This window comes from Sceloporus undulatus, chromosome 4 (assembly GCF_019175285.1).
Source record: "Sceloporus undulatus isolate JIND9_A2432 ecotype Alabama chromosome 4, SceUnd_v1.1, whole genome shotgun sequence".
Lineage (NCBI taxonomy): Eukaryota > Metazoa > Chordata > Lepidosauria > Squamata > Phrynosomatidae > Sceloporus > Sceloporus undulatus.
This window is the reverse complement of record NC_056525.1, coordinates 203,329,388-203,401,476: the sequence shown is the minus strand read 5'-3', so window position 1 is coordinate 203,401,476 and position 72,089 is coordinate 203,329,388. Positions and strand designations below refer to the sequence as shown.

Below are 72,089 nucleotides of genomic sequence, written 5' to 3'. Positions count from 1 at the left end.
TAAAAAGCACTCCAATCTGCTGAAGTCACTTGAGACTTCAGAAACAAGATAAAGCCGGGATACACTCAGGCATTGCACTTCAGAAGGAATAGGTGCCATGTGAGTTCAACCCTCATACGCGATTCTATCCAGAGCCAGAACGATCTCACTCTAGTTATGGGCACAACTACCCACAGGCTTTGCGTCTTGAAAAGACTGATCCTCCTATTCGTGCCCTCATCTACACTGCTGTGCATCCAGGCACTATCCAGAATCTGGCTGGCTATCATAATCCACATACATAAACTGAGGCATCCCATATTGCACCTCCTACGTCAAGTGCCGTCATTCCCAATCCACTGAGTTCATCCAATGGACAGTGAAATCTATACTTCACTTTTTTTCATCTTTTGTGTGTGTTTACAGGGGTTATGTTGTAATATTGCGTTTTATCTAGTTAGTTGTTGTGTCTTTATGTATATTCTGACTTTGGCAACCTGAGGTGACCTACACAGGCTTGATCACCAGCCAAATTACTGAATATGATTAAGAAGGCAAAGTGACTGCTGACCGACATTCTGCATGAAATAAAGCATTGACGAGTTTCTTTAACTGCCCATGAACTCCAAATTTGCTTGGACTTCGTGTGGAAACGTAGTTTTGTGACACATTTAATCTTCCTGTCAGAGAGCTCTGGTGCACAACAAGCTACAGTTCCCAGAATTCCACAGCATTGAGCCCTGGCAGTACAAAGTGGTGTCACCTGGATCTCTTTCTCCCATGTGGATGCAGCCATACGGGAACCGGGGTCAAACAAGAAAGGTCTCAATATCATTCAGAGCCAAGGGAGATGCCGGCCAAGAGCCAAGCAGACAGAGCTGTGCAGCGGTGAGGAACATCTCCAGTGCCAGCCGGGTGATAGGAGGAGGGAGGTGCTGGTGGGAGCAGCTACCTCATAGGCCAAGCCTGCCGGCTCCCCTGAAGGACCCTTGAGCCAAAGCAAGAGGCAGAGCTATGATAAACTAGTGAGGACTTTATGCTAGTGATTAGCTGTGGAACAGTAGCTACAGGACATGGAAATCACAGGACACTATAAAGCATGAATATCCCCCAGCTGCGGCAACCCTATAACAATCTGGCTCATTGAAACTACGATCTACGTTGGCAACTGAATCACATGAAGTAGACCAAAGGGCCATAGTATTTTAACATTTAGAACTATCACCTGTAGAGTGTTATCAGTTTAGTACACAATAGTAAATGTTATGGGCACATAGAGATGAAGTGGATTAATGTGTGAAGAGGGGGGGGACCACAAATATGAATTTGGGATATGATGCCACACAATTGGAGTAGTGTGTGGCAATGAGAGCATACAGCGTTAAACAGGGTGGGCAAGAAATATTAATGACACAATATCCCGTGTTCCACTCACCTGTCTGTTAGCCCATACAAAAAGAGAACTGAGGATCGTCCCCCAACATACCACACAGACTCTAAACAACTCTCCTGCTCCTTGTAATGCGGCAGGTCGTAAGAACAAATTCATATAATCTATGATTGTTGGACAAGGAGAAGGCTGACCTGTGCTTTTTCACAAAAACTCGGTGGGACGTGGAGGAGGACAGTAGTGTGACCTGGTTAAAGCCCTGCCAGCTGGGTATGGCTTTAAGGAGCAGGTCAGGGAAAGTGGGCAAGGGGGAGGAGTAGCCTTGGTCCATAAAAGTACCATCACCTTGAACGAAACCATCCTGGAAAACAGAACACATCGAGTGCATTTACCTGACCCTGAAGGCTAGGGACAGTCTGGGGATTCTGTAGTCTCCGACCCAACCCCGTGCCTAACAGACTCCCTGGGTGAGCTGACACAACTGGTCGCGAGCTGTGCTGGAGTCCCCAGCTTCTGGTGGAAGTCGGTCTATCAGATCTGACAAGTGCAGCTCAAGAGTTTCATGGATTCATTGACAGATATGGGCTTGTCCCAATGACAGGGTACCTCCTGGTTACGAAATTGAATTCGTTCCGCGGCTAATTTCGTAACCCGAAAAAACCTTCGTAACCCGAATTGCCATAGGCGCTAATATGGAAAAAGCGCGGCTCTGCCGCGGCTCCATTTAAAACAGCGCCGGGGTTTTTTCGTAACCCGAAAAACTTCGAAGAAGCCGAAACATATAAAATCCCTAGGGGATTTTTTTCGTACCCGAAATTCGTAAGCTGGGGTAGATTGGCGTGATCTCCTAGGTTACCAACTGTGATATAACTCGGGGGGTTCCAACACAGCATGACTGGTTAACACATCTCAGATGTGGAGTCTATGAAGTTACATGACCAAGTGGAACATCCGTAGGGGCAGGTATAACTCACTACCATTCTGACACGCATTGTGCATAGTGTACGATCAAGGGTGGTGGGGAGTGACAGTGTGAGAGTGATTGGCGAGCCGATATAAATGCCATACTGCTTTCTTATATGGAAAGACACAACGGTGCAGGGGGGAGTATGGTGGAGTGACACAATTAGTAATGGGGAGGGGGAGGTCCCCCTTCAAGACAGATGGAACCCAAAAGGTTCCAGGAAACCCTAGAGGGTTTTATGGTTGGGAATGATGGCGATTCTGTCGAAGCCCTGGTTGATACCTGGAATAACCATCTTACTAGGGCCACAGACACTATCACTCCCTAACATCATTTCCGGACCGCTTCGAATAAAAAACCATGGTACAAGGAAGATCAATGAAAAATGAAGTGGGCTGCACAATGACTAGAGTGCCACTGGCGGAAACATCAGCATTTATCTGACAAGACACTCCATGACAACATATTATACTCTTATGGAGTGGCAATAGATGCAGCAAAGAATTCCTTCTATGCTGCATGTATTGCGGCTGCAGAGTCAGGTCCAGCAAAGCTGTTCAGGGTGGTTAAAGAGTTAACCGAGCTGCCTCCCACCTTGAACCCTTTACTGACACCAACCAAAGCCTGCTGTGATGCTTTTAACAACTTCTTCACAAATCAAATCTCTTGGATAAGGACCGATCTTGATGCTGGCATTATAACAGAAACAATAAGAGAAGTATCCAGTGACTCCATGAACCCTATTAAATAGCATCACTTTGAGTTTGTAACTATCGATGAAGTGGACAAGCTCCTTGGAAGTGTAAGGAAGACGACGTGCCCCCTCGATCCTTGCCCATCATGGCTGACTGTTCAGGGAGGGGATGCAATAAAAACATCATTACAACTTATAATAAATGCATCCTTTCGGGAGGGAATATTTCCATCCAATTTGAAACAAGTGATAGTGAAACCACTTTGAAAGAAACCCTCCCTGGACCGCCTGATTAGAAACAACTACAGACTGGTCTCACTTTTACTATTCTTGGGCAAAGTGATTGAGAGGGCAGTCACCTTCCAACTCCAGGCTGTCTTGGATGAAACTGATTATCTGAACCCATTTCAAACTGGATTCAGGGCAGGATACGGAGTTGAGACTGCCATGGTCACCTTAGTCGATGATCTCTGTCTGAGCATCAACAGGGGAAGTGTGACCCTGTTACTGCTCTTGGACATCTCAGCGGCCTTCGATACCATCGACCATTGTATCCTTCTGGAACACCTGAGGGAACTAGGTATCGGGGGCACTGCGCTCCAGTGGTTCTGCTCCTACTACCTCTCAGGCAGATTCCAGATGGTGAGGCTGGGGGATAGCTGCTCCTCTAAGAGAGAGCTGACATCTGGCATCCCTCAGGGTGCCATTCTATCCCCCATGCTGTTTAACATTTACATGAAGCCATTGGGAGAGATCATCCGGAGACATGGGGCGCGGTGATATCAGTACACCCAGATTTATCTCTCCATGCCTCCGACTGTTACAGTGACTAAAGACGGCATCTCTCCTCTGGATGCCTGCCTAGGGTCAGTAATGGGCTGGATGAGGGAAAACAAACTCAAGCTGAATACAGAGAAAATGGAGGTACTCGTGATAGGTACCAGGGATGGAGATTTGTCAACCAGCCCTGGACGGGGTCTAGGACAAAGTTCGCAGTTTGGGAGTACTCCTGGACTCATCTATACAGTTATCATCTCAAGTGGATGCGATGGCCAGGAGTGCTTGGTATTAGCTTTGGCTGATATGCCAACTGCATCCCTACCTGGACCGAAAGGACCTTGAAACAGTGGTACATGCATTGGTAATCTTTCGTCTTGATTTCTGTAATGTGCTTTACATGGGGCTACCTTTATACCATGTTCGGAAGCTTCAGCTAGTTCAAAATGCGGCAGCCAGACTGGTCACTGGAACATCTACGTCAGACCACATAACACCGGTTCTAAAATCCCTTCATTGGCTGCCAATTACCTTCCGAGCACAATACAAAGTGTTGGTTATTACCTTTAAAACCCTACATGGCTTGGGCCTGAGTTACTTGAGGGAATGCCTCTTCCTACACAATCCCCCCTGCACTCTCAGAACATCTGGGAAGAATCTATTAGAATACTCAGAAACCAGATTAACAACAACTTCCCACAGAGTGTATACAGCCATAGCCCCTAGTTATGGAACAACTTGCCAGAAGAGATCCGTCTTATTACCACCTTAGATGCCTTTAAGAAGGCACTAAAGATGGATCTCTTCCAGTGGGCTTACTCACCTGATCTTCTATGAAGAACCTAAAGAAAATCCTACTTTTGGCTGTAATACTGCATGTTAGTTGATGTTTTTATTGTCTTGAATTATATTTTTAAATGATGATATGTTATTGTAATCTAGATGTTATTGTGGTTTTATATTTGTAATCCCATTTCGATCCATTGGGAGAAGTGGGAAATAGAAATAAAATATTATTATTATTATTATTATTATTATTATTATTATTATTATTATTATTATTATTTTACAAACATATAATAATTTAGTTTCATTTTGTTCCCCTATACCCCACCCTCTCTCCCACTGACCCCCTTAATAGATATATAAAGGGTAAATGTATACATCACTTCATGATCCCTTTTCCACAATAAGTATAATAATCCAAATCATATTGATTATTTCTCTATACCTCTCCCCTTGTACATTAACTTTCTCAATCAACATTTTACATTTATTGGTTCAGGATTCTATCTTTATCTGTGCAAAACCAAACAATTTGTACCAGCTGTGTTGACAGAAAATACACATGATGAAAGAAGCTGTAAAAAGCAGTCAGAGCATCCAAGCATAAATGCTAGTGCTAGGTCTTACACAAAAAACGTATGGCACTATAGCAGGACAGTTTGGTTCATGGTATGAATGGCCTCCCATACACATTCCAAAGAAACAGCTGATTCAGACTGAGAAGCTTAACCTTCCATAGCTGGCTGGCTTCATCATATTAACTGCTCCCTATAGGTAAAGATACTCCTGACACAGAGCAACCAAGTTACGTGGTCTTCTTGCTCAAAATGACTGAGGAGGAGGTGGACTGCAAAATTTGTTTTACTGAAGAAAAAGGAACAAGAAGTACAGGGTGTTTTTTGTTTCCTTTTGAGATATTTCTTTTGTAGAAAATGTGGGGATTTCTATATGCTGTCGGACTGCAATTCCCTTACATCCTTTACCAATGGTTATACTAGGGCAGATTAATTAAAAATGTAGATTAAATATTTTTGGCTCCTTTTAAGTACAGCATGTAACACAGCATACAGGAATGTCTTAGTCTAGCATGATAAGTTAAAAAATGGGGTGGATATCTCACATATATATTGCTTGCTTGCTTTTTTTTACAGCTGTTATTACATGCTTCTGCTAAACACAACTAAACACAAGCAAACAAAATTGCTTGTTTCAAGCTCTACTGCCATCTGCTGGTTAACTGAAGTCTTTCTACTCCACTTGGCTAGAAAGGTCCTCCTGGCTGGATTTACTCTCACTGTATATAAGCAAAATCTCAGTTGATGTTACCCTTCTTTGAGTAAGTAAAATAATTAATTCAAATTTCCCTCTGAGTTGTTTGCTTGGCTCCCTTGAAATGGAGAAGGATGAATAATTTCCAAATAAACAGTTAGCTATCTTCTTTGTCTTCTCTGTAAGATACATATGATAAAGAGTAAAAAGTGAGGAAGAGGGCTACATAGACTTGTGCTCAGTGGAGGCAAATTTGAAAAAGTACTTTTTTGGACTCCAACTCTAAGACCCCCCCCCAAACTTTAAATATATATCTATATATCAATAACCTATTTAGCTGCTTGCAATTGTCGTTGGTTGTTATTTCAAGTTTGGCTTTAAGGCAGAGCATTTTCAACAGTTCACAATTAAAATTATAAGCTGTATTTTTAATGTTTGCGAATCAGCTGCCAGTCCGGAAGCCCATTACTACCCAGACCCAAACTTTAGCAGAACACTGTCTCTCCCAGAAATCAACTGTTTGGCCAATTTTGCCAAAATGTTATTAGATTAACAAGAATATGGGTAATTGTTTTCAAGAAGATTACTCTAATGCCAAAGAGGGAATAGGATGGGACCCAAACAATATTAATATTCATGTCACTCACTCACAAATAGTTTTCTCAATATCTGATATGAATATTGATTGAAATAGAATGACCTCTGATTACGGTGCTTTGCTTTGCAGTGACTAAACTCCTCTTTGGAGAACCATAAGAATTGGTTCTTGGATTTAATAAACTGACCTTGTAGTTCCCATTTTCTTTTTCAATTATATTTTCAACTATTCCTGGATGCAGGACTTTAAGAAAGTGACAAGGTCATGGGTGGGGAGCTATGTCCGGTTCCTGGGCAACTGCCTACAGGTTGCTTTCTATCCAGTTTACATTGTTTCTTGGGGGATACGAAACAACAAGGAATGTAAGATACAGATAACTACTAGTGAATGGCTCCCATCTCAGAACCTTTGCTTGAGAGTTTGGGTATGTGCCTTACAGCTGTTAATTTTATCAGGTTTGTGAAGTTAAACTTGGGAAGGAGTTATAGTTAATTATGGTTAAACAGTCTGTGATTGTCTCTGAGTCCATGGCACAAAAATGGAAAAAATGAATACCGTTTGGGCTATTTCAGCGTAAAGACAGCCATGGTGTTGTGGTAACTGGATGGACTTTATTGTTCAAGTTGCAATTGAGCCATGAAACTGACATAGTGATCTCAAGCCAGTCACTTTGTCAGTTTATCAAGAATGAAGAACAGTGACAGTCTCACAGTTTTGGTTTGAAGGAAATGTGGGAAAGGAAAGAGCCACTGTGAGTTCATATATAGCTAAGAAATAAGTTTGTAAGTGCAGTCATCATAACTAGAGTCCATTGGATGGCTGATATCCTAATACAAGAAGATAAGCTTGCTACAAAGAGGGGTTGAGTGCCCACTAAAATATGGAAACCTTATTATATGTAAAGAAAAGCAATACCTTCTCATATAGACTAAATTGTACTACAGTACCAATATCAAAAAATCAAATTGAGGCTGTCAGACTTTGGCCAAATCATGAGAAGGCACAACTCATTAGAAAAGACAATAATGCTAGAAAAAGTGGCGGTAGCAGAAAGAGAGGCAGACCACACACCAGATGGATGGACTCAGTCAGGGAGGTCACTGGCCTTAGTTTGCAGGAGCTGTAAAGGACAACAAGGATCGTATAGTCCAACCTACTGCCAATGCAAGAATGCATACCGAAAACTTCCTTGACAGATGGCCACCCATTTGAAAATTTCCAACAATTAAAGTCCATTACTTACAAAGGCAATCTGTTCTATTATCACACAGATATTCTTCCTAATGTTCATTTGCAATCTCCGCTCTTGGAATTTGAATGCATTGGTTCAGATCCTGCTCTCTGAAGCATCAGAAAAAACATATTCCACCTTCCATATCACAGCTCTTTAGATATTTGAAGTAGGCTATCATCTCACTATTCAAACTTTTCTTCTCCAAGTTAAACATACCTTGCTCTTACAAACATTTATTATAGAGCTTGATTTCTGAACTCTTTGCCATACTGGTCACTTTTTCTGGACATAGCCCAGAAAATATACTTAAATTGTTGTACATAGAACTGACCAAAGCAAAATAAAGCAGTACTTTTACTTCCACTTAACTACATACTGGCGGGGTACAGACCGCCGCTTTGCGGCGGTCCGCCGCCGCCGCCATTTGCTCCGCGCGGGAGCCGCAGCAGCCAAACTGCGCGACTCCCGCACAGAGCAAAAAAGAAGCTCCATTTCGGAGCTTCTTTTTGCGGTGCCTCAATGACGTCACGAGGCGCCTGGCGCGGACTCGCGACGTCATAGGCGCCGCGACACGTCTGGACGCTGTGCGTCCAGTACGTAAAGATGGCGGCGCCCATGTAGAAGGGGCGCCGCCATCTTGTACGTATACAATACGTACTAGGGTTAGGGGGGTGCGGAAGCACCGCCCCTTCCTAACCCTAGTACGTATTGTATACGTACTAAATGGCGGTTTGTATCCCGCCACTGTATGTATATTGATGCTGGGTAGAATTACATTAGCTTTTTCCCCCTTTGCTGCCTAATACTGTTGAATATAGACCCCTAGAATCTTTCCCCATATATTGCTGAAAACCACCTTATATTTGCACATCTGATTTTTCCCTGCCTATATGGAGAAACTTGCATTTATCCGTAGTGTTTTTTTCAAAAGGTTTGGCTTGCTCCTCCAATTCTGTAAGGTCATCTTGAATTCTGGTTCTGTCTTCTATGGTATTAACTATGGTGTCATCAGCAACTTTGATCAACATACTCTGTATTCCTTTACCAAATTCATTAATAAAGGTGTTGAAGAATGGGCCCAGAACAGAACCTAATAGCATTTCTTTCCACAAAGTTGAGAAACCATTGATGAGCATTGACCAGCTACAAATGCACGTAACAGCAACATTATTTAACCCAAATTTTACCAGCTTATATGCAAAACAACATGGGGTACATTATTGAAAGCATTATACTGGAACTGAGATACTCTACATCCACACCATTACCATGATCTATATAAAGCTTGCAATTTTTTATTTTTAAAGACTGTGAGGGTTAATCTGGTGTGACATGTTTGTGAGAAACCTATGCTGGCCTTTAGCAACCACAGCATTATTTTTCTAAGTTTCCACAGACCAAGTAATTAATTATTTGTTCTAGGGTCTTCCTGGTTTTGATGTCAGGCAAACTGGTCTGCAGTTGCCCAAGTTCTTTTTCATATTGTTGAAGAAGAGGATATCTGCAGGAAAAGCTTGTGGTCGACAAAACTTCTGCAAGATTATAGATGGAAACTCTGAGATTACAGTTCTTTTAGTACCTTCAGAATCAGCTCCTGGAAGCTGGAATTCATTAACTAGATGTTTCTGTACACACCTTTACCTATCTTGCATTCCCTCACTTTATCAATTCTATTTTAACCAGACCAAAACCCAGCTTCCTTTTGGTACTTTCAAATCTGCTCAGACAACCAAACTGGCTTTTTACTTGCAACAAGGCCTACATAATTTAAGGCTCTCCTTTTATGGGGTGGGGAAAAGACAAAGTGGGCATTGAGTAGTACCATCTTGTCACTATGAAATATCAATGTTTTTCTATCTACTCCAAACAGCAGGCATATATATGTCCTCCTTGCTTTTCCTCTTGCTTCAACATAGCCAGCATGCATTTATTATTTTTGACTTCTCTTCTCCTGACAAATTGAAATGAAACACATAAATGCTTTAAATCAATAAATAGTGTGATAAATGGGAATCCCTTTATTTATTAGAACCTATCTCCCAGATAACAAAGAGTTAAAAGGTGGGAAGAGGTACAGCACATTTGAATGAAGGCTTATATCTCAGCTGATGAAATGGCAACTATCCAATGAAATGAGCAGTTGTAGAGAAGCGGGAATCTTTGAGATGGTTCAGAAGGAGAAGCTTTTTAAAAGGTTGAAAGCAACATGAGGCTTGGGGGAGTCTGTCTGTCCGCCTTGTTGGCTTTTGTCTCTGGCTCTCGTGAGGCAGAGCATCAGGAGGCTGGTGGAACTGGACAATGGAGTCCAGGCTCCCAGCTATCCAGAAACATCTACAAATCCAATCTGATCTGTGAGTAAGATTAGAAATATGTACCAGTCAGTGGTGTCATGATTTTGGATTTATTTTCCTGGTTTGGCAGAAATGATTTTACTTTGTAACTCAACTTTCTATCTTTACCTGTAGGACAAGTTGGCCTTGCATGTAGTGATATCCTTTTGTTCTAGATCTCATTTAGTTAGAATAAAGTACTCTTGTCTCTTTGCACCCCTTTTCATGTACCTTAGCTTGGTTTGTCCGTTACTATGTTTGCAAATACCAGTAGAATTCTCCAGCAATGTCCCAATGTGTTGCTAACATGTAATAAGTGCATCACTGGATGGTTGCAGCAAGGTTTTTTCTTTTCTTTTCTTTTCTTTTCTTTTGGATAAAGGTGGTCTCAAAGGGTCACATCAGCTCAGCAGGAGTGGAGAGGGGACACACAGAGAACCTTCACAAGTGTGAATGCTTACCCATAGTATCCCCCCCCCCTAATTTCTCTCTATATTTTTTTATTTATTTATTCCGTGCTCTTTAGAAAATAACTGACTGTAGTCGCTTCTATCCAAGTCTAGCTTGGAGGTCTTTAGTACTTCCAAAGAGATCTCAGTGTTGTTCCTTTTCCTATATTTTTTTCAAATCATGATTTCCTCTCATGTTAAAACATTCTTTACATATTTTGCTATTCACACCTCTGCTGAAATAACTACTCTGGCTGCTTGCATGCTACCAGGCCAGGTTTATAAAGCTCTGAACATGGGACCCGATTACCTGAGGCCCTTTCTTTCTCAAAAACATATTCAGTCTTTGAGGTTGCCACCTGATGCAGTAGCAGGGCGTTTACTGTGGTGGCACCTATTAAGTGGATTGCTATTCCTTTAAAAAATTTGTTCCAGTTATTTTATTTTAATACGCTAAAACATTGTCATTGGAAAATACAATAATGTTAGGAAAGGTGGAGGCAAGTGGAAAGAGAGGAAAGCCATATGATGGATGGATGGACTTAATTAAACAGACTATGAATATGAGTTTGTAGGAGCTGGGCAGAGCAGTGGAGGACAAGGGGGGCTGGAGATGTCTCAGCCATAGGGTCACCACGGGTTGAGATCGATGCAAAGGCAGTTAACAACAACAAATCCTTATTTATGCAAGTCTTCCTTTTAACTGAACACCTAGTTAATGGACCACATAGAGAGAATATGTTAATTTCTGTATGTATAGTTTGAGTATACTTTGTTTCATAAATAAACACTATTTTGAAATGTTTGGCTTTAAGGGATATACAGGTATTTGTAAATAAATTATTTACAAATCCATCTATCATTCCTGTTCTGCCTTTTCCTTTTAAATAGGTTAAACCCCACAAGTACTACACTGCAGTCATGGTTTCATAGAATCATAGAGTTGGAAGAAATCTCAAGGGCCATCCAGTCCAACCCTTCTGCCATGCAGGAAATTAAATCAAAGCATACCTGACTGATGGTCAACCAGCCTTTGTTTGAAGACCTCCAAGAGGGAGACTCCACTATACTCCGAGGGAATGTGTTCCACTGTCAAACAGCCCTTACTGTCAGGAAGTTCCTCCTAATGTTGAGGTGGAATCTCTTTCCCGGGTCCTAGTCTCTGGAGGAGCAGAAAACAAACTTGCTCCCTCCTCAATATGACATCCCTTGAAGTATTTAAACAGGGCTATCATATCACCTCTTAACCTTCTCTTCTCCAGGCTAAACATTCCCAGCTCCCTAAGGCGTTCCTCATAGGGCATAGTTTCCAGACCCTTCACCATTTTAGTCACCCTCCTATGGACACGCTCCAGTTTATCCACATCCTTTTTGAATTGTGGTGCCCAGAACTGGACACAATATTCCAGGTGGGGCCTGACCAAAGCATAATAGAGTGCCACTATTACTTCCCTTGATCTAGACACTATACTTCTATTGATGCAGCCTAAAATCACATTGGCCTTGTTAGCTGCCACATCACACTGTTCACTCATGTTCAACTTGTAGTCTACTTGGACTCCTAGATCCCTTTCACACGTAGTTTCATTCAGCCAGGTGTCCCCCATCCTATATCTGTGCATTTCATTTTTCCACCCTAAGTGCAGTACCTTACATTTCTCTGTGTTGAATTTCATTTTGTTATCTTTGGTCCAGCTTTCTAATCTATTGAGGTCATTTTGAATTTTGGTCCTGTCCTCTGGGGTATTAGCTACTCCTCCTAATTTGGTGTCATCTGCAAATTTGATAAGTATGCCCCCAATTCTGTCATCCAAGTCATTGATAATTTGGATTTTGGAAGATAGGACAGTAAGAGCTGTTCAGCAGGGCTGTACACTGCCTCAGAGTGTGGTGGAGTCTCCTTCTTTGGAGAATTTTAAACAAAGGCTGGATGGTCATTTGTCAGGAGTGTTTTGATTATGTATTCCTACATGGCAGGGGGTTGAACTGGATGGCCCTTGTGGTCTCTTTCAACTATGATTCTGTTTCAACAGTTCCTATTTAATCATATTTGCATTTCTGTGTTCAAGTTTATCTTGCTTGTTTCCAATTTGTTTTGTTGTTGTGTACCTTCAAGACATTTATGACTTATGGCAACTCTATCACAGGGTTTTCTTGGCAAGTTTTTTCGGAGGGGGTTTGTCATTGCCATGCTCTGAGGCTGAGAGTACAACTTGCCCAAGGTCACCCAGTGAGTTTATATGGCTGAGCTATGTTTTGAACTCTGATGTCCAGAGTTGTAATCTAATGCTCAAATCACTACATGCTGGCTTGCACTCTTTTCATTAACGTAACTGACCCTGTTGATTGCAAGATCAGCAGGTTGTCAGTTCGAGGCCCGGGTGCTGGGTGATGAGGTGAGCTCCCATTACTAGTCCCACCTTCTGCCAACCTAGCCATTTGAAAGCATGTAAATTGAAGTAGATAAATAGGTACCACTCTAGTAGCAAGATAAACAACATTTTGTGCAATCATGCTGGCCACATGATCACAGAGTAGTCTTTGGCTTAGTGATGGAGATGAGCACTGCCCCCTATGGTGAGAGTCCATGGTCCCTTGCAGTATGTTTATGCCTAGGTCTAAGGATTGGCAGTCTTTTGAGTTCCATCTTGTTTCCCTGGACCAGGATGTCAGTTAATCCTGTCAGTTCCAATTGTAAGTGATAGCCTCCTGTGGACAAAGGCATCTGTCCTTTTGAGGCTATCACCTACAAACAACACACATCTCCCCTTCCTCCATGAAGTGGCAGGAATCCTCCATCCACATAATTCTCTATAGCAACACCCAAGCTCTCGGAGACTTAGAAATTATTGTGTATCCTTAAAGGTGCATGGCCTGCTTCGATGTGTCATTCCAAGTGTTTGCTTCTTTTTGTAATTTTTGCTATTCCTCTTCCCATTGCTGTTATTATCTCATGTTAAATGAACTTACACAGGGCTGCTGTATTCACCAGATATGGAGAGTATGGAATAGTAGTAATCTGTCTCCTGTTTTTTCTAATTATCTCCCCTCCAGCATCCATTATTTAATCTAATGCCTGCTATCAGGCTGAACATGGATACCAGTGTGTGTATTCCCCTGTGCCATTCTACCTGTTGCATTATCTACTTGATGTTTAAAATAAGACATTATTATATCTGCTAAACAGATATTATGCTGGTCAGCTTTTTCAAATGCATTACTTATACATTATGGAATAAAGTAAGGATTGGCTGGCTTTAGACTTACAGAATCTACATTATCTTTAGCAGAATCCTCAGATCCACCAATCAGAGTCAAATGTAAGTGGCATGGGAAGAGTTACTGTGCCTCCTACCACAGTCAGCCAGGGAAAATTAACTCTTGGTTCTCCTGCATTCCCAAACTTTGTTTCAGTTGCCAACTGAAAGGAGATGGGATTTACTTGTTGATATTGTTAGACTATCAGGAGTAAAAGAATTTAACATAAATCACCCAGATATCTATATTCTGCCACTGTCAGAGAGAAGGTAATGAAGTGCAATGTGTAAGCATCCTGATGCTGTATGATGCATTCAACGATTTATGTTAAGAGCCAGTTCCTCTGTACTTAAGCAAAATCAAAACAGAATCACTTTAAATGTGTTTTGTACATTTGGAGGTATTACAAAATATTCCACTGGTGTTCTGTGTTCAGATGTAAGTGTTGCAGAAGATCTTCACTCCAAAAGCTTATTAGGAATTATTGGTCTTTTCCTGGATAAATCAGTTTTCAAAATATATTAGTGCAGTAATCAGTACAATAACCTCTACCCCCCCCCCCCCCCCAGAAACAAACAGCTTTAATCCTGTAGATTTTACTTAGCTCCCATATCTGGTTTCCAAAAAATAAAATAAAATAAAAAAATAAAAAAAAGACCCTTGTAGTTAATAAGCTAAAGCTACCTTTGTTCTATTCGGAAAACAAATTACAAAGTTTATTTTGCCTTCATTTTAGGCAATGGCTCTCAATGAGACTATATTTACTCCATGAGTAATGTTTCTTAAAATTCTCCTGCTTTTAAATTCCATCAGGCCAGAAGCTATAAATACTCCATCTATGCCAACTGGAATTTCCTCTGCATTTATTACACTCTAGTAAACACTACTTGTGTGGATAGCAAGTGTCAATTATTACAGGGAAATATTGATTGCATTGGAGTACTGAACCTCTTGCTATCAGGTGCAAACAGCTATTAAGTAGATTTTTGTGGTTTTTTCAGGCTATGTGGCCATGCTCTAGAAGAGTTTATTCCTGTGGCTGGCATACCTCTTAAGTATTCAGTTGGTGTCTATTAACTCTTCAATTGAATTTAAAGTAGAGTGGTTTCATTTCCAAGAAATAAGCTTCATCGACACCATCCCTAATTCATTTGTGGTAACGTTGAAAGCTACTATTTTCTAATATCTATATTGTTTTTTAAATTACTATTATTTTCAGTGCAGCTTACACTGCTCAAAACAAAATAAATATCCATTCAAGATTTGAAGCACAATCATATGCACATCTATACAAGTCCCACTGAGTTCATATTAAATGTGTATCAGGCTGCAGCCTTAATTCAAGGACCTGTGAAAGAACCACAAGCCTCTAACTACCTACACTATGCAGCCCAACACACGTGAATGACAACTGAATTGCTAACAATAAACTTGAATTTCAAAAACACGTTATGGAAATAGAAGCAAAGTTAACACCACAAATTTTTTATACACATGTGAATATAGATCAGGGGTACTGAAACAATCAATTCATCAAAAAAGTCTACATAAAACTATCAATCCACGAAACAAATTACACTATCAGTTCAGGTTTTTGAAATTTGAGTTTATTGTTAGCCATTAAATTGTCATTCACCTGTGGTGGGTTGTATAGTATACATTCAAAAAAAACCTACATATACCTAAAGCACATCTGGTTTTTAAAATTGTTTGTGCTTCTGGCTGCAAAGCCCTTAGTGTCAGATGCTATTACAGAGAAAGATTTGCTCTTATAAGTGGCTTGAGGGAATATGGTGGTGTACTACACAAAAATCTTCATGTGGCTTCTTGGATCCAATGTGCAGTGTCTTTTCATCTTTTCTTCAAAGGTGTTAGAGTAAAATTCTGCTCCCACATTAGATATTTCAAGTCAAAACCTGAATTTTGATGCATATCTCCCAAATATTTATATAAAAAGTCTAAATATTTCAATATCATTAAATTGAACTCCTTTTCTGCCTTAAAGAATATATTAAATGGTATATACCATATATACTCGTGTACAAGTCGATGAAATGTATAAGTTGAGGGAAGGTTTTAGGACCAAAATAATTGATTTTGATATGACCCGTGGATCAGTGAAGGGTAAAACTTAGGGGAGAAGAAGTTTTTAACATCAGATTGAGAAGGAAGCAAGAGGAGGGAAATGGGTAAAATTTTGGTAAAATCATAACTATCTCATTTTTCAGGTTTTGTACTGGGGTAGCATTGAAGATAGTCACCCAACACAGGACATAGTATACCCTTAATCCCATGTTGGACAGCTACCACAAGCATTTCAACACATCATGTTCTGAAATATTTGAAAAAAATAACTTCTACTGATATATGTTAGCCTTTTATACATTTATCCTTTTTCTTTCCATCTTTCTTTCCAGTAAATTCAGTAAAACAAGTTATTTGTTTTGGAGCTATACATATTTTGTATGTAAGTAACCTAAACATATTTCGGGGGGGGGGGGGGGGGAGGGGGAATTCCATCAAATTTTATACCCTAGAATAGTGGAGAAACCTTGGAGTGCAATTCTGTTGTATCCAGGAGGGTGTACCAGGGCCACAGGATTACTGAAGACTACAGCTGACATAGCAGGTGCATCCCTGGACAGTGTCTCACTGTGGTGGCAGAAATATTGTCTACTCTTTCTAATGCAATAGTAGCAGACAGAAAGGGTTTTTTTTGGGGGGGGGGGGTGCGTGCAAGTGCACATGGAGGGAAGCTTTGGATTTTCCCACTCTCCTAAGAAAAGGAGGAGACATATACACTAGCTCTGGAGCTCATGTACTTACTTTTCCTTCTGTGAACTTCTCCCCATCTTCTACACTGGCCAGCAAATATTGGGCAGGGCTCTTGAAGAAGCCATAGCAGTTTTTAGCAGTTCTTCTGCTAAGTATTATTCCTCTTTCACTAACCTCCACACACCCCATTGCAAACAGGACTGTTTTGAAAGTAAAGCTGTAAATTTATATGAGGTACATGCACAAGATCCCATACACTTGGAAGGATGTTTTCAAAATTAATAGCAAAGTGGTTGTCTATCACAGTTGGTCAAGAATGAAATTTCTTCACCCAAATTCTGCATAGACACAGAATAAGAAAATACAAAAAATGGGTCCTTAACAGCATTTTGACTCCCACTCCTACCAGGTTTCAGAAACAGATTGTCAGTGAGAGATACAATGCAAGCATTTATATATGACAGACAGATAAAGCTTTTGAGGACAGAATAGCTTTTGAAGACTCTCTCTGTATCTGCTTTCTATACTGATATTTTAAATAAAGTTGTTCAGTTTTTTATGCTGCAAATACTGTTAATATGTTTTTTCAATTTCACATTAATATGTAAATGGAAGCTTTAAAATAAAAGGTTTTTTTTAAAAAAAAGTTTAAAAAGTAGCATAGAAAATATTCAGGTGAATATGGTACCTAGGCTTTTATTATATAGTACTAACAGATAACATGTAAACACAGCCATGAGAGCATACAAACTGAAACCATGGATAAACGTTTATTTCCCAAAGTATCTTGAATCGAAAGGATACCAGACTATTATATTCAGAGCTGGGAACAAACAAAATCTGAGAAACTGAGTATATGCTTGCTAAAACAAGAGTTATGTTTATTTAGCTAGTGAATCACCTAGAGGAGTAAATTTTCACTTCCATGATAGCAATCTTTTCAGGCTTGCAAACACCCAGAAATAGGAATTAAAGATTTTAAGTGTAGTTATAAAGATCATAAAAAGTCTGACTTAGACTGAGGTACATGTACTCAAAACTGAGATTGAGTGGTAGCAAACAAACAGTTCCTCAGACAAATGCACTTTTTTTCATTATACATGTTACAGAAAAGAATAAGGAAATGTGCATTAACTGGTGTGGTCCACCAAGCTGCATATATTAATAATCTCTACACCAAACAGTTTGAAACAAGGGAAATGTCATTCTAATATAATTTCATGTTATAATTCATTTGGCTAAACTGTAGCTCAAAGTTTCTTTGCCATATTAAAAGTTTACTACAATAATTTTCACATGAACATTTAGACTTGAGTTTTACTCCAGGACTAAATATGGCATGATTTTGCTTTAAATTCTGCTGAATAGCTAAAAACTGACAATTAAAAAACTACATCAAAGAAAAATAAGTTGAAGCAATGTGAACCTCACATCATTGAACCACTTATGATGGTTAATTGTTAGTATTTAACAAATTCAAAGAGTTAATGAATCCTTGCATTCGTTCCATCTCCTGTGCCTTAGCTAGGATGCATAATTACAAAAGACAGCAGATACTGGTAAAAGCTTCAGGACAGAAAGTGCTTGACAAAATTACAGTTCTCAAGTGTGTTTGGTGAGAGAGTATAAGGGCAGATGCACTGATGAGAACCATTACAAGAAGAGTCAATTTTGTGTTAAAGTGTTCAAAGATGTCACCTTAAGCAGGAACAAAGCTTTAATAACGTCTTCTTAGACATATTAGGCATTTCCAGAGTCTACATCATTAGTGTTGTAATTCTAGCAGGACCGTCTCCATATAGTTATTGTTTGTTTCTATTTCTCTCCTGCAGAATAGAAGAAAGGACAATTAGCACAGCACTGTCACCAAATACTTCTGTCCTGTGAAACAGAATACAGCAGCTGTTTAACTATAAATATTTCATAAAACATGTTGCAGGCTTTAAAGAAACATGGAGGCAATTACGTTACTGAAAAGTTTATTTCTCACTCCAATCTGTAGAATTAACTTGCAGTCACTATTTTGACATCTTACGCTGTCATCTACTATGCCATATGAACTAAAGTAAAAAAAGAAACATTGGCCTGTTACAGACTGCCAAAATAAAGCTGCTTCGGGTCTCTTTGGAGGTATGCTATTTAAATGATGCATGCATCCTAAGAATCCGAAAACTGCACCAAAGCTGCACTCCAGTGCTTAGGAATGGAGTGTGGCTTTGGCACGACTTCCGGACTCTTAGGACCCATGCATCATTTAAATAGCATACCTTCAAAGAGACCCAAAGCAGCTTTATTTTGGCAGTCTGTAACAGGCCAGTGTACGGTATGTTAGTACAACAGGGCTATGAACAATGAAGCAACTAGACCACTTCTCACTGATTCAGCCCTCCAGAAGTCTTGCACTCACTCTATAGAAAAAGCATGGGTTGATACCATCTTAAAGTAAAACAGTACATTTTAACAATGAACTGAGTTTGCAACTTTACATACCTAGTTTCTAGAGAATTTTTTTAATTAAGTCAAACCCTGTCCAGTTAGAAAAACTTCAGAATCCTTGCAGCTTACCAGTATTCCTTTTGGTGAATATCGACTACATTGTTGAACATTTACCATATATATAAACTGACTTTGCCTTCCAAAAAAATCTCTAGTTACTTTTAGATTTCTGCTATAGTATATCATAGTGTATAGTGAAGAAGAAAACAATGATTATACCATGATTAGCATTTAATGTTGCATCATGCATTAGATAGCATGTATTGTTCAAGAAAAATGACTGTAGAATTTGTAGGAACAATGTTCTAAAATAGTAGGATTAATATAGAAATTTGTTTAGGCACCTTCCTCCTGCACAAGTATCCATTAAATAAAAATTGTGCCCCAAAATATACTGCTTACCATTTCCATTAAAATATGCTAAACCATGCCTGTTCACCCAGTAGAGTTTTTAAATTTCCTAGTTATAGATTATGGTAGTTTTAAAATGAATTTTTCAGTGGTTAAACCTTCAATATTGTTAAGAGGTCATTAATACATCATTGTCCATGTTGCTGGTTTAAAACGCAACACCCCCATGTAGCCATCAATACAACACCTAAAGATGTTTATACTTATTGAAATAGTCTCAAGAGATGTTCCTCAACTTGTAGAGATTATATCTAGCTCAAAAAAGACTTGTTTCTGCCTTAACGGAAGTATGCAAAAAACACTGAATCCGAATCCTATAAACATTATTTGGATAAGTGTTCTTCCAAGCCCATTTTACGCCCATCTACAATTTATAGGTTAGGACCTAAATCTCCTTTATGCAATATTAAGTTGTCCCTACAGTTGCAATGCAATAGAAACTCATAAACTGGACCATTTTGCAAACAGGTATGATTTACCCTTTCATTCATAAAAGGTCAACTCTGGATCTAATCCAGTGTTTACATGCTGTAAACACAGCCCACAATACCCTGTGATACTGTACTACAATGCAAGAAGCCTTCTACAAGCAAAACAACAGTGCCAATATCCCCCCACACACACACACACACAAATAAATTAAACATTTACACATAATATTTACACACATATAAAACATTTTAAAAGTGCCCATTCTGTTACAAGGCTTTAATAATTCCCTAAAATGAATTGAGCATAATAGCAAAATTATATTATCATCTTTAAAATCTCTTTCTCTCTTAAGTAGCCCAGGTTACTTAAATCCATGACAATCCATTAGGAATGTAGATAAACATTCTTAATCTGAGAATATTATTTAGAGAAAGGTAAAATAAACCATTATTTCTCTGGCATATTAGTAAGGTAAGCATCCTTACTTATTCATCCTCCCAGCATATCATCCATATCCTACTTAAATATACAGTCATGTGTTCTCTACAAAACACCAAAATATATATTCAACCAGAATATTGTTAACTCCTTGCCCTCCCTGTTTTTCCAAAAACAATGTAGTTTTTCTTCAGTTAATTTATTACAAGCTATACTCTTCCTGAGAAATCACCAAACACATAACCTTAAAGAAGATTATTTGTGGCAGACAAGCAACTACTTCAAATTAAAGAAGCTTTAAGAATCCAACATCTGGTCTGTAGTAACTTCCAGCTACGAACCACATGGTGAACAGATTTAATGTCTGCAAAAGGATTATTCTATGCACGCTGGTTTTTTTATCTGAGTTCATTTTATACCGTCCAATATTAAGTCAACACCTGTAACCTTTCTCTGGGTTCCTCGTTAATTTTCCTTCCTCCTACATTCAAGATTTCTGAATATGTTGTGAGTTTCTTTTTTGTGTAGTTATCTAGAATTAAGACTACAAGTCCATAGTACTGTAGGAAGAATAATGAAAAGGCAAATCAGCATCATCATGTAGATATTTAACATTTTCCTTGTGAAATGTTATTGAACTAGAACCAAGTAATGCCAAAAAAGGTAAAAAATGACAAGCCTCCTGTCTTGGCAAGTTCTTAAACAGTGTTATTCATGTATTAGATATAATAAAAATTAATGCATTATCCCCCAAAGCATGCTGAGAAAGACATAAAGACAAATTTCAAAGTTATTACAAAACATAAAAAGCCTGAATACAATTGCTGTGCTCAACTAGAGTACTGTATACTAAATGAATCAATAGGCTTTACATAAGTGTTGACTTAAGACTCAGCAATTAATTCAGTGGGTCTACTTTGAGACTATGAATTGTAACTAGGCCAAAATTATATATGAGTTTGATAGAAACATTCAGCAAGATCCAACAATGAATTTTCGTTGGTGGAATGGCAGATTGCAGCAGGGAGCAAGCAATATCCTTCCCCTCTAAAGCTCTCTGTGGACCCACAAACTTGGCTCTGTAGAGCTAGGTAATTTGAGTGGAGATGGTTTTTGGTGAACAGAAGGGCTACACTGGGGAGAGCAATAAAGTTCCACTGTGCCTACCAGCATGGTGTAAGACTTGGCATGTTAACTAGCATACCTGTACTCTGGTTAGTATTTGGATGGGAGATCACCAACAAATACCAGGTCTGTAGGCTGCATGGCAGAAGAAACTGCCTCTGAGTATTCACTGCTAAGGAAACCCTATGAAATTAATGGAGTTGCCATAAGTCAACAGGCAACTTGAAAGTACATACACGCACTTATGTTGTCCTACTTTAAAAAAAAAAGGAGCAAGAAGTTTTATTGTATTAGCAATACAAGTTTAAGAAATGTTTTACTTATCTACAACATTAAAAATAATCTCTCTGCAGCTTGACTCATGACTGTTTTCAAGTGTCTAGTGCTACAAGAATAATTCCAAAGCAAATTTCATAAATTCAACACGGCATTTGAAGTATATGTATCTGTATCAGGATAGGAAACAGGTAGCCTTCAAAATGGAACATCCATCATTGCTGACCGCTGGCCTGACTGGCTATCAGTTAAGAACAGTAAGCAGAATTCCATGAAAAAGTTTTGTGTTTTTCAGGCAAAACAAATACAATTATTTGAAATCATTTTTTAAAGTACTAGAGAATATCCATTATCACTGTGGCCTCTAAATGAAAAGTTATGAGAATATATTATTTTTTGAAAATTTTACTAGAGTGCTTTAAAGCTCGCAATTATAGTGCATAAACCTCTGCCCTACTCTAAACTCGAGAACATATACATGACATACGCTCAGGCAAAAAACTGATCCAGTTAGAGCATTTTGAGGTAAACAGATGTAGACAAATTGGAGTAAATGGGATTAAACTGGCTAAAATCCAATTTCAGTTTAAATACCTTGTGGATCAGAATATACAAAGCTGGTTTGGCCTCCCTTTATGGGGATGAACCATTGAATGAATCTTAAAAAACTGATGATTTTCTGAACATCAGTTTTTAAGTTTCATTCAATGGTACATTCTCATGAAGGGAGGCTGGGCCAGCTTTGTGACTTATAAAGCCACATTTAAATGTGTTTCTATTTACGAAGGTATCATGATTACACAAAACTGACAGTGAAAGTAATGCCAGAGTCTTATGTTATACTGTTATCATTGCTGGGATTCTTCCCAAAGGGCTTTGGTTTATTTATGAACCATGACTAGATAGGGAGATATATCTTACTCTTTGAACAATGGAAACCTGTTTTGGTTCAAATAAAGCTGTTTATTCGGTTGTAGTCTACAGATATTCCCACTGCATCCTGCATATGCTTGAATAAAGGAAAAAGAAACAGATTTGAAGAGAGTTTTTCTTCAGCCTTTGATCAATACTGAGGATACGAGCAAGCTCGTGTCACTTGTGAAACTGTTTGGTGTAACTAACAATAGCTGGCTTTTACATGGACACATAATGTCAGTTTATTTAAATAAAAATTGTGTACATACATACATATGCTTCCCCATCCCCACCCCTGGCTTTTGGCAGGCAGATAACCTCTGGACATGAGAAGTGAGATGGGCACAGATACAAAAGCTCTGCACTCTCACCACTCTCCACAAGATGGTGAATAAATGCAGCAGAGACCTTTTTCTACCTTCAGAGGCACATTACTCTTCTACTCTGAGACATTCTACTAAAAGCGAGGGTGCCTGGGCCAGTCCATGAACCATCGGTTGCTAGTCCATGGAGTCTTGCCAGGAAAGAAAGGCACAACTGTAGCAAAGGGATACAAAGATGGTACCTGTCTCTGGCACGCCAGAAGGAGAAAAAAAAAAATTAGTCCCCCACAGCATATACTACTGATGTTAAAACAGCCTAAATAAAAGTGAAGAACCCCCCCTGGACAGAAGGTGCCTGCCTGTTACAAACAATTGTCTTCCACACATGGAAAATGATGAGAATGCAAGAGCTGAGGCTGTGCTCATCCTTAAACAAATGTTTCAAATGCCTGAAGAAAGCTTGAAGATGTATATTTTCCAGAATTCCTAGAACAATGAAAGACTCTGTGGTTGTAGTAAAGTTTGATTTCAGGAGATGAACATGAAAAGAGAAATGCATACTTTTGAGAGATCCTTTACATATCTTTAGTAATTTTTATTTTCTAAGCTTACATCATCGGTGGTGTGTTTCATCATTTTATTTGTAAAAACACAAATTTGCCTTGAATTACATACTTTAGTCATCCCTGTAAAGAGAATTTCCTAATCCAAAATCTGTTCATTATCTTAGCGTTTAAGTTGGTCCTGGAAAAATCCATTTTCCTCTCTGGAAATATTCCATCTCTACCATTTCTGCTGATTATCTGAATATTTCCCTCCTCTGAATTCCTTGGTTACGATATTTATCTAGTTTTGACAATTTTCAGTTGCTATGACACTGTTCTCTCTCTAAATTGCTCCTATTCTACCGAGAAAATATCAGTGTTCCTATTCTGTGTGCTACACTTCCAGCCAGTTTGGGGGTGTGGCACACATATCATGCACTTCCCCACCTCCAAAACGCCTGGAGGTTGGCTTCATGCCTCCCAACTGCCCACACATGGGCCAGCTTCTGAGCACTCTGGCAGTGTGACGTTTAGATGCTGCTGCACGCTGCTGGAGCATCTTAAAGCTGGCTTCTGGCTGCAGCAGAGCTGAAAGACGGCTTTTTGCCAGTGCAAAAAAGCAGTGTATGTTTTCTGCTTCATTTTGGCCAGCAAAAAGGATTGGGGGCACAGTGTGCACTTGCTGTGACTCCAATCCAGCTTTGTCAGGGGCGGTTTCAAGCTGCCCCTTTGAGGCGGTCTGTTTCACACCTAGATTTACAAGTTAGGGCTTTTCTCCACCCAAAGGAGAGCCCAAGCACTACTTCCTTATAAGGCTCAGTCCTTCTGTATCCACAGAAAATTTTCAATACATATTTAACCTTTCCTAGCCTAACTGGGGGATGATGCAAACCAGTAGCTAGGAGCAATCTCTGGTCAATTCAGCCACCATCAGGTCACATTCGGACCAGGACAGCGGTGACTGCACAGCCCACTCTCAAAGTGGGACAGGGTGGTGGTTTCAAAAGAGCTGTCAGCAGTAGTAGTTCTTTGCCGCTCCTTTCGCTGGCAGACCCAGAGTGGCTTTTGGCTGTTTGGGGGGCATGCATCATCTGCATACCACACCCCTGAAGTGGCTTGAAGCCACGCCTTTTGACCTGTCTGTTCTGGTCCAAAGTCACCAATTAAAAGAAATAATGCAGCCATTCAGGTCTCTTCTTAACCCTCTAGTACAATGAAAAGTAGAACCAGGATGGTTCTGCCCCTGTTGTTGCTGCTGCTGCTTGCCTTCAAGTCATGTTCAATTTACAAGGCAACACTAAGGTGAGCCTATTCTTGGAAAGATTTCTCCCAAGTTAGTTTGCTATTACCTTTCTGGGATAGGAAGAATGTGACTTGTCAAAGGTTGCCCAATGGGTTTCCATGATTGACTAGAGACCTGAACCCTAGTCTCCCAGAATCCTAGTCCAGCACTCAAACCACTGTTTCATACTGGATCTAGAGATAATTTTACATATTGACCTGTGCAGTAATCAGCTAAGAGCCAAAGGCCTGTTGAAACAGAGGTCTTTGCTAGCCAGCAGAACAGAAAGGTTTCAGTTTGTCTTCCCATGAAAGGGCATTCCACAGTATGAGAGCGCACCCAGCAAGAATGCTTTCATATCCTTACTAAATTTGCTTGTGGTACAATTACTCAGCTTCTAGTTGGATGGTTTTTGTCTACCCAGAGCACACATTATAATAAATGTGTCACAATGTAACAATTCAACTAGAGCAGTTTAGACTTCAGCTCCCAGAAGTCTCAGCCATGTTGGCCAGTAGTCTGGGATTCTGGGAGCTGAAGTCTAAAAGCTTTTAAAGGGCACAGTTTGGGGGCCACCTAACTAGAGTAACACGTTTGAACTGTAATTTTGAAGTGTGCCTTTAAATGTATTACATTGACATCCTTCCTGTTTCTGCTTCGAGGTCCCACCAAGTTCAATGAGGCATAATCCCATTAGTACAAGACAGACGTTGAAACTCCTAATGTGAGAAACTCAATTTTCAATATTTCTTGTTTTGTGATTCCATATAACCATTGGTGACACACTACTACCTCAGATGAGGCATATGTTCAAAGATGATATCCACAACTGAAGGTGTTACAGCCATTTTACAATTCAACAGAAACACACCAGACAAATGGAAGAGGACAAGCAGAGGTGGGTGGTTAATATGCTCTAGCTTTCTAGCAAATTATTCTTTTACCAGGGTCTTTGATTTTTGTTCAGTCACAGAGATGTCACACTTGAGAGTAGACCCATGTTACTGATGTGTAACTTTAATGACAAAATCAACCTCTAATTCAGTGTTTTGGGGAAGGATTCAGAAGGAATACATCAGACACTGTTTTAGTAATTTTCTCTATTCTGTACAGGATCCACTTATATCCCTTCTTCATTCCCAGGAACTGATTGTTACTTTTCGTACAATACATGAAAATAACCCAAACTGCTACCCATTGTGTCCAATTCAAACTGATGGTTATATACAGCTTGGGTCTATCTAGACCAGGGGTTCCCAACCTAAGGTGCCCACACCCTCAGGGGATGCAAGATAGAATATTAGGGGTGCGGCAGGGTGCCTTGTGTCCTTGAGCCATCACTCATTTTTTTCTGATTTAGATGTACATTTAGATGTCAATTTAGATATGCATTTTATGCACTGAGTCAAAAACTGATTTTTTTCAAGTTCAGTTTGTTCACCTGCAGTATTTTATGTGGTTCAATTTGTGATTCAAAATTGGAAGTTAGGCTTCTTCTTCAAATGTGATATTACTTTTGTATGGGGTGCGAACATTAATCAAACATTTCCTAGGGGTATAGGGCATAGAAAAAGTTGGGAACCAATGATGTAGACTTTCTGATACTCCCTATATGAGTCAGCCTGAGTTTTGAAGTCCTTGTGAAAAGGCTGTCTCTCACATCTCACCACTGTCAGAAGCATGTTTGATGAACATATAAGAGAAAGTGATCTTGGTGCTCAGGCAGACTAGGCCCTTTCTGCTCTCCTGCTAGCTGGGTGGCAGGCAAAGAACTCTTAATTTTGACAGGCCTTTTAACTGATTGCTGTAGAGGTAAAGATGTACATTTTCCAGAAATTTTGAAGTCAGGGCGGGGGACTATTTTTTCCTGGGTTTTTTTTTTAGGGAAAAATATATTTTTAAGAAAAATGGAAAGCAGCACCCTTCACAAAATGAAAATTACTATTACTTTAGGAACATAAAAAGTACTACCATATATACTCGACTATAAGTCAACCTCATGTATAAGTCAAGGGTGGGTTTTGAGGTCAAAATTATGGATTTTGATATGACCCTTGGATAAGTCAAGGGTAAAATTTAGGCATATGCAACAAAGGATCTAAATGATCAAACAAAGGAAAACAATGCCAAAAAACCTACAAATGTCTGGCAGGCACAATGGTTTTGGCTAACACTAAAGTCTGGGTGGAAGAGAGAGGCCAGTGCTTCTAGGACAGATTGACTCTTGTCTTTCACCAGGGGATGGTTCCCTTGTTAATAAGATTTAAAGTATAGTATTTACATTGACCCGTGAATAAGTCGACCTAGGTTTTTGGGGTCAATTTTTTGACTAAAATTTCTAGACTTATACATGAGTATATGCAGTACATATAACTTGGTTCGACATGAAATTATATTTGATAAATTAGGAGTACACTTTATTTAAAAAATAATTACAAACTGAATTTATTTTTAAAGCTTTATTTGTTTAGTTACAAATGGAGCTACAGGGTTCCGGCTGTAAGGAACACCTGGACAATAAGGAATCTCTTTGATTTTGCCAGTTTAAGAGTAGCTCGCAAGAAAATAAAATTCCACAATTAAATAGGTGACACCATTAACATTGGTAAACAAAGAAAATTATTTTGTCTCCACTAGGTTCTCCATAGTGTCAACAGACACAACACACTCATTTCCATTAAAAACAAGTGAGAAAAGGAAAGCAAGACCAGGAACTGTAATGACTTGATAGTATACATAATCTTACATAAGTGTTCCTCTTACATAGTTTTTAGAAATTATTTTGGTACAGTCAACACTTAATCTTGAACATTTTAGTAATCGTGCTAAAATGATGCATTCCATAATCATTCTTTAAAAAATAAAATGGGGGAAAGGCTTCATGGAAAAAACGAAATACTTTTCTGAACTCTCTCTCCCTGCCCCAGTCCTTTACATTTCTATGCATAAGGACTGTTCAATGGAAGGTGGTGTACTTTTACCTTCACTGTTACATTTTAAATGCTCTTAAGTTGTTTTAAATCAGTACTGCTTTTTACTAGAATAGTTTAGCTATTTTTGACACTATGATGGTATTTTAGTTATATTTTATTTATAAGTCATGAGCCATACTGAATCCCACATTGAGAGAAAGGCAGGATACAAATAAAATAGTAAGAATGAGTCAGGGGCTGAGCCCTCTTGCTCCTACTGCATTCGCCACTACACAGCAAACGATCCATTTTGCTCTGAAAGTAGATATAGAACTCCTGAAGAATCATGACACAACCTGTGTCTACACACATACCTTTCACAAAATAAACTATGTTTTTATCACTGCAAATTCAGTGACAAAAGGGGAACACACTGAGATCTACAAAAAATAACAATGGCAGCCCTAAAGGGTCTGGCCAATCCTCAGTGAGGACCAAGCGGGCATACTTTGCAACCTGATAACATCAAGAGTCAGACATTAATCTTTGGTGTTCTTCACATCAAAAAGGATAAATGTAAGAGGTGATGCTGTAAAAGCCACCTAGTTTTAAACTACATAAAACCAAACAAAAGATGGCTACACCAATGCATTCCTAAAACATTTTCTTATTCTTCACTCAATTCAAGATTTAAACAATTCTCTCTCAATGGAGCACTTTAATAGTATCACCAGTGACTCAAAATGGTCTCAATCTCCCTGAGACAACAAGGAAGAAAGTAGACTGAGCAGCCTTTTGAAGGGTTTGTTTCAGAAATGTTCTCTTGTGAAAGTTTTTAACTCAAAATATGTTGAGCATAAAAAGAGATACTTTGGAGGATACAATTGCATAGCCATTCTTTTGCTCTGTCACTTCCACTATTTTTCTGCCAATGTGGTACAGTAGTTAGAGTTGGACAAGGACTGTGGAAACCTGGATTCAAATCCCACCCACCCAGGAGGTCACTGGGTGACCCTGGGCCAGCCATACCTCTCTGTCTAACCTATCTCACAAGGCTGCTGTGAAGATAAAAATGTCAAAACTATGTCCCGGAAGGACTTACTATCCTTGGAGAAAAGCTGATTCTTAAGCATAACAAATGAATGAATCTCTCTCCCAAAAGCTAACTACTGTTAAAATTAAGCTGCAACAGTGAGTTGGGCTTTTCAATAACTCGGGGGGGGGGGGGGGGGGGGGAGAGCAAGAAGGGTGCTCCACTCCATCCCTTGCAAAAGTTGGATTCCCCTCTATCAAGCTTCGTACAAAATGTGCATGAATAGTAGTGTTATATAACAGACAAATGGAATATTACAAACTAACCACCACCGTAAGACTAGGCAGCAAAATGAAATGGTTTATTGGGGGTGGATGACTACTGGCCAACATATATTGTTGGACTGCAATTTCCATGAGCCCTAGCTTACACAGCCAATGTTGGGCATTGCAACCCAACGACATCTGGAGGGCCAGGCTTAGTCCATTTATGTGACATGCTGCGAAGCTATGTGACATGCTTGGAGGCTCCAGTACAAGGAGCCCTGTGAAAAAGACATTCTGGATCTCAAATGGTTTTTTTTTAGTGGGTAGGAACACTAACATGCCATGGGTTTCTAGAACAAAACACCATACACTTTTGTATAAAATCTGTTTGAAATTTGGGAGGCTTCAAGTCCTGAGAAGTTGTTACTACAACTGCAAATCTCATCTATTGTTCACACATCCATAATCAGAAAGACTGTAGGTGATTACTTTTCATCTGCTGCCCCCAGACTGTGGAATGATCTGCTAGAGGACATGTGACAGCTGAAAATGCTGAGTGCTTTTAAAACAGCATTAAAGAATATCTTTTCCAGCAGACCTACCCAGTCAATTTTTAAATGACTTTTTAACTGTACAGTGCACCCTTTCTTTATGCAGGGATCTGTTCCGGACCCACCCACCCCCATAAGGGAAATACCACATATGCTGGAGACCAATCGAAAACAATGGGGCTTGTGCCCACGATGCAGCATGAGCACCATTGCCTCTTCTGGCACTTAAGCTGAAAGCCACGTATGATGCGGGCACACTGTATATGTATTCTTAGGAGCGTATTTTTAATGATTTTATAGTACTGTATATTAAGTGTGGGTTTATGTGTTTTGTAGTTTAACATGTTGTACCCCGTCTTGAACCTTGAGGAGAGGCAAGAAAAAAATAAAGAAGATTACTACTTCTGCACTACAGTTATTGAAGAAGACATCTGAGGTGCTGGAAAACAGTGTCTTTGCCTCAGATAGGAGAACTAAGTGTAATATCAAGCTAAGTCTGCAAGCCAAGATGCATTGCCACCAAAGTTAATGAGGCAAGTTCCAAGGTAAGGTTTCTTTCCTGTGCACAACCTCATTTACAGTATAATGCTAGAAATAAACAGCAATACACTCTACCTCATCATCGTTAAAGAAAACAGGGCATACAAATTAAGGACAAGGACAATTTGCTAATAAAATCATTCAAATAATCAAGTCTACTATCACCACTTGATAATACTGATTAACAGTTGAATACATTGGAGTAATAGGTTTTAACAAAGAATTAAAAGGATATAAAAATAGATATATCACAATTTAATGGATGTACTTGCAACTATAGTGTCTGGTCTATTGCAATATATATCTTTTACAATGTAACATTTCTAATAACTTGGTGCTGTAAATAATATTAGAAGACAACATCAGCTCCATTTTTACCACCTTAAAAGTGAAAGCATGAACATTTTAACATTATGGGCTTACCCTACGCATGGCTTCCTCCTCCTCTTGACGCTTTTCATAATGTGCAAAGTCATCAAAGATTGAGGTGGTATGCTTGAAAGTAGCAATTATTTTAAGCACTTGCTTGGCTTTTTCTAGGGGTACTTCTTGAGTGTCCCTTGAATTGGTAACTGGTTTGTTGTCATTGTTTTCCAAGCGAATGTGCCGCAGCTGGTTGTTCGGAACGTCTTTAACAAAGATCCATTTAACATCAAACTTCCCCTTCCATTTATCCTGAGACCAGACTCCAGCATACGCGTTGTAGTCCACCACAGACTTCATCTCTGCCACTCCACAGAAGTGTCCACTGCCATTCACACTGAAAAGTAAATAGAGTGGGCCTTTTCCATTCAGTGAACGGTATGCAGCATCCAAACGCTTATTACCGTGTTCAGTACTACACCAGATAGAATACTTAATAGAACGATGTATATCATCCTCTGAATAACTTTTGATTATAAACACACGACCGTTCTTCAGGTTCCAATCAAAGTCTTTGGGATTATAATTATTTATGGCCTTTAGTTTCTCCAATACTGGGTGCACTTCTACACCAGAAGGTGAAGAGCTAACTGGCATAACACCTATACCATAGTTTTCACTGCCAGCTCCATTGTTCTGATTGAAGCCTACACCCCTATTGCGAGGAGCCACCCAGCGGTTTTGCAGCTGCTGCTGCTGTTGCTGCAGTTGATGAGGTGGAGCCTGCTGTTGAGGTCCTTGTGGCTGCTGTGGCTGAGGCTGCTGCTGAGGCAGTTGGTTTTGCACCATTGGAGGTGGCTGAATTAATGGCTGAGGCTGCTGAATTATAGTCTGAGGAGGCAGTACTGGTTGGGTTGGGGGAGGTTTGACCAAAGACCCTTTGTCATCCCAAGTTCCAATATTCATGTTGTGTTTTATAGGTGGTGGTGGTACAGCAGGCCCCCCAATTCCCACATTGCCTTTAGGTTTAAGTTTTGGCTGAGGCTTAGCTGGCTTTCTAGCAATGGCAGCCCATGAGGTTGGTTTAGGTGCTGAACTGCTAACTGCAGGCACACTATTTGCTGCAATGCTTGTCATACCTGTACTGCTCAGAGCTGAGCCAACCGTTTTTGTTACAGCAACTGTCATATCACCTCCAATTTTCAGTCCAGTCATGCCTTGCTCAATGCTGCTAATACCAGGCACCTTGCTCAAAGTATCATTGCCAAATCCAGCCTGTCCATCAGCTATAGCTCTACCAAGAGAGCTAGGTGGGTAGCCATAGCTGCTGCTATAAGCAGAGCTCTGAGTTGATTGCCCCTGAGATCCACTTGTCCCCCATGTTGAGAAATCTGCATTCCCAGGAAAAAAATTAAATCCATGCTGACCAAGGAACGGAGGAGTGTTTCCTAAAGCTCCAGGTTGACTAAATACACCATCAGGGATGTAGTGGTGTTCACCATTGCTCATCTGTCCGTATGTTGTCAAGTATGGCATTGGAGGATCTCCTGCTGTAGACCATGCTGCTTCACCCAGAGAGTATGGAAATCCAATGGATGGTGCATAATAACTAGGCATGTATGGGTCTGACATTGGTGGATAGCTATTATTCTGCAGGAAAACAGAAAGTCAGTATAAGAATCAGACTTTAGTGATACATCCACAAAATTAATTTACCTGCATAGGCATGTAACTTAATTCATCTCCCAACATCAGTTTTATAGACAACAACCATCTTCAGATGAAAAGATAAGAACAGCAGATTTGTCATCTTATAGCTCACTTAAATAACAATGGCAGAACTGAGAGATGACGACAGAAAAAATATCAAATTTTAGTAAGGGCTGCAGTTTTAATTACATTGGTACAATTAATGGTTTTCTGGGCAACTAATATTAGGAGATATTTACACATTTTTCTTCTACCATGAGCCCTTGGATCATTTATGAATACTTTAAAATAGATGCCATGTTTATCTCCTACCCCTTTAATGGCTTCCTGTTATTGAGCCACTGCATTTATGGTGTTAAATTCCTCATTGTGTTTTTTGCTAGGCTTTGAATATGTTCACTATTCAAGGTGAACAGGGCATTATTGAGATGTGAAATACCTACAGAGGGTAATAAACTGTTTCGACAAAAGCAGATAAGGAGGATTTCTGTTCATGAGTTTGTGCAGAAGGATAACTTTTGCCCTTCTAGAAAATAGCCACTTCATTTGTAAACTGTAAATATAACCACCTCATTTAATCATTATTTTATTGTTTAGTAGCATACAATGTTAGGCTGTTTTACGTGATCTTATTAGCACCATTTAAAAGAAATCTAAAACAAAAAATTAATATCTATTATAAGCATAAACAAACTTAACACTCTGTACAGCTCAATAACCTCAAAAGCATCCATAAAAGGTTGCCACCCTACCATGCACAGGGTGGCTTGAGGATAAATAATTATTCAACTAGGGACAAAATGCAAGATTGGTCTAATAAAAACATGGCACCTTGTGGGATTTTAGTTTTCTTATTCTCCAATCTAGGAGCACACAACACTGTTAATAACTGTACAGAATTCCACAAACATAATTATATAGTATATTACAATCACAAATCTTCAATTTTCCATGTTTTCAAACCAGTACTACCCAATCTCATATTACAGTGCACCTCCTGCAAAAAGAATTCCATAAGCGACCAAAATCTTTGTCGTAAGAAAGGTTACAAAAGAATTTAGAAAGGGAGCAGGAAGCTAAGAGATGGATCCTAAAAAAAATCATGAACTCCCATTCTTCCTGTTTCAGCCCCCTAAACTAACGATAGGAACTCACAGGAAAAATATGGGATATACAACACAGTGGGATCAAATTTATAGATGAATATTTGGCTGAAGGGTGGTACATACATTATTTAAATAAAATAAAAAAATTAATTATTTCCATTAGCGTGTGGAATGTCTTACCTAGGTTGAACCAGCTCTTAGAATCCACAAACATTCTTGGAGGAGGGAGGATTACACCCTAATTCAGGGGTAGGCAACCTGCGGCCCGCGGGCCAGATGCGGCCCGGCAAGGCCTTGGGACCGGCCCCAGCCCGGTCCTGTCTCTGATTGCCGCCGGGGCCTTTGGCCTCTCACACGCAGGGGCAAGGAGGCAATTGTCTATAGACGCCTCAGAAACATGCATTTATATTAACATTTTTAAAAAAATCAGCAAATTTTTTTGCGTGTCCTCCACTTTTTTTAAAAAAAAGTGTCCACCATTTGAAAATGTTGTCCTACATTTTTCCCAGTTTATTTATTTATTTAAATTTTTTAAAAATTATTTAGTTATTTATTTTTTGGCTTCGGCCCCCCAGTTGTTTGAGGGACAGCAACTCGGCCCCCGGCTCAAAAAGATTGCCTACCCCTATTGTAATAAGGAGTAGAAATAATGTATTCATGTGAAGAGAAAACAGAAAGATGAAAGGAAATTGAAGATATGCAGGAATAATGAAAAATGAAACGGTTCAAGGATTGACCAAGGGAAGTCACAGTGTTTTATGTTTTATGTTAGATGTATGTGAATGGATGGAAAAATGTATTTTTCGTTCTTGTGTTTTTGGGCTATGTATATGGGTGTTATGTTAATGTAGGTTCGAATGGGATAGGATATTTTAGATGTTTGTATTGTAAGATGTATTTATAAATAAAATTTAAAAAAAAAAAAAAAGATTGCCTACCCCTGCCCTAATTCATACTTCTCCAAATTAGCTAGCAAGAAATAACTCTACAAGGCTTTAGGTACTTTAAGTAGGATCTAGCCTCTTAAGACTCAGTAGATCTATTAGCCTATGTTATCATAAGACTTGTCATTTGGGAACATGTCCACATATCTACTGGCAAATTAAAGTTCAATAAATTCTACTCAGCAACCAAAATTATTACTCAGATTTCTCTTTGATGCCAAAACATTATTCAAGTAACATCAAATTCTTATTTCTGTTATTAATAGTCAGACTTTTACAATTCCACTTATCTCGCCTACCAAGGTGAATGAACTGCCACTCTCAAATAGCATAACAGCTATTCTTCATTCCAAGTTTGAAGTGACAGAGATTGATAAGGATTGCCTCAGCAGCTGAAAAGTTACAGCAGTCAAGCTCTGAAGTTGAGAGGAAGTACAGTTTGGAAAACTGTGAGGACAAGGCTTTCAGAATGCCATTATCATATGGGACCAAAGTGACAGATACTTTCCTACTGACCTTCTCTTTCTCCAGAAGAGGAATGGAAAACGGGCAAATACTGCACAGAGGCACTTAGAACCTCCATGTAGCAGCCATCAAATCTGGAACACTCCCAGAACACTTTCCTACAGAAAAGAAGAGTGCAAGGATCTGATACAGCTATATGGAGGTGTCTCCACCAAACTCCAGCCAAATCAGAGAGGCAGCTCAGCAAGCAGCTGAACACAATTTTGGCTTTGCTATCAAGGCTGGGAGGAGGGTATCAAAGACCTGTTGTAAGCAACCTTGGTTTCCATGTTGGGGGAAAAATAGGATATAAATTAATTAAATAAATAAACAAATAAAGTAACAAACTTAATAAATAAACAAACACGTAATCATTACAAAATGTAAATTATTCATTTCTATCTTAATTTAATCTAATCCCTAAAACTGTATAGATATACACAGAGGCACAAATGCTGCGCTTTATAAACTGTTTAGATGGATCCTTTCAAGTGTACACTGGTATTAAAATGCTTACATCAAACTAAAAATGTATAATTTTGCTGGAAAATATATATATGCAATATTTTTTTTAAATACGCACCTGATTTGTCTGACTACTTAGATATGGCTCAAAATCATCATCATTTACTGCATCCTTTTGATGAATCGAACCGTTTTGCACTGAAACTGAAATGGAACCAAAATTAGAGACTTTTTAAAAATGCTGTTTACCACTTTCATAGAGCACCTGATATATTTTAGTATCAGAACATAACAACTATCAGCCAGTAACACTAGAAAGACTACCAAAATCCTAGAATGTTAAATAAAAGAAAAGTAACAGTCAAACTGTAGGCAGCTAATGTGTTTACAAGGTCAAACTGACATGGTAAGAATTGAACAATATTGAGAAACAAGTCAGCCTTCTGAGACCATAAATTACAGTGCAGTGCAAAAGAAAGGGATTAGTTAGGATCACTAACTAGTCTGCTAATGAAAACAAGAAAATTCAGAACAGTATATACTGTCTAGCATTAAAAATGTTATACATTTCACCAATGACAAGTATAAACAATGGATTAATTATTCTGACAGCATAGGTTCAACTGAACACCCACTTATATCCCAATACAAGGGACTGGGATAATCAATTATCCTGCAGCGCTAAGGGGACAGAAGAACCTGCACAAACACAGGTGGAAATATGAGTATTTTCTTCTGTTACCACTAACATGCCCTTCAGCACACGAAGACACACAGACACACACAGTGGGAGGAGTGGGGGAGAGTTTTAAATGACAGTGACTTAGTATGTTTCTATTTTTTTCAGCAAAAAAAAAAAAAGTTTTCTAAAATATGAGCAGACAAAACTGGATCCCTTCCTTCTACACCACACTCAACCATGATAACATCACTTAAAGAAAAGTAAAAATAAACAGCAATTTGTTTCTTCCTGTTAAACAAGGCCAATTATATATTTTTAGCACTTAAAGGTTACACTATTAAGTATCATAGAATCATAGAGTTGACATTTGTCCTAATAGTAGCTGAGACTGATTCAAGACATAGTCAGTTCTTAATTTAATTCTACCATAAAATTCAAGCAAGACTGTACTCTCTGGACCAATCATCAAGATCCAAACATATGTTGATATATATTAATCAAGAATTGTTGTGTGCCTTCAAGTCATTTCCGACTTACGGCAACCCTAAGGTGAACCTATCACAGAATGGGCTGAGTTTGTGTGATCATCCAGTGAGTTTCCATTGTCAAATGAGGAATCAAACCCTCCAGTCATACTGCAATGCTCAAATACAGAGACTTAAAAGCTTTTTTCTGGGGGAAATCCCCCCTTTCTCTCTCTCTCTCTCTCTCTCTCACACACACACACACACACAAAGAGGGGAATACTGGGAGAAATATCATGAGCAGAGGAAAAGAACACATAAGATCATCACTAAGATTTCTCAGCATTAGAACCAACTTACCTCCAGCTCCTTCATACCATAAGTAAAGTAACATGTGGAATGTAATCTGCATTTACTCTATGTTCACATAGGTGTACTTAAGTTTTCCTTATGAAAAACCTGGCTTATCTGCTTCATATGGATTTTTAAGGACTTCAAGCACCTCATTTACATTTCGATTTGTTATGGTGTTGATTATATTAGAGTATCATATGAAGAAAGAGCACACACACCTTAAAATTTTATAAGATGCCACTGCAAACTGGCATCCAACCCTCTGGGTCATCTGTTCTCACTCTCTCTTTCTCCTTTCTTTAAACAAATAAGGAGTTCCATCTCAGTGCTGAAACACTACACACAGAATGCTGGTAATTTCAACTTTACTTCTAATATAGCTGCATTATATGTATGTTCAAGTAAATGGAAGTTCAGCACCCAAAATCTTTACTTACTATCCTCTGTATAAAATCTGTGTAAACCACAGCTAAAAGCGCCTTCCTGCCCAAAACATCCCCTTTTGGCTACTAGATTTTCAGAGAATTTATGGAGCAAATGGAACAGAATGTATTCTGTAGGATAAATAAAAAATCAAACATTCGTGCACAAAAAATCTCCAAGCAATCTGACACCTTCTGCTGCAAACATCTAAATCTTTTGAAAGCACTAATTCTAGAACCAAGTGAATACAAAATAAATAAATACAATATTTGTGAACTCATTCTGACAGAAACTCTGGCTGTAGAGGCAAAGAGGAGTTGGGCAGATGGGAAAAAAAGAGTTTAATTTGTGCTTCAGCTGCTAGGAAAAATTCAAAAATTTCCTGCTGCTATCTTAGCAGAAAAAGACAACACTTTCCTCTGTGGTTGAAGTGGTAGCATGTTTCAAAGGAGACCAACTCTGGCTTGGAAAAAGAATACAGCCACATACCAGTGACTCTCTTCAAGCAGTAAAATATGCTTTAAAAAGAAATATCAAGTTAGCAACAGTAACCTGCCAGAAGAATAAAGTTTAAAATGTGTAAGGTATAAAAAATTGACTTAGCCAATTCAAATCTATTTCCTTCTGAAGAAAATGAAGAAATCTACAGCACAAATTTTATATACAAATTAAGACTCCCTTATTCTAAATTCCAAATTCCAAAATACTCCAAAAACCAAAACCTTTTCCATGAGTGGCTGAAACACTTGACATCTTAACTTTCTGATAGTTCCATGTACACAAACTTTGTTTCATGCAGAAAAATATTTGAAATATTGTATAAAATTACTTTCAGGCTATGTATATAAGGTGGGCAGTGGGCCCTTGTGGTTGATATCTGCTGGGGTTTGATCCCAGGGCCCCTGTAGATAACAATGGCACAGTAAAATAGTGTTCCTTACATAAAATGGCAGAAATCAAGGCTTGTTTTTGGAATTTATATCTTTTTAAAATATTTAACTCCATGGAAAAAAAAATCTGTGGATAAGAAGGACTGACTACATAAGAAATATAGATGATTTTTTTGTTTAAACTTGGGTTAAATCTCCAAGATACTTCATTATGTATGTATATGCAAACACGGATATTCCAAAATTTCAAAAAAAATCCAAATCCAAAACACTTCTGGTCCCAAACACTTTGGATAAGGAAGACTCAATATGTATCCATGTTTTATAGTATATTTGAAGTTATCAAACACACACATACAATTAAAGAGTAGAATATATCCAGCTGCTATCTTATACAGAATTTTTTTTTAAAATGAGACAGCTTGACTTTTTTCATTGCCAGTCCCCCCCCCCAATTTTCATTGCCTGATGAACATTCAGAGCACACCCATAGCATTAATATAACACACTCGCTGCCATGTTAACTGTAAAAACATGTCTACCACACTGTCACCTTTACATTCAGAACTAAATGATTTTTCATTCTTTTCTGAAGATCTTGTTATTTTGGCAAACATTTATCCTTGTTGGTATTTCATATTTTTATGCAATCACAAAGGGCACATTTTTTTCATCCTCTGCCTTTTGTTGACTTTTTAATAATGTAATTGTTTTAATTGTATTCTAAATGCTTGCAAGATGCCTTTACTATGTCTTTTCATAGAGAAAGCACGGGCAGTAAGTCTATTCTTCCTCTCTATATATTTGAACTTTAAGACTCCTGACAATGAGTCCTATATATGTCTGTTCATAGCTACATTTCAGTTAATTCAGTGGCGCTCGCTCTCAAGCAAACTGATACAGGGCTTTAATTGTGCTATAACGTGTAAAAATGTCAGCAGCAGAATACTGTCACAGTAACTAACTTCATTTCACCCCACTAGCATGCAAAGGCTCTCTTAATTAAAATGTTAAAGGCATTTCAGGTGCTAAACTAAAATTGTTCCTAGGACACAGAAAAGCAAAGGAGCCCTGTCATGACTATTTTATCAGTCATGGCATTTGCTTTGGGCGACAGGAGCAAGGTTGGGCCTCTCGTATCCGAAATACTACAAAATCCAAAATTGTCTACATGGGTGGCTGGGTTAGAGGCACCTTTGCTTTCTGATGGCTCAATGTACACATACCTTGTTTTATGCACAAAATTGTTTAAAATTACCTTCAGGCTATGTATATAAGGTTTATATAAAACATAAATGAGTTTTGTGTTTAGGCTTGGGTCCCATCTTCAAGATCTCATTATGTACTTGTATACAAATGCAGGTATTCCCAATTAATTTTTGAAAAATGCAAAATACAGAACACTTCTGGTCCCAATCTTTTCAGATAAGGGATCCTCAACATGTAGGAACAGCTCTGAGACCTGCTAAAATGGGCAGTTTTGTTTGACAAAAATACAAGATCCCCTTCCATTAGCATAATCTAATGAAATGACTTACTGTGCCATTATAAATTGTCAGTGGAGTGCACCATGTCCAACTGCTACAGTTGTTAAACTGTCTACTCCTGCAAAACTATAAAAATCACACTCTTTATTACTGAGAACCTGAAAATTAGAAGATCCAACTTACCTTTATTTCCCTGTCCTTTAGGTCTCTGTTAGTAATAAAGAAAAAAAAAAGTTAAAAGAATGAGAAATTAAAGCCTGTAAGAGATTTATAGCTAAGATGATATAAAACAACCCATTTATAAATGATTACAGAGCCAAAAAGCAGCTGATTTCTAAACAAATTACTGCTTGGGAACCCAATATTATAGCATACACTACAAGACATTCGGCCATATTCTGATATCCAAAAATATAATAAATAAATAAATTCAAAAGTCACATAAATGTTTGGCAGTCTCAAGGGTCAAATTAGCCAGAAGAGCTTAAAACCACGTTTTGTTATTCCAGTAAGAACAAGTTCACACTACTTTTCACTAAGTGTAAGCTTAAAAACAATATCCCATTCCTCAGGAAATGATACTTGTAGAAGCTAAATAGACACCTTCAGAGGGAACGCAGGCCAAATTCCCACCATGGGACCCTTTAGGAGCCACAGAAACCATCCCTAAAATTTCAAATGGAAGTGGCTAGAAGTGATTTTGAAAAACAGATGTTTTTGATGTTAAACAGGGCAAGGGAAAGCTGCAATCAAATCGAATGGTGAACTGACACTCTCAGGAGCTTCTAGGGCTGCATCCACACTGCAGAAATAATCCAATTTGACACCACTTTAAGTGCCATGGCTCCATGCTATGGAATTCTGGGAACTGCAGTTTGTTGTGTCACCAGAGCTCTCTGACAGAGAAGTTCAAATGTCTCACAAAACTACAGTTCCCAGAATCCCATAGCAATGAGCCAGGGCAATTTCTGCAATGCTGAAGCAGCCTAGGAGAAACATTTTTCTGACAAAAAAGGCCAAAAGGATTAATTCAGGGGGAATGGAAAAAGCCAGAGACGGTAAAAAATATCCCTGGAGATGTTATAGAGTCAGAGAGCTGTATTTGGCTTCTTGTAGTAGAATTAGAAAAAGGGCCAAACATAATGTCACAGTAAGTTACTCAATGTGCTGATTTAATGAAACATGAAACCTACCCTACACAACAAGACCTGAAACATGGCTGTATACACAGACATATATGGATTGGTTTATTTAAAACTGTGATACCTGAAGATTTATTTTGTTGCCCCTCTCCACTCCTCCCAAATGGCTTTTCTAGTATTACTCATTCCTGGCCAATTCTACGTGACGTTTGCAAACCTGAGAAGGAAACTTTGTGGGGAAACAAGATTCTGACTTGTTGGAAGGCATTACTCAATCTGAGATGAACCAGAGACCTTCCTTTATTAGCTCTCTGTTAAAAACAAAGCTAATGTGTACAGAAAGGGAGGGAGAAGGGTGAGGCTGAGAGGATCCCGGCTGGAAAAGGGTGATAAGGAGGAAGAGGAGGGGGTCGCTCAAAAAGGCCAATCCGGAATGAAAAACTAGAAGATACAGAATGGGAGCGAAAAATGAGTGGAGGGAAATTGTTGTTGGGTGCCTTCAAATCATTTCATGGGGCTTTCTTGGCAGGTTTCTTCGGAGGGAGGGTTGCCATGGCCATCCTCTGAGGCTGAGAGAGTGTGACTGGCCCAAGGTCACCCAATGGGTTTACATGCCCCAGCTGGGATTCGAACCCAGGTCTCCAGAATCATGGCTTCAGAGAAAAACACACCCAGAGGACTGCAAAACCAGTATGAAAACATGCAGCTGGGGGAGGGATGCCAAAAGGGCAGGAAAACGAAGAAGAAAAGGAGGGGTGAGGGAAGCAGTGACAGGAAAACAGCTTCTGGAAGAAGGGGAGGCGACAGTTACAGATAATAACAATAATATCAACCATAACAAGGGCTTAAGAAGTATGGTTTTTAATCTTCTGGGCCGCCTTGGGCCCCTTTCTGGGAGAAAGGCGGCACAGAAAGGCTTGTTATTTATTATCTTTGCTCTTGCTACATTTTATTTGGATCCCGCTGCAAGCTATAAATAAAATCTATTATTATTACTGTTATATTCTCTGCCCCCCCCCCAAAAAGCCCCTGGGTCTCTCAGAGAGCAGCTGACCGTTAGCAAAAGCAGCGTATATTGGAAGACACACAAAAGGATAAATGAGAGCAGAAAGCATTAACGGCGTCGAAAGAGGCCGCTCCTCGGGAGAATACGATCATATGTTCATGGTTGACATGGAGGAGGAAGCCCAGAATGGCGACCGGGGAGGTAAGGAAGAGAAGGGACCAAGGGCCCCGGTCGGGCGAGGGCTCCAGGCGTAGCGGCCTCCTCCTCCAGGCCCGAGGCTCCTTGGGGGCGGTGCTGGGCCCCGGGAGGAGCAGGAGGAGCAGGAGCGGCGCTGGGCCTCGGAGGAAGCGGCCTCGGCTCCCCGCTATGCCCGGCGGAAAGGAAGAGAGAGGGAGGAGAGGAAGGGCCGAGGCGGTACCTGGTCGACGCTGGTGGCTGACATTCTTCACGGGGAGCCGCGATCCCCTCTCCCCGCTCCGCTCGGGCCTCCTCCTCCCTCGCTCGCTCGCTCCCTCAAGGCCTCCTCCTCTTCCTCCTTCTTCGTGTCTCCTCAGCCCCCGCGCGCCCTCCCCGTTCCGCGCCTCCTTCCTTCCCTCAGCTCCGCTTTTCCACAATGGCGGACGCGCTCCGGCTCCTACTTCCGCTCGGCGGCGCCCTGACCTTCCGCTCTCCCCTCCTCCTTCCTCCTCCGCTGACGACGTCGCGGACGACCTTTCCGTCTCCGCCTCATGGTCACGTGACGAGGGAGGGAAGGAGCAGAGGAAGGGAGAAGAAAATGGAAAGGGGGAAGGCGACAGGGTCCTCTGCGCATGCGCCGAACTCGCCTTACAAGACGGCCATAGGTGGCGCTAATGAGGGAGAAGGGAGGGTGCGTGAATAGAGCAGAGCAAACGAGGACCCTCCGCGCATGCGCCTCACTCGCCTTACAAAGCGGCCGTATATGGCGCTAATGAGGGAGGGAGAAGGGATGGGTGTGTTGAGGGAGAAGGAGGTGGGGAGGGCCTTCCGCGCATGCGCTTACAAAGCGGCCATATGTGGCGCTAATGAGGGAGGGAGACGTGGGCGAGTGCCCTCCGCGCATGCGCTTTACTCCGCTTACAAAGAGAAGCCGCCAATAGGGCATGGAGGGAAGGAGTGGGAGGGGCTGGGCGTGTTGATGGATGAGGAGGAGGAGTGAGGCCCCTCCGCGCATGCGCTATGCTCGCCTTAAATAAAAAGAGGCGGTAGTGGCGCGCGTGCGTGAGCGAGAGAGAGATGCAGGAAGGACTGTCCGCGTTCGCGAGGCGACGCAGGCGCAGTAGCGTCTCCGACCAGTGGGGGAGGGGAGGGGTTTGCATGGAGGAGGAGGAAGTGACGTCAACATTCTTGCCGCGAGGAGCTGAGAGTCTTTATAAGAGTCCTCCTGAGAGGAAGGAAAGGCGTCTGTTTTCTTTCGGAAAGGCAGCCGTTTGGACGGATCCTTTGGCGGCGGTGGGTACAACGAGGGGCTGAGGCTGGGTTTGCTCTTGTTCGGTCGGAGGCATCCTGTGGGGCGGGGTGGGTGCCTCCCCATTGCCTTCACACGCGCCCCAACGAGGGGTCCTCTATTCCCCCTTCATTCTCTAGGAGGAGTCCCGAAGCGTCCTCCATTTTGAGCCTGACTAAGAAGTGGAGGGCTAGCTTTGAATTTGGCCACGCTCTCCGTTTTTATCGAACGGCGCCTCGTTTCCTGCGGTGAAGACGTCGGGCCCCCCTTCGGGAGTGGCTGCTGAGAAAGGGCTCTCGATAAGAGGGAGGGGCGGGAAGGAGGAGAAGGGCTCCTCGAAGTGGAGTCGGGCTGGCGAGGAAATGGCGGCGGAGGCAGGAGGAGGAGGGGAGCCGCCTTGTTGTGCTGAGGCCTTCAGCCCCAATCAAACACCGTGACCTTTCCTCACCACGAAGCCAAATGAAAGCTCAGAACCTGTATCTAAATGTCAATTCGGTCTTCTTGAGTCATGCTCAAAATGGAGGACGTTCGGGAATCGCTCCTGGACGAGAGACGGAGGGCGTGCCCTGGGAAAAGGAACAAGTCCAGGCAGAGAGGCAGCTGGGAACCCCGGTCCAAAACAGCCCCGCAGGAATAAGCCAGTCTTGAGACTGAACTGCCTTGGCTCAGTGCTGGGGAACCCTGGGAGTTGTGGTTTGCCGTGACACCAGAGCTCTCTCTGACAGAGGAGGCTTAAATGTCTCAAAGAACTACAGTTCCCAGAATTCCCTAGCAATGGGCAGTTAAAGGGTTCTCAAAATGGCAGCCCAGGACTCTAGAAAGCCAAACTGAGAAAAGGTTTGAAAACGGCTCACAAAGGTTCAAGAGAGATGGGAAGGAAACAGGCTGCAACCATACTGCGGAAATAGTCCGGTTTGACACCTTCTTAGCTGCCACGGCTCCATGCTGTGGAATTCTGGGAAGGGTAGTTTGTGGCGGCACCTCTGTGCCGCCACAAACTACCCTTCCCAGAATTCCACAGCATCGCACCATGGCAGCTAAACCGGTGTCAAACCGGACTATTCCTGCAGTGTGAATGCAGCTGGAAATGGTTCATAGAGGTTCAGGAGAGAAGGGAGCTTATTTTTTAAAAAGGCACTTACAGCACTGCGTTGCTTTTCCTTCTTCTGGACCTTCCAAGCCTGTTAATGATGCCTTCGAAGGAGGGAGTTGGGAAGCTGCCATTGCCCTCCCTCTCTGTGTTTGCCTTTCAGTGCTGAGTCATGGCATCCAGTTTAGGCATAAAAAGGCAGCCCTTGCTCCTCTTTGGTGCGATTCCTTCAAGAGCCTCCTTGAGTGAAGCTGAAGTTTTGGCCTCTATCAAGTTTCAGCTTGCGAATCACAGTCTTTCCGCTAGGGTTTGGTTACAGGACCCCCGTAGATGCTCAAATCCCATTAAAACCATTAGCGTTATATAATACGGTGAAATCAAGGTTTTGCTTATTGACATTTCTATACCATTGGCCCATGCTAAGCACTGGGGTTTGGTTCCAGGACACCCCCCCATGGATAACAAAATCTGTGGATGCTCAATGCCCTTTAAATTCAGTGGAGCAATCAGATAGTGTCCCTTATATAAAAAGGGCAAAACCCAGGTTTGCTTATTGGAATTCAAATATTTTCAAGCTGTGGACAAAAAATCCATGACCGACTGTATTCTGGGAATATTTTCAGTCCATGGGTGGTTGAATCTGTGGATAAAAAAAAATCTGTGGATACAGAGGGCAGACTATGTGATGCCAGCCCTTTCTCTTGATATGATTGGCAGAAGAAATTAAAAAAATGTTCCTTTCACAAGGGTTTTCTGTAACAGATAAAATAAGAACGCTCTTGGAAGGCAAAGATACTGGCTTTTAGGCATGGCAGTTTCAGAATTTTAGTTGTGTTCATAGGCTTTTTTCCGGTTGCTGAACTGGAGGTTCTAGCGTCGCATGGCCTTAATCTAGTATTGATCAAGCATGTGCCGTAGACAGGGATGCCCTAGAGGACTGAAGAAATTGTAAAGGCTTGTCCAGCCTTAGGGTGTTAATGCTTGGGGAGCAGCCATTAGCAGATCCCTTTCTTTTCTAATTGCTGGTTGTAATTTGGGAGATTTTCCTATGGGGTGGGTCATCTACTGGGATGTTGGTCTTCAGCACCTTATGATTCTAGATCCTATCTCTGTATATTCCATGAGTTCTTTGAACAAAGGGGTTGCTAAGGAGCTTTGTATTTGTCAGAATCCCTATCACCCTTCTCTGATCAGAAGCCCTCATTCAGAAGGTAATATGAGCAGCTTCCCTCTAGTCTAGATAGGGATTCTGCTATGTAGATGTCATTACCAAGTTATGCCATACTTCTGTAACTAGAGATACGTTTCTTTTGATTTTAGCCAAAGGATTTGGGTCTGATTGAGCCATCCAATATTCAGAAGGTGAGCAGCTTTTCTATTGTCTAGATCAGGGGTATGCAACCTTTTTGAGCCGGGGGCCGGGTTGCTGTCCCTCCGACAACTTGGGGGGGGGGGCTGAAGCCAGGGGGTGGAGCTTCCACCCTCCATGGGAGGAGCCTCATGCCAGGGGCGGAGCTTCACCCTCCGGGGGCCAGGCCTCCTCCTCTTTGCCGGCCCCTGACAGGGCCCAAAAGCCGGCAGGGGCTGCCAGCGCTGGAGGCCTCCTCCTGTTTGCCAGCCCTTTTGCCGTTGCTGGGGCCCTCCAAGAGGGCTCCAGTGGCGGCAACGGGCCTCTTAGAGGGCCCCAGCAACGGCATTGGGCCTCCCAGAGGCCCGCTGCCGATGTCGGAGCCCTGCTGGAGGGCCCCAGCGATGGCAGCTGGCCTCCCAGAGGCCCGCTGCTGCCGCCAGAACCTTCCTGCAGGGCCCCAGTGACGGCATTTGGTTTTGACCAAATGATTTGGGTCTGACTGAGCCATCCAATATGCCAAACATACTGATGCAGCTTTGTGTTTATTTCAGGATAAAGATACATGGCGGCAGCAAATTCTCAATTCAAGGGTGCAGAGACCCTTGAAGCGCACAGGCTATCTTCTCATTATTTTTAAAAAACCTACTCTTTTTCTAGAAAAGGCATGCACATTGACTGCAAAGTTCCATGGATGTGTAATGCCATACATCCTTAAAGGTCCTTTGTTGAATTGAAATGTGGAAACACTGGCAGTATAACAACAGTCTTGGGGTGCCTTATAGTTCATTGTATCAGGTCACTTTGTTCTTCTGAAAATTCTCAGTGTGCTTTCAGGTTCAACTAGTTAGGTACAGTTGGTTCCAGTACTGAATGATTCTTACAACCTCTGTAAGTCTTTATTATTGTCAAAGGGTCACATCTTGCAGATGGTTTCCACTCTCCTTTTGTCAGTTTTTAATTGATCCTTGAAGATAAGCTAAGTCATATACTTGTTAGTGTCAGTTAATGACTGGGTCTGCTTGTTGTTCTTTATAGTTCTGTCCAAGACTACAGAATGGCATCTTCTGTGGCTGCTACCCTGATCTTGTCATCTGGTGTTACATACCCACTATATATTAAATTTCTTTGCTACTTTTTAGCAAAGTGAGTTAAAGTTGTTCCTTCCTTGTCAGGAAAATGAACTCCACATATACTTAGGGCCTGAATAGACAGGCCAAAATAAAACTGCTTCGGGTCACTTTGGAGGTATGCTGTTTAAATTATGCATGCGCCCTAAGAGGCCAGAAGCTGCACCAAACCACACTCCAGTCCTAAGGACTGGAGCACAGCTTTGGCGCAGCTTCTGGCCTCTTAAAATGGTTGTGTCATTTCAACAGCATACCTCCAAAGTGACCTGAAGCAGTTATATTTTGGCCTGTGTTCGGGGCCTTAAATCTAGTAAATTTTTTCACTTCTGGGACTGGAAAAAAATCCAGCTATGCTTATTTACATATCCTCGGCATATGAGGAGGGGTGAATGACTTAATAACTCTTAAAATCTTAATGACTTTTAAATCTTAAGGATGAAAACAAAATCTCAGAAAGTCGCCCATCACTGCTCTTCCACTACCACCACCATCCCAATTACCATGCTGTTGACCCAGAGAATAGGTTTGGTTGCTTGAGTAAATTGTACCTTCCTTATCGGGAAAACAGAGCTCCACATATACTTTCTCTAGTAAACCTTTTCACTTTCAGCCTTCAAAAGGTGGCTTTCACTTTTATTGAGATTGTATACAGTATTTTCTTGTATACATTGGTTACTGAAGAAACAAATAGGTTCAAATCTGAAGGTTGCTTGCATTACAGTCTTACAATCTCACGAATTTGCTTGATAAGTTGATGTTCACAATATCCAACAGAGGCTTGTCACCTGTCTTTGATACAGGAAAAAGAGATCTGATTTATTCTGAAGACTGAACTGCTATTGAACTTCCAAAGCCTTCTCATCTTAAGCTTTTGTGCTCACTTCATATTTTGCTCACTATATCTTCTCTTGATACTATAATCTGAGCTCAATTGTCTAGTTTGAAGGCTACCTGAAAATCTTCTTCACCAACCAAATCTGCAGTACCATCCCTCTTGGGTGCATTGTATAGGCATAGTACCACCCTTCTTCCTTGAGAGTTGCATGTAATATGTAGTATCATAAGGTGGCCATGCTTTCAACTTGTGTATCTGTCAACAGATGACATCTGCCCAGAGGCAGATGAATGGCCCTCCCTCCATCTTAACTGCTATCACCCTGACCTCAGAGGGAGAAAAGAAGCAGCCATAGCTTCACCATGCCGAGCCCCATAAGCAGATAAAAGGCCCTCCCTCCATGCCAACTGCATTTTTATGTACGAGTTCTTGTCAGCAGTTCAGCCCTGTAAATGTCAACTGGTGTTTTTTAAAAGGATAATTAAATTAGGGTGAAGTATCCATGGCTACGATGAATTTACTTGAATTAGGAGATTGATGAGAAGTATATGTGAACGTTCTGCTTCACATTGAACAATAATTATGCTGTTGATCTGTAGCATCACTAGCATTCTGTACTTAAGCTGTTGTACTCCACTGAACAACTCAGAGTGGTTGTCTGTGGACCAGTTTCAGTCTGTTGTAAGTTTTTCCAAAATGAAGAAACAGCTGTGCAGTGGTTCCTTGCCTTACACAGGGATCCATTCTGGACCCTGCCGCGTAAGGCAAGTTGTGCCTATGCTTGAGTCCCATTGAGAATAATGGGGCTCATGCATGCGGGGGTGTGCTGCAGGCGCACGCGCCATTCATTGAATGGCGCAGGGCTTCCAGCATAAGCTGGAAGCCACATAAAAAAGTGCCTGCATGTGACGCGGGTGCACTGTAATTGGCTGGCACACACAAAGCACTGCTCCCTGGCACATTGGGGGAGGACCCCTGGTGGGGATATGCAAATAATGCTTTCTAACATTAACAATCCAGAATTTTTAGGCTTTGATATGATCATCTATCAGCAAAACACCCATAGCAGTGCTTATTATTCCTATTAAATCTGAGTATATATGTAGACTATACATAATAATACACACAGAAGTACATGCAGAGTTGTTTTTGTTGAATTTATGTTAAATGAAGGTTTTGTTTCTGAATGGCATCTCTAAAGTTATTTGGTTTAAACCAGCCACCCTTACTCTAGGTGTGTTAGTAAATCTGAAGCTTCTGCTCCGTTTTAGTTTTCTTTAAATTAAATTAGGATTACATAGTTTCCATGGCAGTGTAAACTGATGCATATATCATTAGCATTTGTAGACTTTCAGTTGTAGCTACTGCTGGCTCAGTGGGCAAAAAACAGGTTTATTTCTTGGGGTCACATAATATAGTTTGTTTATGCAGTCGGTGGGTATGCATACTTGTATAGTTCCGCTTCCAGAGTCTCTAGTCAGAATCCAAATTGGATGGAATTTCACCAAGCAGATGCTATTCCAAATACAGAACAGAATAAAAATGTGCCCAGCTAAAGAAGAATCAAACATATCTAACCAGAGAGTGTAAGGAGGGACAGGAAGTAGGCTACATAAAAGGTATGTTTGCATATCTCTGTGAGTGGTTCTGTGGTTTTGTTGCTCATTGCTTGGGAATGTGTATGCAGGCATTGACTATTTGATTTTGGTGTCAAAATTATCATTTATTTCATCTATTCATAGACTTCTAATTTGAGTTTGGAGTTTCCTGCCTCTACATACCATGAGCCCAACTGATTCCAAGCGTTGTGGTGCCAAGCGCAGGAAGAACAAGAAGACTACTGGTCTTGTTTCATCAAATCTAGTTGATGATTTGGAGGTGAAATCTGTGGCCAGTCTTTCAACCATCGCCTCTTCCACCCCATCCCCATCAACTTCTGTGGGTTTCTTACAGACATCTGCCACTGCTTCTTATCCTAGCACTGAAAATGGTCTATTAACAACTGACACAGCCACACCATCCATTTCCAGTGAAAGGATGGGAAAGAGTGAAATTCCCAAAAAACGCTGTGGAGGAACAATTAATTCTAGACAAACCCGCAAGCAAAGTAGAATAACCACTTTAGTGGCTGACAGTGCTTCACAGGTAGAACCAATTGATCTTGAAGAAAATCCTTGTGAAGAAGTAGTAGATCTCACTTGTGAGTCTTCAGACCCAGTTGTAGTTGATCTGACACACAATGATTCCATTGTTATAGTTGAAGAAAATGCTTGTCAACAGCGAAACCAACAATCAAGAAGCCATCAGCTCCCTGACAGCTGTGTATTAAGCAGTGATGATGATGAACCAAGAGATAATGATGTAGTTTTGACTAATACATTGCCCAGGGAATTGGAATTACCGGAAGATGGAATTTCAAATACACGACGTTCAGGTACTGTGAGTTGCCCAATTTGTATGGATGGATACTCGGAAATTGTGCAGAGTGGACGGCTCATTGTATCAACAAAGTGCGGTCATGTTTTTTGTAGTCAGTGCCTCCGGGATTCTCTAAAAAATGTTAATTCTTGCCCAACTTGTAGGAAGAAATTGGGTTACAAACAGTATCATCCAATTTATATATGAAGCTTTAGATTCTTTAAAGAATCTGAATTGAACTTTGATGGGCTGCTTCATAAACTTTTAATACTGCAAACAATAAAGGATTACAAATTATATGTATGCCCAATCGTGACACTTATTTCTTTTCTGTTTTGCCTTTCTGCTGGTCTGTCCTACATGCGAGCTTATCTTTGTTTTGTTACTTATGCTAGCAAGTTGGCTTTACAGTTAGTTTATCAGGGTCAACAGCTCTTTGAAGGACTATGCTGCAAGGAAAGCACCTGGTGTTGTCATGCTACTTTTGAAGAAATGGAAGGAGACCTTTCCAGATGTCCTCCTCTTGAAGTGACAGTATGAATGTGTTATGTTCTATTCATGGCTTTGAAGTCATTATGCTCACAATAATGCTAGCAAAAGTGACAAGCAGCTAGGAAACCTTTTAGTGCACTTCACTCTATAAGAGTCAAATCCAATCTTATATGCTATGGGAAGCTTTCCTCCTTGTGTATGTGGACTTTTGAATTTCCAAGGAGGTTGGACTTCATAGCCATATTGAAAGCACGTTTTGCATTGGTGCAAAAGACCAAGACTATATCTGTAAGACTGACTTTTTAGAACCTGATCTCTTTGTTTACACATACACCGAGAAGAATATGTTGGAACTGTCTTCTCCACTTTTGGGAGGATGTGAGCTTATGATGTGGTGGAACAAGCTTACTTTGCCTGCCTCACATATTCGTATTACAATGTTAAATAATGTTTTGTTTTGAAAAATATTAACTCTTGATACCGATAACATTAACAAGCTCATATTGCTGATAATAGGGTTTTCATAATTTGGGAAATTGATTCTGAAAATAATACATTTTCTTCATTATATCTTGGAACAATACAACTTGAGTGGGTTTCTTAAATATGTATGTTAGTTGCACTTTTTCCTGTATGTGGGCATATTCTGAAAATAGTGTAAGGGCACCTAAAGCCATCATTATCATGCTTGTCATTTGACAATGATTACAGCACTAAATTTTCAAGTAATCATTTTCAGATTAGCTTCTCTCTTTTATGTATAAAGCTTAATCTTCATGGGATTTCTATATACAGTTGCCCGTCCAAGTCCAAGGACTTGAAAATCTGTGGAGGGGCAACCACCATTAATGGTAATGGGGTGCATGCCTGTGGTGCGCCCCCACATGCATGTGCCCCTTTCAAGTCTATGCGGCTTGAATATGCGTGAGTTTTGGAACTCACGGGGGGAGGGGGGCGGAACAGATCCCCCACATTCCCAAGGGCCAACTGTGTACATGGGGTGTGTCCATAAGTCCATTTTCTCAGCTTCCAGTTTTTGCTGTGTAGCATATAATTGGAAGTTTTTGTGCCAGCCACAGCAGGTGAAATGAAGCTGTGCAGCCAGTATAGACAAAGCTCTGCAAGTCCTGTCAGCAATATATTGAAAAAACAGGGAACCTTTACTTACATTAGCATCCAGTAAGTAATCCATACACATAACTGTGAAGGTTAATGTTTATTAATCAATTTAGATGGCATCTCTTATATAATTCAAACATTCCCTTTCACTACATTGTGTTGTGGTAAGAGCTTTAAATTGACTATTTGTCCATTATTAAAGTTTTAGATGTGTCCCAATCATTTGGATTACAGAAACTATAAAGTCTTGTTCAAGAATTTAATATTCATAAAATGTATAGATACAGGAGTCACCGCTTTTGGCCTTGATATGAAAGTAGCTACCTAAAAATTCAGATTTTCACTGATGTCGCAAGTCTTTGAACACTTTTTGACCTTGTCACAAATGCTGTACTAGAAAGAGTTCTGCATGTTACTGGGAGTTGCAACTAGATTAACAATCTACATGATTGGTCCTGCCAAACTTGTGTTGTTTAGATGCAGCACTTGGTGTTTACAGATAAGCAGCTCCCATACTAATACAAAATTTTTTAAAGTTCCTACAGTTGTTTCATGGGATTTTAAAAATGCTTTGTGTGGGTTTTTAACCACCTTAGTGGAACTGTCTCAGTAGTAAGGATACTTGTGTTGTTACATAACAAAATGCTAAACTATGCTGAATTGTACTTTTTGGAATCATATCCTGACAACTGGAAATAACATTCCAGAAACCCAGAAATTCACCCACTCAACATTACTGAAAGGCTGAAATCCAATACATTATTACTTGAGTAAGTTCCATTGAACCCAGAGAAGCTTGCTTTTGATTAATTCTGCATAAAGTCAGAATTTATAAATGAAATATTATACTTAGGAAGGTGGTATACATTTTGTTCATGTAACTTTATTATAATTTTTTATTGGTATATATTTGAATGAGACATTTACCAAACCATTTTTGTTAGCTTTTGAAAATGGTATTAGCTTGCAGGCACCCAGTTTTGATAATTTTTAAATAGCTTATATTGGGTTGGATCCAGATTTAGGTGTGAAACATACCAGCATAAAAAGCTGGCTTCCAGGCATCTTGGGAGTGTGGTGTACAGATGACACACACCCCCAAGATGCCCAGAAGCCAGCGTCAAGCCACCCAGCTGCCTGGACGTGGAACGGCTTCTGGGTGCTCTGTTGACACGCCGTTTATACGCTGCTGGAGCATCTTAAAGCTAGCTTCCTGCCGCAGCAGGGAGAAAGAGATTGCTTTTTGCTGGTACTAAAAGAAGCAGCTCTTGCCCTCTTTCAGCCAGCAAAAAGGCAGATTGGAGCCGAGGTGTGTGTTTTCACGGCCCCAATCCGCCTTCAGAAGGGGTGGCCTGTTTCACCCCTTTCTCATGCTTAGAATTTTAGAGTAGTGAGACTTAAGTTAGTCATGACTAGCATTAGACATTGTCTTTAGTGGGTTGACTTGGAATATGACTAAATCTGGATCTAACTCATTGGCTGTATTTGGACTTGATATTAATGGCTCTGTTAGCCATTAGGGCTGAAGGGCGGGGTATAAATGCCATAATAAATAAATAAATAAATAATGTTTTAGAATTACATGAATAGGCCTCAAACATTGGTGCTATCCTGTCTTCAGTGAAGCTGCCAGGAGATCAGAAAGTTTACCTTCCAATTTTAGTTAACTATAGCATAGTACTATATTTGAACACTGTGATTAGTGTTACAGTGTGTCTGCGCCATTTGCGGGTGCACAATACGCGGCTTCCAGTTCATGTGGAAGCTGAGTGACTATTAAAATAATGGTGTATGCGCTGATTTTCCCTTATACAGGGGGATCTGGAATGGATCCCCTGCATAAGTGAAATGATCATACATGGGAAGAGAGAAATGCAGACACTTTAAACCTCATGCATGCAGTGCCTAAATTACAACGTAATGGTGCATCCATATCTGACCATCTTCAAAATAAGATATAAAACCCCTTTTGAATTTATTTTCAAAGCAAATGATACTAGTAACGCTTATTAAGCTGGTGCATGAATTTAAGAATATAGGGACAAATTTCAGTTTGTAACTTCCCCATTGTAAATGTGTAGCTTTCATTCTTTTTACTTATTTAAATGCATCTGTTTATGTGTATATCAGATTTCTTTTTGGCATCTTAATTAGGCAAATAAATTTTATTGATGATATATTTCTCTGTGTAGTCTTTCCTCTCCAATTGTATTGCGAATGATAGGCCTGGGTATTCTGGAGTTACAAATAAAGTACCTGAAATTTTGAAAAGGATGTGTTGGGCTCTAACCAACACATCACTTATGAAATATAATTTCTACAAAGGTAATCTTTAGACTAGCTTGCCATATGGGGGCACATGTGTGGAATATCCTCTGTAACAGGAATAGTTTCTTCTCAATTATTTAAACTGGAGGGTCTCAATATTGTGATGGGGAAGAACTGCCTGAGTGAAGAATTAAAATTTATATGTCTCTGCCACCCAAAGGAAGGTTTAGACTATACATACTAGTTCTGTGACAAACACTGTCCCCTACAACATGCAGCAAATGGATCTCAGAAAAGCAGGAGGAGAAAACATGGTCAGAGATGGGCTGGAGGTGAGACTTTAAATTACACAGAAAACAGCATGATAGGTTTGCCTTGGGGTCGGCATAAGTCGGAAATGACTTGAAGGCATAAATATACAAAAACAACAGCTCTGTGTGGCTCATGGAGCTATGAGTTCTACAGTTAATTTTTCAGGTCAGCTGAAATGGCTGAGTTGATGAGACTTAGTACCCTCTAGTTGTTCCAGTGCTGGGAAGTACAGTAAATAGGTTTTGGCTGGTAAGCTAACTTTGCAGGTCACCACCGAATAAGGCATCAGTGCTATGTTGCCCTTATTCCTTGACTTTCTAGAGCTGGGAATGGTTGTAACAGCTTTAAGGTAAGTATAAAACCTGTTGCCCAGTGTTTCAGGAAATTTGCAGTATTGTGTATTGAGTTTTACTAAACAAGCAAAAAATGTAGAATTGTGGATAACATTCCATTTCATAACCCTGAAACAGCCTTGAACTATAAGAGATGCCAACTTCTTTGAAAACTTGCTATCCATCTCTTAAATTGTTAAAATAAATGATGTAATTCAGACTAAATCAAATCAAACTTAAACTTAATACTCCTTTTGTCAGGTCCAGCTGAATTATTTATACATTTTTCACACCGATCTTTAAAAAGCAGAGCAAATTTCGGTGGTTCATTATCTTCCATTTTCTACACCCCATTGGCTCTCTGCAAAGAGCAAGAGATAGGGAAGTAGATTTTTCTTTCTTCTGGCTTTCTAAATGTTTATTTTAACCCTTCCATTAATACCAACCAACAAAAGAGAAAATAATAGGTTAAAATAGTCTTGTGTTAAAAAGTTTAAAATATCCTCTCTCTTTTGTTTCCTTCTATCTGGTATGATAGTGGTGTAGTGACTTGAGCATTGGACTACAACCCTGGAAATCAGGGTTTGAATTGCCACTTGGCCATGGAAATCCACTGGGTCACTTTACGTGAGTCACACTCACTCAGCCTCAAAGGGAGGCAAAGGCAAATCCTCGGGACAAATATTGCCAAGAAAACCCTATCATAGGGTCACACTAAATTTGAAACAACTTGAAGGCACATAACAATATCTGGTAGTGAGGATTAAAATACAGTAATTTTTGAAGGGGTGTTCAGTAGATTTCCATGTGTATGTTGTCAGTCTTCAGTTTTGAGGCATCAGAGACAATGAAATCCATAAACAGGATAAGCAAGCCGTGGTTTGCTGGTAGAGTTGCTAAACATGCAGCCCCAACAACATCTGGAGGGCAGATCCATCAGAAGTATTTTAGAAAGGAACATGGCTAACATTAAATCACAGTTATAAGTTCTTTGACTTGAACTTACCCCAGGCAAGTAAATCATTAAGAACTCCTCAAATATTTAAAAATTCTTTTTCCCAGTTGACTGATGAATGATCGAAAGTACAAGTAAACAAGATCCATGTAAGGACTCTGGAGATGGTAGGTAGAATGTTGCAATCTTAGTTAATTATAAGCTTGTTTTTTAGATCTGTTTTGTTTATTGGAAAAACTTGAAGTTCCGAACGAAGTTCTTAAAGGTATCTCTGGAGCAAAATTGTTAAAGCACTTTTTGTTTATAATTAGTTTTCAAATACTTCTTTTTTTACTTCTGAAAAGAAAAGGTTGGGTTTTTTTCCCTTTGAAAAGTAACTTAATCATTTGCCTGTTTGCCAGAGATACACTAGAAGTGAAGTGTAGTAACTCTGTACTGGAGACATCACTGAATCACAATGCCAATTTCAATAGAGGTGAGTCCTAACTATGAACGTTAGATTGCAAAATCAGGATGTATTCATACTGGCTTGGCAAACACAGTAGCAACAACCAAAAAACATGAGGATTTAAAATGATTTTTCTTCCAGCGACTAATTTACATTTAACATGTTTACAGGGAAGTAAATCTCCACAATAAAGCTTATTTCTAAATAAGTGTGCAAATGATTGCCACCTTGGATTAATGATTTCAGAGAAAAGAAAAAATATATAAATTGAAATTCTGTAGACACCAGCAAAAGAAGTACATAATTTAATGTGATTGAGTGTGTTTTGGATTTGTCTTTCCTGTTCACCTGCCCCTCAAATCATACTGTAGTTTTGAAACACAAAAAAGTTTTTAACCATAGTGTGTTACTGTATATACCACAGCAGGTTATGTGTTATGTAATGTGATATTTCTGAACCTGTGATGGTGAACCTATGGCACGGGTGGCACGTGACGCCATTTCGCCAGGCACAGGGCGAGGGAGAAGGCGGAACAGGCACACGCATGCCCGTTTCGCCTCCTCCCTGCCATTTTTGGGCCTCTTGCTGTCTCTCTGAGACAGTGGGAAGCCAGAAAATGGCGCCTGGGAGGAGACAGTGCGTGCGCGTCTGGCTCCTCCCAGCTGTCTTCCCTCACAGCTTGCCCTTCGCGCAAAAGGGCTCCATGGAGCCGTTTTGCGCGGAGCGAAGGGCCGCGTGCCCAGCCTCCTCCTCAGCCTCCCTTTGCTCCACGCGAAAGGGCTTCCTCTCCTCCTGCCTGCAGGGCTTCAGCAGGCTGGAGGTGTCCTTCGGAGGACACCTCCAGCCTAGGGAAGCCCCAAAGACAGGAGCAGGGCCTGCGGACCCTTTGTTCCTGTCCCTCACGGGCCCTTACTGGTCCCCAGCTGTCTCTGAGAGACAGCTGGAGGCCAAAGGAAGGGAGGAGGAGCAGGCACGCGCCTGTCACCCCTCCCCCAATTTCCCCCGACTTCCAGCTGTCTCTCAGAGACAGCTGGAGGGCCGGGAAAGGGCACGAGGAAAATCCCCACCCCTGGAGGGTGGAAGCCCCGCCCTCGGAGGGTGGAAGCCCCGCCTCTGGTACGGGCCCCCTCCACCCTTGGCACGGCGACCTAAAAAGGTTCGCCATCACTGTTCTAAACAATTCTATCAGATACAGTATATGCAAGGCCTTGTGTAGTTGCATCCTTGCTACAGTTCTGAAATTCGTCTCTCCACCTACTCACCCAGTGATTCAAATGTATAGTCATTTTGCCTTTTAATAAGTAGCAGTCCAAGAGTTGATCCTGGAATAGTTAAGGTGCTAATAAATATCTGTAGTGCAGTAGTTTGATCACTGGACTATGACTCTGGAAACCCCATGGTAGGTTTGCCTTAGGGTTGCCATATATTGGAAATGACTGGAAGGCACACAACAACACCAAACACATCTTAAACCTAAGGCTAGTGATGAAAGTCACTAGCTTTCCAGTGGCAGCTTTCTCTAACATCTTCACCACGAGCTGCGGTTTTCATTGGTTTGCAAATTCATTCTCCAGTTTGGATTATCTCAAAATCTTTGAAGAAGGAAAAAAATCTTCCTTCTTTATAGAAAGAGGGTAAAGTACAAGTCATTTACAGAAATGTCCCTATCATACTGATTTATACATATTTAACAGTTTATGGGGTTCCCAGATCTCATGGACTGGAGCCTTTTCTCCATTCCTCAGGGCAAGGGTAAGAAATCTTAAGAATCACAGCACTGCCTTGAAAAGGAAAAAAAAAAACTTCTTTTGTTTTATATTGTGTTGCAGGCAGTGTTGCACACTCTGTCTGGTGCATTCATCTGTCCTCTTTCCTTGTTCTCTCTCAAAATTTCTCATATTGCAGCTGCTGCCAGAGCTCAACAGAGGTGCATTTGCTCAACTTGTATGCTGCCCTGCATTGTGGTTATTGAAGGGTATGAAGGCTATATTTCAGAGGAACAAATTGGCAAAACCACTTTTTAATATTCCTTGCCTAAGAAAACCCTATGTAATTCATGGCATGCCAAGAAAACCCCATTATAGCTTCACCTTTGGGTGGCCATAAAATGGGAATGACTTGAAAGCACACAACAACAACAAGCACACATCCAGCTAATTTGGACTTTCAGTCAATGTATTGTTGAAGCCGTATCTTATCATGCAAAATACCAATGTTATTGCCACAAATAATATGAGCAACTCCAGACATATGCTGGAGCCAGAACAGCCCTATTTTCTCCTGTTTCTGGAGTGGTTTGGCTATACTATAGTTACATTGTGCATGGCCATACAAAACAACATGTAATGCTGGGTGGATCAGAGAGAAGCATTTTCTTGGTAGCAACCCTTTGTCTTCTTCTGCAATAGGAGAAAAACGTGGAATAAAATCACATACAGTGACATCACCAAAAATTTGGGGGGGAAGCAACAGGAATAATCCAGTATTTCCCTTAAACTAAAATTATGGCAATATTAATCCAACCAACTAAAATGAATATTGGTGTTGTGATGGAGTGGATGTTGTTAATTAGTCCGTTTAAGTGCAGCAATTCATATTTTCAAATTATACTAAACATTTACCCTTCAACCTGATGTCTCTCTTTCTTAGCGTTTACAGTGGTGTCAAACTGCATTATTTCTATATGTAGATGCACCTATAGCCCAATGCTCAAACTACTACACCTAAAGTGTTCTTTTTTTAAAATAATAATAATAATAATAATGGGAAAGTAATGAGCACTGTTAAAGAAATGAAATGAGTTATTTTTTCAACTTTAATATTACTAGTATTGTTACTAGTATTAATTAGTAGTATTGTTATTAGTATTAAGTATTTAATAATTAGAAATTATTAACAATTAGTAATGGCAATAGGTTACTTTTCTGTTGTAAACATGGGAGTTAACTATTTCTTTAATAATAATAATAATAATAATAATAGGATTTATTTATGTCCCGCCGAATCACTGAGAATCCGGGTGGCTTACAACAGTGGGGATAATACAAAGCAATAACAATAAACATGAAAATAATAAAACAATATAACATAGCAATACATAGTAAATAATAATAATAATAATTTATAACAATTCAATAATAACAAAGGATAACACAAAAGATTACATTCAAATCAATAATTATCAAAAGGAAATCCCCCAAAATAACACTGCAAGCTCTGTTCCTACATGATGCTCCACAACTCTGAAAACCATCCAAAGGCAGCAATCTAGCAAATGCAGGATTAGTTAATTTTTGGTCAATTCTCAGAATTCTGCAGCCAGCAGGCTCACATATCTAGTCTGTTATACAGGTGTTACACTGGCAAAATGTGGGCAGTAACAATCAGTCCTTGTCTAGGGATGAGGGGGTTGCTGCAGTTCTGACTGAGAGGCAGAGATGTTTTATTCTCCAGCAATAATACCTGTTGATCCTAGAACAAATTGAGCCTGAATTCTCCCTGGAAGGCAAGATGATGAAACTGAGACTGTTGTATCTTTGCCACATCATGAGAAGGCAAGACTCATTAGAAAAGAGAATAGGCCTGAAACTGCAGAATCTAAGCAGAGCAGTGGAGCATGGGGGGGGGGGGGGTTACAGGTATCTCATCCTTAAGGGCTGTAATGAATGATTTGAGGGTAGTTAACAACAACAAAGTAGTACCTGTTAACATGGTGATGTGTGGTGAAAGTACTGTGATTTTTCTGGAATACATAATGTCTGTGGATCAAACTTGGACATAAAAGCTCTATGAAGAATAGTTTTGTGGTGTTAGTGCAAATGTTTCTTTCCACCAGAACAACAACTTGATTCATCCCAATAACCTCTAGAAATTGCAGCCTATTTGCATAAAAGGAATTAAAAGCATTTTTACTTCTCCCTTTAACTAAAGAGGTTCACAGTGTGGTTTGCAGAGCAATAAAAATGAATCAGCCTCTGCTCTTAGGCTTACAGTCTAAAATGCACAGCGCAAAAGGAAAAAAGAATGCAGAAGGAGGAAGTCAAAAGCAAACACAACCACTAGTAGTTAATATTACAGAGTGCTTAGAGCAGGGGTAGGCAACCTGCGGCCCGCGGGTCAGATGCAGCCCGGCGAGGCCTTGGGACCGGCCCCAGCCCGGTCCTGCCTCTGATCACCGCCGGGGCCTTTGGCGTCTCGCGCGAGGGGCATGGTGGAGCATTTGTCTATAGAAGCCTCAGAAACATGCATTTATCTTAACATTTTTTTAAAAATCAGCAATTTTTTTCGCGTGTCCTCCATTTTTTATTTAAAAAGTGCCCTCCATTTGAAAATTTTGTCCTACATTTGTCCCAGCTTATTTATTTATTTTAAAATTATTTAATTATTTATTTTTTGGCTTCGGCTCCCCAGTTGTCTGAGGGACAGCAACCCAGCCCCTGGCTCAAAATGGTTGCCTACCCCTGGCTTAGAGAGACCAGCTGAGGAGAGAAGCAGTTCAAGAAAAGCCAAACAGAGCAGCACAGTTTTCCATCTGCAGCATACTGATGCTACATGACAGTCAAAGGAGAGAAGGCTCAACAGAAGGGTCTTTCAACAGAATTGATGCAGAATTAGGCTGCTTCCCAGCTGTATCTCTCCTACACCATAATGGATTGTCACATATACAAAATGCTAAGGCGTATATCACTGTCTATATAAATGCAATTCTCCACACTTTAAAAACCTCTTTGTTATGTTTTTTACTCAGGGTTTTTCTATGCTGTGATAGTCAGTGCCAAAAAGTACATTTAAATCTTCAACATGTGGATGCTTGTGCAGCAGAAAACTGATAACTTGCAGAGGCAGCAAAGACTGAGAATATGATTCCCATGGGAGTAAACTTGAGATAGCCAGATTGAGCAAATGGCCATAAAGAACAGTGTAGTGCACAGATGCAAGGGATAATAAAGAATTTGGTAGAGTGTTATTCAGCAAGTTTGGACTTCTATTTGCTCTTTTTCCCCAGCCTAATTTTTGCCTGAAAACAAGACTTCTTAATAGCTAGCCACACTCTCTTAGAGAGCAATGGCAAACCTCATCTGGACAAATCTTGCCAAGAAAACCCCTTGATAGGTTCACCTTAGGGCTGCTATAAGTCAGAAATGACTTGAAAGTTCACAACAAACAAAATCCTACACCTTAAGCACTTCTGTCAAAGTATATGTATATGCCTTCATGTTAGTGATTGACCAGTAGCAGCCCCTTCTACTATAAGGGGACTGTCCTTTATTTTTGCTTATAAGTGGTTAAAAACAGTGGTGTAATATTTATTAGGCCAGGGGTAGGCAACCCTTTTTGGAGCCGGGGGCGCGGGTTGCTGTCCCTCAGACACTCGGGGGGGCGAAGCCCAAAATAAATAATTAAATCATTGTTTAAAAATTAAATAAAAACTACATAAACCAGGACAAATGTGGACAAAATTTTCACAATGGAGGGCACTTTTTAAGAAAAAATGGGGACACGCAAAAAATTTGCTGATTTTTTAAAAAATGTTAATATAAATGCATGTTTCTGAGGATTCTTTGACAATTGCCCCGGCGGCAATCGGCGGCAGGACCGGGCTGGGGCCGGTCCCAAGGCCTCGCTGGGCCACATCCGGCCCGCGGGCCGCAGGTTGCCTACCCCTGTATTAGGCAATACTAGGCTCTGAACTTGATGCTCTTACAGCCTCTTCCACCAACCCACTTTTTCCAGGGTATTGGCTATTACTTCACTTCAAATACAGTAAACTACATTGATGTGTTTGCACATTCATTCTACTGAGTGGTGCCAAGGATTTCCTGCCCAAATTTCCACCTGGCTGCATCACTGGCTACAAGGATATCACTTTACACATGGCTAGGTGCACTCTTTATTTTTTAAAGTAACTTCCCAGGCTAGCTGAGAGGAGTTAAATTCTCCCGTTCTCCCTTTGTTGTGGTGGTGATGTACCATAATAATAATAATAATAATAATAATAATAATAATAATAATAATAATAATAATAATAATAATATTTATTTATATACCGTTATTCCAAGGATCACAGTGGTGAACAATAAAAGATAAAACAGTTAAAACAACACGAGCCCCAAACTTAAGTCGAGTCCCACTTAGTCGAGTCGAGTTCCACTTAGGACAAGCCCTATCTTAGGGTTTGCTCACGGAAGGTTTGCCCTTGCTTTTCTTTCAGGCGGAGAGAGTGTGACTTGCACTGGCTTCCAAGGAAATCCCAAAGGAATCAAGCCCTTATATTGGACTCTGACAAACCTCCTCTGAACAAATCTTGCCAAGAAACCCCCATGATAGGTTTGCCTTAGGGCCATCATAAGTCAAAGGATGTGTGTGTGTGTGTGTAAAATTAATTAATTAATTAATAGGACTACAACCCTAGAGACCTGGGTTCAATTGCCAGCTCAGTCATGAAACTAGTCATGGGTGGCCTTAGGCAAGTTACACTCTCTCAGCCTCAGGGGAGGCGCAAAAACAAAAGTGCACTTTCTCCTCAGGTGTTTAGTCCCTTCATCCAGTGGCCTTCTACATGGCAAATGTTGCCAGGGGGCTTCCTAAGAGATGGTCCAGAGCCCCCCAAGGCAGCCTTCCACCTTCCCTCCCTGCAATGCTTCCCCAAACACCTCAGTCCCAGGGCCTCCTTTCCTTCCTTCCCACCAAGAGAGACATGGGATGACTCCAGGCAGGCAGAGAGGTGACCAATCCATCCTCCTTTTCCTTGACCTGTCCTCCATTTTCCTTTTCCTGTTCAGGAGGAATTCCAAAATGTCCTCCATTTTGAGAAGCACCAGTCTATACAGTGGGTCCTTGTTATCCACTGGGGTTTGATTCTAGGACCTCCTGTGGAGAACAAAATCCGTGGGTGCACAAGTCCCATTAAATACAATGGCATAGAAAAATGGTGGCCCTTATATAAGAGGGCAATATCCAGCTTTGATATGTGGAATATATATATATATACACACACACACACACACACACACACACAAACGGAAAGGGAGAGAATATTTTCAAGCCATGGATGTGGATAAAATAAATCTGTGGATAAGGAGGGCTGACTGTATTTCTATGATGCAAAAATATGGCCATGTTAGTCTGTAGAATCAGTTTGTAGCGAGACCTTGCAGCACCTTTGAGACTAATTGGAAGAATAGTTTTTTGTGGCTTTTTCAGGCTCTGTGTCCATGTTCTCGAAGAGTTTATCCCTGAAGTTTCACCTGAATCTGTGGCTGGCGTCTTCCCTGCCTTAATAGTCTGTAGAATCAGTCTGTGGAGAGACTGAAAGAAAGAAACGGGCAGCAGGAGCATTCCTAGACTTCAGTCAGCTTCAGCAATGCATCTGAGGAAGTAGACTTTAGGAAAGCTGCTGCTGCTGCCCATTTCTTTCTTTCAGTGAGTCTCAAAGGGGCTGCAACAAGAGCTCTCTGCAAAGCATTGTGATGATTCCGAGACCTGAGTCTACTCCCTCAGTGCATTTGGCTCTTCATTTCAGTGAGTCCCAAAGGTGGGACTGTATTTCTCTGAGGGCTTTTTCAGCTTCTCTTTGCCCAGCTCCTCCCTTTCCCTGGCCTCGTCCATCCTCTGCCTTGTGACCTGAGGTTGCCCAGGGCCTTTGGCCCTCGCCTGGGGCCGAGAGAAGGGCGGAGGGGGGGGCTGCCTGCCAGGCGTCCTTGGCCCTGCTCCGAGCCTCCTCCGGCCTTTGCCAGCGGCTGCTCCCTCGGCCTCCGACCATTATGCAACCCAGCAGCCTCCCTCCCTGGCAGCAGGGCCAGGAGCCCTTCCCGGGGAAGCCTTGGCTGCAGAGGCTGGAGCAGCAGCAGCAGCAGCAGCGCCATGAGCAGCCCAGGCCAGGAGGACCTCAACCAGCTTCCAGACGAGGCGCCCCTGGTCAGGGCAGCAGTGGCAGCCTTGAGGCGCAGGGCCCAGGAGGAAGAGGAGGGCTTCCAGGCTCTGCCCTTCCTCCTGGACGAGGCCCACCTGCTCCCCTTCTTGAGAGCCAGGGACTTCGACGGCGAGCTGGCCTGGAAGGTAAGGGCAGCAGCAGGGGACTCCCAAGCAGCGGGGGAGGCACCCCCTTCGCCCCCTGACCTCCTGCTGCTTTCCCACAACATACAGCATCCTTGTTGTTGTTGTTGTTAGTTGCCCTCCAGTACTGCACTTAGGGCGGGACAATGAAATGCACAGATAAAGGATGGGAGACACCTGGCTGAACGAGACAACATGTGAAAGGGATCTGGGAGTCCAAGTAGACCACAAGTTGAACGTGAGTCAACAGTGTGATGAGGCAGCTAAAAAGGCCAATGCGATTTTAGGCTGCATCAATAAAAGTATAGTGTCTGGATCAAGGGAAGAAATAATGCCACTCTATTCTGCTCTGGTCAGGCCTCACCTGGAATATTGTGTCCAATTCTGGACACCACAATTTAAAAAGGATGTTGAGAAACTGGAGCGTGTCCAAAGGAGGGCGACTAAAATGGTGAAAGGTGTGGAAACCATGCCCTGAGGAAAGACTCAGGGAGCTGGGGATATTTAGCCTGGAGAAGGGAAGGTTAAGAGGTATGATAGCCCTGTTTCAATATTTGAAGGGATGCCATATTGAGGAGGGAGCTGACTTATTTTCTCCTGCTCCAGAGACTAGGACCTGGAACAATGGATGTAAGATCCAGGAAAAGAGATTCCACCTCAACATTAGGAGGAACTTCCTGACAGTAAGGGCTGTTCAACAGTGGAACACATTCATTCCTCAGAGAGTTCTGGGTCTCCCTCCTTGGAAGTCTTTAAACAGAGACTGGATGGCCATCTGTCAGGGATGCTTAGATTGAGAGTTCCTGCATGGCAGAATGGGGGTTGGACTGGATGTCCCTTGTGGTCTCTTCCAACTCTATGATTTTATAATTCATAGTGATACCATGGATGAGACATCTCCAAGAATCCCTATCCTCCACTGCCTTGCCCAGATCCCACAAGCCCTTGCCCATAACCCCCTGATTGAGTCTATCCATCTGGTTTGTGGTCTTCCTCTCTTTTTTCTACCCTCTACTTTACATAACATTATTGTGTTTTCTAGTGATCTGTGCCTTCTCATGATGGGGCCAAAGTACAATAGTCTCAACTTGAACATCTTTGCTTCCAAGGAAAGCTCTGGTCTGATCTGTTCAAGAACCCATTTGTTTGTCTTCTTGCCTGTCCATTGCATCCAGCACCACATTTCAAATGAGTTGATTTTATTCCTGTCTGCTTTCTTCACTATCCATACATGGTAACTGGGAATACAGTGGCCTGAATGATTCTGACTTTAGGGCTCAGTTGTATATCTTTGCTCTTTTCCAATTTTTTCATAGCAGCCCTTCCCATTCCTAGTCTTCTTCTTCTTTCTTGACTGCAGTCTCCATTCTGGTCAATGTTTGATCCTAGATATGGGAATTCTTTAACTATTTCAATTTCCTCATTGTCTAGATTGAATTTGTGTATTTCTTCTATGGTTATTATTTTTGTTTTCTTTATGTCCACCAACAGACCTGCCTTTGCACTTTCATCTTTGACCTTCCTTATTAACTATTTCAATTCCTGAATGTCTTCTGCTAATATTATGGTGTCGTCGGCATATCTTAGGTTGTTAATGTCGCTTCCTCTTGTCTTCAATTTTCCTTTTTCTGAATCTAATTATGCTTTCCTTATGATGTTTTCAGCACGTAAGTTAAACAAGTAAGGTGATAGGATGAATCCTTAGGTGTGTTTATTTGGACACTCGTTCCTCCACATTTGTGGCTTTGATTATTCATGGATTTTATTAATATCTTCTCTCTAGAAATATTCTAGGTCCTCCAGTGCAGCTCTGTACTCAGCTTTAACCAAAAGTCACATTGAAGGACATAGAGATTCTTAGAGAGAACACACCAGCAGTTATCTGTAGCTCCTCCAGTGCAGTTCTATGGTCCATGTCTGGAAGATGTTGACCACAGAGTTGCTCTGGAGGACCTAGAGGTTCCTAGAGAGGCGTTCTCTCAGGTAAAAACAAAGTGTTTTTGTTATTTGCAGTTTTTCCACATTCATGGAGGCCCTGTGCCCCTAACCTCAGCAAATATGGAGGGACACGTGTACTCACCTTACTCATCAGTCGTAATTCCCATATCTCACCAAATGGAATAGTCTTCTGTGGGTTTTCCAGGCTGCTTGGCCACATTCTGGAATACAGTAATTTATTCCTGACATTTCACATGCAACTGTGGCTGCAGCCACCCTAATGATGCCACTGGGTAAAAAGAGAAACCACACATGAGGGAGATTGTGAGGGAAACAGGTGGGCTCCCAACCTGGCTTTCCTGAGAGGTTCCTGATCATTTTCTTTGGTTCTTCTTGTGTATGTGTGTTGTTGCCTTTAAGTCATTCACCACTTAGGAACTTAGATTTGGGTGTGTATGTGTGTGATGAGGCATGTCTGCTTACTTTCTTTCCTAGGCTACAGAATGAAATCCCACCCAGTTTGATTCCAACTTCCAATTGTTCCAAACTGGCTGAGATTTTTTTTTTTTGCAGGGGGGGGGAATGAATCACATGTCTTGGGTTTTATATCTGAAATACTGGAGGGTATGCTCAAAGTTTCACAAAGCAATTAGCATCCTCTGCCAGTGCCTCCCCAAACTGCAAATCCCAGGATTCTGTAGGATACAGCCATAAATTTGATAAGGGTCCCTCAAATCTATCATAGACTTTCTTGGGAACAGAAGTATAGTGTCTGATCGAGGGAGGCAATAGTGCCACTCTATTCTGTCCTGGTCAGGCCTTACCTGGAATACTACTTTTAAAAAATACAAACAAAAATCCATCAGTGATACCTTTATTGGCCAACCAAAATGCACAATATACTTGTTGCAAGCTTTCGAAGCTCCATGGGCTTCTTCATCAGGCAAAATGTTACAAACTAAACAGGAGTAAAAAAAAATGGAGATGTTATCAGATGCCTGCATGTTCCTCCTCCTTCTGGCCATGCAGCAATAGGGAGATTTTCAAAGTCCAGGAAATCTAAATCTAAAGTCTATGTGCATCTCAACAGGGACCTCTCTTTTGCAATCCAATATGTCTCCATTCCAGTGAAGTCACAGGCCTCTTTGTAGGCAGAGAAAAACAATGGATTCCTCAAGAAGTTTCTATGTTTTTGCATCAGGAACATTTTGATGATTTAGAGGTAAAACATGCAAATTCAGTCCAAATTCCCATGTTTTACCTCTACATGTTTGCGTTTGTTAAATGGCCAACACAGCTACCCCTGAATGTTTACTTTTGAGAAATTACCTTTAATTAAATATTCTGAAGAAAGCATTAGGATTTTGGTTTTGCATGTGCCTTGCTGGTGCCTGATAGATCATAAAAGGGGAAGCTGCACTTTAGAAGTTAGATAGCTGCTGGCTGAGTCATTGAGGAATTCTGATTGCAGGTAAAGAGTTAAATGCATCCAGATACCACACATCTGATCACATTCATTTGTCTCCACCACTGCATTTGCTTTCTAGAAAGAGAAGGAGAACCACTTGCGGAGTCATATGTGGACTGGCCCTTAGATTAAGGGTATCACTTCATTGTATGTCACTTTAAAAGCAGTGGTTCCCAATCTTTGGTCCTTCAGTTTTTTAGACTTCCAACTCCCATGCAGCAGGGTCAGTGGTCAAGAATTCCAGGAATTGAAATCCAAAAATCTGTAGGACCAAAGGTTGAGAACCACTGCTTTAAAGATAAATTAATCTTGGCATAAGATTCCATAGGTATGGTCACTTTGTGAACAGTGTACACAAACGCTAATACCATCTATTGCTGCTATTTTTATTACACTATAGTAAATTTGTTAGTCTTTAAGGTTACGCAAGGCCTTTTGTTGCTATATGTGAGTCATATACTTAATAAGCACACTCCCCAACAGCCAAGGAAGGGTGTATACTTCTCTTTGAAATTTTATACTTTGCTTCATCTGTAATTAAGATGTGCAAAATAAGTGGGTGGGGGGTGGGGGGGAACAAAATCTTCGTGGCCCAGAGTACCTGGATGAAGGATCAGATAGGAACTGGAAATCAATTTATTTAGGACTGAAACCAATTGCTAGTTCCAGCTAGAGCAGATCCATTGAATTAATTGCTGAATGGTAAATGAGCACCTAGGCAAACCCCACTGATAAAATGATTCACCTCTACCTGGGAGTAGCAACTAGATTTAAGGCAGGAGTGGGAAGTGTGTTGTCATCCAGATGTTGTTGAAGTGCAACTCCCAGCATTCCTATGGATTTAGGTCTAAACAAATTAACAGCACCTCACCGACTGCCATAGCTCTCTCTGAACAAGGTTTGTTTTACATATTTACTTAAAGGGTTTATACATTGATTTTCTGCCCACTAGAAATGGTTCAAAGTCCTGGTGATCACTGGAATGTTTATAGCAGTGTTCCCAGTAACACAATACTACAAATTCAGTTTATTCAGAGTCCTGATGAAATGCCACATCAGTACTGTAATACCATGTCATTTAATTCCCTCTGACCACATAAATAAATAAGAGTACTATCAACAGCAGTGGTAGGTGGAGAGGAAGGAAGGAAATTTCCTCTTGCTCATGCACAGAGGCACAGCTATTGCCTTATTTATGTTGATGATGATACACACATTCTTCTCATACACTAGCACCCTTATTTAACACACATGAACTCGACACACTTCATTTTGCACATGCATATGTCCATCACACACTTGTGTGTGATACATACTTACACTAATACATTTGAAAACACGAAAAGATCTTGGAGCAGGAGGAAGAATAGCGTAGGTTTCTTTCTCTTGCTTTCAGTGTTGGTTGCTATGTTATGGGGAGGTAGAAATACAGTTATCTCTTTGACAGTAATAATTCTCCCAATTGTATTTGCTAATCTTTTGGTAACCTGAAACCTACTACTCATGCACTCATGAAGGATCATTTGAAGAGGAATACCAAATTGATGCCCTCTTTACTAGTGTTTAAATGCCTTAAAGGGAGTATGCAGGATTATCTCTGTGTTTAGGAGGGATTCTGCTTTAGGTATAAGAATGAAATAATTACATGGTTACTAGCATTGCCAATTTCTAGGGAATTCCCTGGAATCTGGGAAATTTAATTTCTTTCCGGGGATTTTAACAGAATATTCCAGTAAATATTGGGGAATTCTGGGGAGTTGGGATTTTGGTAAAACATTCCGGGGAATATCTTCGAGGCTTGTTGGCAACACTGAAGGTTACCCCATTTAATGCCTAGATGAAATCACTTATTTAGTGTACAGTATTCTAAAGTTGGTTACCTTTGGTTTAACGGTGGCCCTGTGTGCATGTAATTATCCACAAAGCACAATAGCTTTAGAATATATCTAAGAATGCTGGCAGAGTTCTAATCATACATTGACATTCAAACTTCCCTCTTTCAAACCTTTCATGGCACAGCAATTATTGATTCACAGTTACAATAGAGCAAAATGCTGCAAGTATTATTGCTATGAATGGCAACATTGATTTTATTCATAGGTGGGTCTAAACGAAGCAATACATCTGGTCTACAGCCAAACTCCTCATTGGATCGATAACAAATTTATGTGCACTAGCATTCTTTACTGTTATGACTGTGACAGAAAATCTATTATCTCTACTACATCAAGCAGCTTTCCTTTGAAAACCTGAAAAATTGCAAGGACATAAACTTCATTGTAATCTGGGAATACAACATACATATTGCCCATGCTTTGCTATTGAGTGTGTTAGAAAATAGCTTATTCTGACTGAATTCATATCTCCTGATTTCATGTCTTCTTGTGATCATCACAAAATCTTCTCTGTTCCTTCACCAAAATTATTTTCTCATCCCCCTTTACAGCAATTACTGATTTTCCTGAGCCACTGCAATAGTTCAGTAGAGCTATTCAGCTAATTTATAGGAAAATAGACTATCTATCTATCTATCTATCTATTGTCATCCATCCATCCCTGCACCTGTAAAACAGAGATTCAGAAACTGAGGAACTAATGTCCTTGTAAAGTGATATGTTACAGGTCCTTAGAAAGGTCCTGCCATTTCCTTTTTTTATGGAAGCTGATTTCATTCCTTCCTTGTGGCAAGAAGCTGCATACAGACTTGAGAAGATCCTCAGACCACAGCAAAGTATTGCAGAATTACTGTGACAGAATCTAAGTCCTTGATCATTATCTCATCTGATTGTTATTAGAATATTAATTCTTGATTAATTATTTTACACCAGGATTAGGAAAAGTGTTCTTGGCTTGAAATTCCTAGCATTTTTCACTATCCTGGCTAGGAGTGATCAGAGTTGCAGTCCAACATCATCTGGAGGGCCACATTTCCCCCACACCTATGTTATACCCATGGTAGTTCTAATCAAAAGCATGATTTCACTCACTATTATGTTTAGTTTTTTGGGCTATGTGGCCATGTTCTAGAAGGGTTTCTTCATGACGTTTTGCCAGCATCTGTGGCTGGCATCTTCAGAGAATGTTTGCCTGGAAAGGACTTGGGTATATATATTGTGTGACCTGGAAAGGCAGGAGTGATTTGCATGTATATTGTTTATTTCTAAAGTTTATTATGTTTATTTCTAAAGAAACACTTTTGTTCACTGTTGCATAATCTTGGGAAATGAAAATGACCCATAATAATAATTGGACAGTTTTCAGCTCTTTGTTTTCCTCATCTGTTGATGTTATGTCTGTAAAGACCAAATAAATGGCTCCATGCCTGTCTGTTCCCCTGCATCCAGTTCTAATCTAGTACAAAGTGTTCACAACTGAACAGTTCTCCTCTTCACAACAAGATACTAATGGATGAGGTAAAGTTTTGTTAACCTCATGCCCCTTCAAGCAGTAGCTAATCTTGAATCTATTCACTATAACACTATCCTGTTTTTCTATGGTTTGGACACTTACAAGGGGGGATAATAATATTATTTGTAGCAGTGTCCATGATGCTGTATTTAGCTTCATAACCACCTTAATTAAATAACTAAGGTCTAGAACACACTGCAGAAATAATCCAGTTTGAGACTGCTTTAACTGCCTTGGCTCAGTGCTACGGAATCATGGGAATTGTAGTTTGTTGTGGTACCAGCGCTCTCTGCCAGAGGTTAAATGTCTCACAAAACTACAGTTTCCAGAATTCCTTGGCACTGAGCCAAGGCAGTTAAAGCAGTCTCAAACTGGATTATTTCTGCAGTGCGTTCTGGATTTAAATTGTGTCTACCAGCCCTTGACTTGAAGGCACATGACATCAGCTGCTGTAAGTGTCAGGGGTCTGTTGCCCAGTCAGCCAGGAAGCAGGTTACTGAAGTTCGCACCCTCTCTCATGAGTAATTTCTGTTGTGACAGTCAGAAGCAGGGTTCCAGCCTCAGTTCCCCCTTGAACCAGAGATCCCTGGTGGGAAGGAGGATGGAAATGTTCTCTGCTTCCAGACTGACTAGTGGGAAAGACATCTGTCGCTCGCACTGTCTTCTGGCCAGTAAATCAGGACTGGGGGACTTTATTGATCCATACACACTTCTTAAATACAAACCAGTCACAAATGATGACTCTAGGGGCAAAACATACTGCAGAAATAATCCAGTTTGAGAACGCAGTAACTGCCCTGGCCCAGTGCAAGGAAATCATGGGAATTATAGTTTGTAATGTCTGCAGAGCTCTCTGATAGAGAAAGCTAAATGTCTCACAAAACTAGAGTTTCCAGAATTCCTTAACAAGGCAGTTAAAGTGGTCTCAATCTGGATTATTTTTGCAGTGTGTTTTGGCCCTAGGTTATGCATTTGTAACTGCTGTAGTGAATTCTGGCCCGTTTTTAATAAAATACAAAAGGTAAATGATATTTGGAGGCTTTCAATGTGGATTGTGATTTTGTACTGAGCTCCTACTTGTTTGAGGTTTGTAAGCAAGCCTAAGGCAAATACCTTTTCACATAAACAAGTTACAGAACGTGCTACTGCAAGATGTTGTAACATACAGCAGGGTTTTAAAAAAGGATTATACAACATTTGGTGTATCAGGGTATTTTAGTTATTGGCTTAGATAATTGAAATGAAACTTCAGGACTGTTGCATTTCTGATTGTTACTGGGTGCTGAGAGCAACCAGAAATGGCAGACATCATTGTGTGCCACTTGTGAATTACTTGGGGATATGAGGCTGAGTATTTTTTTTAATTAATACTGTTGGCCTACATGTATATTTTTATGGGTTTTCTAATAGGTGTGTGAG

General features: G+C 40.6%; 3 protein-coding genes across 8 annotated transcripts in view; 2 read left to right on the top strand and 1 right to left on the bottom strand.

The window, feature by feature from the left end:
* Positions 1 to 17,173: 17,173 nt before the first annotated feature.
* Positions 17,174 to 44,304, bottom strand: YTHDF3 (YTH N6-methyladenosine RNA binding protein 3). Of its 3 annotated transcripts, none has more exons than XM_042466226.1 (5): positions 44,196 to 44,304; positions 39,624 to 39,648; positions 35,259 to 35,344; positions 30,472 to 32,061; positions 17,174 to 18,329 (listed from the first exon to the last, which is right to left on the bottom strand). In XM_042466226.1, the coding sequence occupies exons 4-5, from the start codon at positions 32,041 to 32,043 to the stop codon at positions 18,306 to 18,308; spliced, it is 1,596 nt and encodes a 531-aa protein (XP_042322160.1). In that variant the 5' UTR covers positions 32,044 to 32,061; positions 35,259 to 35,344; positions 39,624 to 39,648; positions 44,196 to 44,304; the 3' UTR covers positions 17,174 to 18,305. The 3 variants fall into 3 exon arrangements, with proteins under 3 accessions (XP_042322160.1, XP_042322157.1, XP_042322161.1); XM_042466223.1 differs by lacking the exon at positions 44,196 to 44,304 and adding an exon at positions 42,007 to 42,380; XM_042466227.1 differs by lacking the exons at positions 35,259 to 35,344; positions 39,624 to 39,648; positions 44,196 to 44,304 and adding an exon at positions 34,688 to 34,794.
* On the top strand, positions 42,838 to 53,662 carry RNF4 (ring finger protein 4). 3 transcript variants are annotated; one of them, XM_042466229.1, is made up of 3 exons: positions 42,838 to 43,058; positions 45,464 to 45,505; positions 49,199 to 53,662. In XM_042466229.1, exon 3 carries the CDS (start codon positions 49,239 to 49,241, stop codon positions 50,079 to 50,081), a length of 843 nt encoding a protein of 280 aa, XP_042322163.1. In that variant the 5' UTR covers positions 42,838 to 43,058; positions 45,464 to 45,505; positions 49,199 to 49,238; the 3' UTR covers positions 50,082 to 53,662. The 3 variants fall into 3 exon arrangements, with proteins under 3 accessions (XP_042322163.1, XP_042322162.1, XP_042322164.1); XM_042466228.1 differs by lacking the exon at positions 45,464 to 45,505 and having other exon boundaries at positions 42,840 to 43,058; XM_042466230.1 differs by lacking the exon at positions 42,838 to 43,058 and having other exon boundaries at positions 44,417 to 45,505.
* A 9,898-nt stretch (positions 53,663 to 63,560) lies between these two features.
* The window catches only part of TTPA (alpha tocopherol transfer protein), a 21,405-nt gene continuing 12,876 nt past the window's right edge, over positions 63,561 to 72,089 (top strand). Inside the window, exon 1 of one of the 2 annotated variants that reach the window (XM_042463576.1) lies at positions 63,561 to 63,859. In XM_042463576.1, coding sequence (XP_042319510.1) covers positions 63,665 to 63,859 — 195 coding nt within the window. In that variant the 5' untranslated portion in view covers positions 63,561 to 63,664. Of the gene's footprint in view, positions 63,860 to 64,007; positions 64,095 to 72,089 lie in introns of those variants that run through there. The other variant, XM_042463577.1, reaches the window with a different exon arrangement.

What these genes read in the sequence shown, in the direction of transcription:
- YTHDF3 (XM_042466223.1), bottom strand. Translation starts at nt 42,030, where the DNA reads ATGTCAGCCACCAGCGTCGACCAG. An exon ending in TAAAGGACAGGGAAATAAAG is followed by an intron (nt 35,345 to 39,623) that starts GTAAGTTGGATC and finishes GTTCCATTTCAG; the next exon opens with TTTCAGTGCAAAACGGTTCG. An exon ending in TAAGTAGTCAGACAAATCAG is followed by an intron (nt 32,062 to 35,258) that starts GTGCGTATTTAA and finishes GTTTTCCTGCAG; the next exon opens with AATAATAGCTATCCACCAAT.
- RNF4 (XM_042466229.1), top strand. Translation starts at nt 49,239, where the DNA reads ATGAGCCCAACTGATTCCAAGCGTTGTGGTGCCAAGCGCAGGAAGAAC.